The following is a 72,089-nucleotide window of genomic DNA, read 5'->3' on the forward strand; positions in this document are numbered from 1 at the left end:
ATGGTATGTCAACCCCGTATTTACATATCTGCCACTGTGTAGGAGAATCCGTATAGTTGTTCGAATCTTCGAACCGTAATGCGCAAGAAATGGTACGGAAACCCCGTATTTACATATCTGCCACTGTGCAGGAGAATACGTATAGGTGTTCGAGTGTTCGAACCGTAATGCGCAAGAAATGGTATGTCAACCCCATATTTACATATCTGCCACTGTGCAGGAGAATCCGTATAGGTGTTCGAATGTTCGTACCGTAATGCGCAAGAAATGGTACGGAAACCCCGTATTTACATATCTGCCACTGTGCCGGTGAATCCGTATAGGTGTTCGAGTGTTCGAACAGTATTGCGCAAGAAATGGTATGGAAACCCCGTATTTACATATCTGCCACTGTGCAGGAGAATCCGTATAGGTGTTCGAGTGTTCGAACCGTAATGCGCAAGAAATGGTATGTCAACCCCATATTTACATATCTGCCACTGTGCAGGAGAATCCGTATAGGTGTTCGAATATTCGTACCGTAATGCGCAAGAAATGGTACGGAAACCCCGTATTTACATATCTGCCACTGTGCCGGAGAATCCGTATAGGTGTTCGAGTGTTCGAACAGTATTGCGCAAGAAATGGTATGGAAACCCCGTATTTACATATCTGCCACTGTGCAGGAGAATCCGTATAGGTGTTCGAGTGTTCGAACCGTAATGCGCAAGAAATCGTATGCAAACCTCGTATTTACATATCTGCCACTGTGCAGGAGAATCCGTATAGGTGTTCGAGTGTTCGAACCGTAATGCGTGAGAAATGGTATGCAAACCCCGTATTTACATATCTGCCACTGTGCAGGAGAATCCGTATAGGTGTTCGAGTGTTCGAACCGTAATGCGCAAGAAATGGTATGGAAACCCCGTATTTACATATCTGCCACTGTGCGATAGAATCCGTATAGGTGTTCGAGTGTTCGAACCGTAATGCGCAAGAAATGGTACGGAAATCCCGTATTTACATATCTGCCACTGTGCAGGAGAATCCGTATAGGTGTTCGAGTGTTCGAACCGTAATGCGCAAGAAATGGTATGGAAACCCCGTATTTACATATCTGCCACTGTGCAGGAGAATCCGTATAGGAGTTCGAGTGTTCGAACCGTAATGCGCAAGAAATGGTATGTCAACCCCGTATTTACATATCTGCCACTGTGCAGGAGAATCCGTATAGTTGTTCGAATCTTCGAACCGTAATGCGCAAGAAATGGTACGGAAACCCCGTATTTACATATCTGCCACTGTGCAGGAGAATCCGTATAGGTGTTCGAGTGTTCGAACCGTAATGCGCAAGAAATGGTATGGAAACCCCGTATTTACATATCTGCCACTGTGCAGGAGAATCCGTATAGGTGTTCGAGTGTTCGAACCGTAATGCGCAAGAAATGGTATGTCAACCCCGTATTTACATATCTGCCACTGTGCAGGAGAATCCGTATAGGTGTTCGAATGTTCGTACCGTAATGCGCAAGAAATGGTACGGAAACCCCGTATTTACATATCTGCCACTGTGCCGGAGAATCCGTATAGGTGTTCGAGTGTTCGAACAGTATTGCGCAAGAAATGGTATGGAAACCCGTATTTACATATCTGCCACTTTGCAGGATAATCCGTATAGGTGTTCGAATGTTCGAACCGTAATGCGCAAGAAATGGTACGGAAACCCCGTATTTCCATATCTGCCACTGTGCCGGAGAATCCGTATAGGTGTTCGAGTGTTCGAACCGTATTGCGCAAGAAATGGTAGGGAAACCCCGTATTTACATATCTGCCACTGTGCAGGAGAATCCGTATAGGTGTTCGAGTGTTCGAACCGTAAAGCGCAAGAAATGGTACCGAAACCCCGTATTTACATATCTGCCACTGTGCAGGAGAATCCGTATTGGTGTTCGAGTGCTCGAACCGTAATGCGCAAGAAATGGTATGTAAACCCCGTATTTACATATCTGCCACTGTGCAGGAGAATCCGTATAGGTGTTCGAGTGTTCGAACCGTAATGCGCAAGAAATGGTATGGAAACCCCGTATTTACATATCTGCCACTGTGCGATAGAATCCGTATAGGTGTTCGAGTGTTCGAACCGTAATGCGCAAGAAATGGTACGGAAATCCCGTATTTACATATCTGCCACTGTGCAGGAGAATCCGTATAGGTGTTCGAGTGTTCGAACCGTAATGCGCAAGAAATGGTATGGAAACCCCGTATTTACATATCTGCCACTGTGCAGGAGAATCCGTATAGGAGTTCGAGTGTTCGAACCGTAATGCGCAAAAAATGGTATGTCAACCCCGTATTTACATATCTGCCACTGTGTAGGAGAATCCGTATAGTTGTTCGAATGTTCGAACCGTAATGCGCAAGAAATGGTACGGAAACCCCGTATTTACATATCTGCCACTGTGCAGGAGAATCCGTATAGGTGTTCGAGTGTTCGAACCGTAATGCGCAAGAAATGGTATGAAAACCCCGTATTTACATATCTGCCACTGTGCAGGAGAATCCGTATAGGTGTTCGAGTGTTCGAACCGTAATGCGCAAGAAATGGTATGTCAACCCCGTATTTACATATCTGCCACTGTGCAGGAGAATCCGTATAGGTGTTCGAATGTTCGTACCGTAATGCGCAAGAAATGGTACGGAAACCCCGTATTTACATATCTGCCACTGTGCCGGAGAATCCGTATAGGTGTTCGAGTGTTCGAACAGTATTGCGCAAGAAATGGTATGGAAACCCGTATTTACATATCTGCCACTTTGCAGGATAATCCGTATAGGTGTTCGAATGTTCGAACCGTAATGCGCAAGAAATGGTACGGAAACCCCGTATTTACATATCTGCCACTGTGCTGGAGAATCCGTATAGGTGTTCGAGTGTTCGAACCGTATTGCGCAAGAAATGGTATGGAAACCCCGTATTTACATATCTGCCACTGTGCAGGAGAATCCGTATAGGTGTTCGAGTGTTCGAACCGTAAAGCGCAAGAAATGGTACCGAAACCCCGTATTTACATATCTGCCACTGTGCAGGAGAATCCGTATTGGTGTTCGAGTGCTCGAACCGTAATGCGCAAGAAATGGTATGTAAACCCCGTATTTACATATCTGCCACTGTGCAGGAGAATCCGTTTAGGTGTTCGAGTGTTCGAACCGTAATGCGCAAGAAATGGTATGGAAACCCCGTATTTACATATCTGCCACTGCGCGATAGAATCCGTATAGGTGTTCGAGTGTTCGAACCGTAATGCGCAAGAAATGGTACGGAAATCCCGTATTTACATATCTGCCACTGTGCAGGAGAATCCGTATAGGTGTTCGAGTGTTCGAACCGTAATGCGCAAGAAATGGTATGGAAACCCCGTATTTACATATCTGCCACTGTGCAGGAGAATCCGTATAGGAGTTCGAGTGTTCGAACCGTAATGCGCAAGAAATGGTATGTCAACCCCGTATTTACATATCTGCCACTGTGCAGGAGAATCCGTATAGTTGTTCGAATGTTCGAACCGTAATGCGCAAGAAATGGTACGGAAACCCCGTATTTACATATCTGCCACTGTGCAGGAGAATCCGTATAGGTGTTCGAGTGTTCGAACCGTAATGCGCAAGAAATGGTATGGAAACCCCGTATTTACATATCTGCCACTGTGCAGGAGAATCCGTATAGGTGTTCGAGTGTTCGAACCGTAATGCGCAAGAAATGGTATGTCAACCCCGTATTTACATATCTGCCACTGTGCAGGAGAATCCGTATAGGTGTTCGAATGTTCGTACCGTAATGCGCAAGAAATGGTACGGAAACCCCGTATTTACATATCTGCCACTGTGCCGGAGAATCCGTATAGGTGTTCGAGTGTTCGAACAGTATTGCGCAAGAAATGGTATGGAAACCCGTATTTACATATCTGCCACTTTGCAGGATAATCCGTATAGGTGTTCGAATGTTCGAACCGTAATGCGCAAGAAATGGTACGGAAACCCCGTATTTACATATCTGCCACTGTGCCGGAGAATCCGTATAGGTGTTCGAGTGTTCGAACCGTATTGCGCAAGAAATGGTATGGAAACCCCGTATTTACATATCTGCCACTGTGCAGGAGAATCCGTATAGGTGTTCGAGTGTTCGAACCGTAATGCGCAAGAAATCGTATGCAAACCTCGTATTTACATATCTGCCACTGTGCAGGAGAATCCGTATAGGTCTTCGAGTGTTCGAACCGTAATGCGTGAGAAATGGTATGCAAACCTCGTATTTACATATCTGCCACTGTGCAGGAGAATCCGTATAGGTGTTCGAGTGTTCGAACCGTAATGCGCAAGAAATGGTATGGAAACCCCGTATTTACATATCTGCCACTGTGCGATAGAATCCGTATAGGTGTTCGAGTGTTCGAACCGTAATGCGCAAGAAATGGTACGGAAATCCCATATTTACATATCTGCCACTGTGCAGGAGAATCCGTTTAGGTGTTCGAGTGTTCGAACCGTAATGCGCAAGAAATGGTATGGAAACCCCGTATTTACATATCTGCCACTGTGCAGGAGAATCCGTATAGGAGTTCGAGTGTTCGAACCGTAATGCGCAAGAAATGGTATGTCAACCCCGTATTTACATATCTGCCACTGTGCAGGAGAATCCGTATAGGTGTTCGAATGTTGGAACCGTAATGCGCAAGAAATGGTACGGAAACCCCGTATTTACATATCTGCCACTGTGCAGGAGAATCCGTATAGGTGTTCGAGTGTTCGAACCGTAATGCGCAAGAAATGGTACGGAAACCCCGTATTTACATATCTGCCACTGTGCAGGAGAATCCGTATAGGTATTCGGGTGTTCGAACCGTAATGCGCAAGAAATGGTATGTCAACCCCGTATTTACATATCTGCCACTGTGCAGGAGAATCCGTATAGGTGTTCGAATGTTCGTACCGTAATGCGCAAGAAATGGTACGAAAACCCCGTATTTACATATCTGCCACTGTGCCGGTGAATCCGTATAGGTGTTCGAGTGTTCGAACAGTATTGCGCAAGAAATGGTATGGACACCCCGTATTTACATATCTGCCACTGTGCAGGAGAATCCGTATAGGTGTTCGAGTGTTCGAACCGTAATGCGCAAGAAATGGTATGTCAACCCCGTATTTACATATCTGCCACTGTGCAGGAGAATCCGTATAGGTGTTCGAATGTTCGTACCGTAATGCGCAAGAAATGGTACGGAAACCCCGTATTTACATATCTGCCACTATGCCGGAGAATCCGTATAGGTGTTCGAGTGTTCGAACAGTATTGCGCAAGAAATGGTATGGAAACCCCGTATTTACATATCTGCCACTGTGCAGGAGAATCCGTATAGGTGTTCGAGTGTTCGAACCGTAATGCGCAAGAAATCGTATGCAAACCTCGTATTTACATATCTGCCACTGTGCAGGAGAATCCGTATAGGTGTTCGAGTGTTCGAACCGTAATGCGTGAGAAATGGTATGCAAACCCCGTATTTACATATCTGCCACTGTGCAGGAGAATCCGTATAGGTGTTCGAGTGTTCGAACCGTAATGCGCAAGAAATGGTATGGAAACCCCGTATTTACATATCTGCCACTGTGCGATAGAATCCGTATAGGTGTTCGAGTGTTCGAACCGTAATGCGCAAGAAATGGTACGGAAATCCCGTATTTACATATCTGCCACTGTGCAGGAGAATCCGTATAGGTGTTCGAGTGTTCGAACCGTAATGCGCAAGAAATGGTATGGAAACCCCGTATTTACATATCTGCCACTGTGCAGGAGAATCCGTATAGGAGTTCGAGTGTTCGAACCGTAATGCGCAAGAAATGGTATGTCAACCCCGTATTTACATATCTGCCACTGTACAGGAGAATCCGTATAGTTGTTCGAATGTTCGAACCGTAATGCGCAAGAAATGGTACGGAAACCCCGTATTTACATATCTGCCACTGTGCAGGAGAATCCGTATAGGTGTTCGAGTGTTCGAACCGTAATGCGCAAGAAATGGTATGGAAACCCCGTATTTACATATCTGCCACTGTGCAGGAGAATCCGTATAGGTGTTCGAGTGTTCGAACCGTAATGCGCAAGAAATGGTATGTCAACCCCGTATTTACATATCTGCCACTGTGCAGGAGAATCCGTATAGGTGTTCGAATGTTCGTACCGTAATGCGCAAGAAATGGTACGGAAACCCCGTATTTACATATCTGCCACTGTGCCGGAGAATCCGTATAGGTGTTCGAGTGTTCGAACAGTATTGCGCAAGAAATGGTATGGAAACCCGTATTTACATATCTGCCACTTTGCAGGATAATCCGTATAGGTGTTCGAATGTTCGAACCGTAATGCGCAAGAAATGGTACGGAAACCCCGTATTTACATATCTGCCACTGTGCCGGAGAATCCGTATTGGTGTTCGAGTGTTCGAACCGTATTGCGCAAGAAATGGTATGGAAACCCCGTATTTACATATCTGCCACTGTGCAGGAGAATCCGTATAGGAGTTCGAGTGTTCGAACCGTAATGCGCAAGAAATGGTATGTCAACCCCGTATTTACATATCTGCCACTGTGCAGGAGAATCCGTATAGGTGTTCGAATGTTCGAACCGTAATGCGCAAGAAATGGTACGGAAACCCCGTATTTACATATCTGCCACTGTGCAGGAGAATCCGTATAGGTGTTCGAGTGTTCGAACCGTAATGCGCAAGAAATGGTACGGAAACCCCGTATTTACATATCTGCCACTGTGCAGGAGAATCCGTATTGGTGTTCGGGTGTTCGAACCGTAATGCGCAAGAAATGGTATGTCAACCCCGTATTTACATATCTGCCACTGTGCAGGAGAATCCGTATAGGTGTTCGAATGCTCGTACCGTAATGCGCAAGAAATGGTACGGAAACCCCGTATTTACATATCTGCCACTGTGCCAGTGAATCCGTATAGGTGTTCGAGTGTTCGAACAGTATTGCGCAAGAAATGGTATGGAAACCCCGTATTTACATATCTGCCACTGTGCAGGAGAATCCGTATAGGTGTTCGAGTGTTCGAACCGTAATGCGCAAGAAATGGTATGTCAACCCCGTATTTACATATCTGCCACTGTGCAGGAGAATCCGTATAGGTGTTCGAATGTTCGTACCGTAATGCGCAAGAAATGGTACGGAAACCCCGTATTTACATATCTGCCACTGTGCCGGAGAATCCGTATAGGTGTTCGAGTGTTCGAACAGTATTGCGCAAGAAATGGTATGGAAACCCGTCTTTACATATCTGCCACTGTGCAGGAGAATCCGTATAGGTGTTCGAATGTTCGAACCGTAATGCGCAAGAAATGGTACGGAAACCCCGTATTTACATATCTGCCACTGTGCCGGAGAATCCGTATAGGTGTTCGAGTGTTCGAACCGTATTGCGCAAGAAATGGTATGGAAATCCCGTATTTACATATCTGCCACTGTGCAGGAGAATCCGTATAGGTGTTCGAGTGTTCGAACCGTAATGCGCAAAGAAATCGTATGCAAACCTCGTATTTACATATCTGCCACTGTGCAGGAGAATCCGTATAGGTGTTCGAGTGTTCGAACCGAAATGCGTGAGAAATGGTATGCAAACCCCGTATTTACATATCTGCCACTGTGCAGGAGAATCCGTATAGGTGTTCGAGTGTTCGAACCGTAATGCGCAAGAAATGGTATGGAAACCCCGTATTTACATATCTGCCACTGTGCAATAGAATCCGTATAGGTGTTCGAGTGTTCGAACCGTAATGCGCAAGAATTGGTACGGAAATCCCGTATTTACATATCTGCCACTGTGCAGGAGAATCCGTATAGGTGTTCGAGTGTTCGAACCGTAATGCGCAAGAAATGGTATGGAAACCCCGTATTTACATATCTGCCACTGTGCAGGAGAATCCGTATAGGAGTTCGAGTGTTCGAACCGTAATGCGCAAGAAATGGTATGTCAACCCCGTATTTACATATCTGCCACTGTGCAGGAGAATCCGTATAGGTGTTCGAATGTTCGAACCGTAATGCGCAAGAAATGGTACGGAAACCCCGTATTTACATATCTGCCACTGTGCAGGAGAATCCGTATAGGTGTTCGAGTGTTCGAACCGTAATGCGCAAGAAATGGTATGGAAACCCCGTATTTACATATCTGCCACTGTGCAGGAGAATCCGTATAGGTGTTCGAGTGTTCGAACCGTAATGCGCAAGAAATGTTATGTCAACCCCGTATTTACATATCTGCCACTGTGCAGGAGAATCCGTATAGGTGTTCGAATGTTCGTACCGTAATGCGCAAGAAATGGTACGGAAACCCCGTATTTACATATCTGCCACTGTGCCGGAGAATCCGTATAGGTGTTCGAGTGTTCGAACAGTATTGCACAAGAAATGGTTTGGAAACCCGTATTTACATATCTGCCACTGTGCAGGAGAATCCGTATAGGTGTTCGAATGTTCGAACCGTAATGCGCAAGAAATGGTACGGAAACCCCGTATTTACATATCTGCCACTGTGCCGGAGAATCCGTATAGGTGTTCGAGTGTTCGAACCGTATTGCGCAAGAAATGGTATGGAAACCCCGTATTTACATATCTGCCACTGTGCAGGAGAATCCGTATAGGTGTTCGAGTGTTCGAACCGTAATGCGCAAGAAATCGTATGCAAACCTCGTATTTACATATCTGCCACTGTGCAGGAGAATCCGTATAGGTGTTCGAGTGTTCGAACCGTAATGCGTGAGAAATGGTATGCAAACCCCGTATTTACATATCTGCCACTGTGCAGGAGAATCCGTATAGGTGTTCGAGTGTTCGAACCGTAATGCGCAAGAAATGGTATGGAAACCCCGTATTTACATATCTGCCACTGTGCGATAGAATCCGTATAGGTGTTCGAGTGTTCGAACCGTAATGCGCAAGAAATGGTACGGAAATCCCGTATTTACATATCTGCCACTGTGCAGGAGAATCCGTTTAGGTGTTCGAGTGTTCGAACCGTAATGCGCAAGAAATGCTATGGAAACCCCGTATTTACATATCTGCCACTGTGCAGGAGAATCCGTATAGGAGTTCGAGTGTTCGAACCGTAATGCGCAAGAAATGGTATGTCAACCCCGTATTTACATATCTGCCACTGTGCAGGAGAATCCGTATAGGTGTTCGAATGTTCGAACCGTAATGCGCAAGAAATGGTACGGAAACCCCGTATTTACATATCTGCCACTGTGCAGGAGAATCCGTATAGGTGTTCGAGTGTTCGAACCGTAATGCGCAAGAAATGGTATGGAAACCCCGTATTTACATATCTGCCACTGTGCAGGAGAATCCGTATAGGTGTTCGAGTGTTCGAACCGTAATGCGCAAGAAATGTTATTTCAACCCCGTATTTACATATCTGCCACTGTGCAGGAGAATCCGTATAGGTGTTCGAATGTTCGTACCGTAATGCGCAAGAAATGGTACGGAAACCCCGTATTTACATATCTGCCACTGTGCCGGAGAATCCGTATAGGTGTTCGAGTGTTCGAACAGTATTGCACAAGAAATGGTATGGAAACCCGTATTTACATATCTGCCACTGTGCAGGAGAATCCGTATAGGTGTTCGAATGTTCGAACCGTAATGCGCAAGAAATGGTACGGAAACCCCGTATTTACATATCTGCCACTGTGCCGGAGAATCCGTATAGGTGTTCGAGTGTTCGAACCGTATTGCGCAAGAAATGGTATGGAAACCCCGTATTTACATATCTGCCACTGTGCAGGAGAATCCGTATAGGTGTTCGAGTGTTCGAACCGTAATGCGCAAGAAATCGTATGCAAACCTCGTATTTACATATCTGCCACTGTGCAGGAGAATCCGTATAGGTGTTCGAGTGTTCGAACCGTAATGCGTGAGAAATGGTATGCAAACCCCGTATTTACATATCTGCCACTGTGCAGGAGAATCCGTATAGGTGTTCGAGTGTTCGAACCGTAATGCGCAAGAAATGGTATGGAAACCCCGTATTTACATATCTGCCACTGTGCGATAGAATCCGTATAGGTGTTCGAGTGTTCGAACCGTAATGCGCAAGAAATGGTACGGAAATCCCGTATTTACATATCTGCCACTGTGCAGGAGAATCCGTTTAGGTGTTCGAGTGTTCGAACCGTAATGCGCAAGAAATGCTATGGAAACCCCGTATTTACATATCTGCCACTGTGCAGGAGAATCCGTATAGGAGTTCGAGTGTTCGAACCGTAATGCGCAAGAAATGGTATGTCAACCCCGTATTTACATATCTGCCACTGTGCGATAGAATCCGTATAGGTGTTCGAATGTTCGAACCGTAATGCGCAAGAAATGGTACGGAAACCCCGTATTTACATATCTGCCACTGTGCAGGAGAATCCGTATAGGTGTTCGAGTGTTCGAACCGTAATGCGCAAGAAATGGTACGGAAACCCCGTATTTACATATCTGCCACTGTGCAGGAGAATCCGTATAGGTGTTCGGGTGTTCGAACCGTAATGCGCAAGAAATGGTATGTCAACCCCGTATTTACATATCTGCCACTGTGCAGGAGAATCCGTATAAGTGTTCGAATGTTCGTACCGTAATGCGCAAGAAATGGTACGGAAACCCCGTATTTACATATCTGCCACTGTGCCGTTGAATCCGTATAGGTGTTCGAGTGTTCGAACAGTATTGCGCAAGAAATGGTACGGAAACCCCGTATTTACATATCTGCCACTGTGCAGGAGAATCCGTATAGGTGTTCGGGTGTTCGAACCGTAATGCGCAAGAAATGGTATGTCAACCCCGTATTTACATATCTGCCACTGTGCAGGAGAATCCGTATAAGTGTTCGAATGTTCGTACCGTAATGCGCAAGAAATGGTACGGAAACCCCGTATTTACATATCTGCCACTGTGCCGTTGAATCCGTATAGGTGTTCGAGTGTTCGAACAGTATTGCGCAAGAAATGGTATGGAAACCCCGTATTTACATATCTGCCACTGTGCAGGAGAATCCGTATAGGTGTTCGAGTGTTCGAACCGTAATGCGCAAGAAATGGTATGTCAACCCCGTATTTACATATCTGCCACTGTGCAGGAGAATCCGTATAGGTGTTCGAATGTTCGTACCGTAATGCGCAAGAAATGGTACGGAAACCCCGTATTTACATATCTGCCACTGTGCCAGAGAATCCGTATAGGTGTTCGAGTGTTCGAACAGTATTGCGCAAGAAATGGTATGGAAACCCGTATTTACATTTCTGCCACTGTGCAGGAGAATCCGTATAGGTGTTCGAATGTTCGAACCGTAATGCGCAAGAAATGGTACGGAAACCCCGTATTTACATATCTGCCACTGTGCAGGAGAATCCGTATAGGTGTTCGAGTGTTCGAACCGTATTGCGCAAGAAATGGTATGGAAATCCCGTATTTACATATCTGCCACTGTGCAGGAGAATCCGTATAGGTGTTCGAGTGTTCGAACCGTAATGCGTGAGAAATGGTACGGAAACCCCGTATTTACATATCTGCCACTGTGCAGGAGAATCCGTATAGGTATTCGGGTGTTCGAACCGTAATGCGCAAGAAATGGTATGTCAACCCCGTATTTACATATCTGCCACTGTGCAGGAGAATCCGTATAGGTGTTCGAATGTTCGTACCGTAATGCGCAAGAAATGGTACGGAAACCCCGTATTTACATATCTGCCACTGTGCAATAGAATCCGTATAGGTGTTCGAGTGTTCGAACCGTAATGCGTGAGAAATGGTATGCAAACCCCGTATTTACATATCTGCCACTGTGCAGGAGAATCCGTATAGGTGTTCGAGTGTTCGAACCGTAATGCGCAAGAAATGGTATGGAAACCCCGTATTTACATATCTGCCACTGTGCAATAGAATCCGTATAGGTGTTCGAGTGTTCGAACCGTAATGCGCAAGAAATGGTACGGAAATCCCGTATTTACATATCTGCCACTGTGCAGGAGAATCCGTATAGGTGTTCGAGTGTTCGAACCGTAATGCGCAAGAAATGGTATGGAAACCCCGTATTTACATATCTGCCACTGTGCAGGAGAATCCGTATAGGAGTTCGAGTGTTCGAACCGTAATGCGCAAGAAATGGTATGTCAACCCCGTATTTACATATCTGCCACTGTGCAGGAGAATCCGTATAGGTGTTCGAATGTTCGAACCGTAATGCGCAAGAAATGGTACGGAAACCCCGTATTTACATATCTGCCACTGTGCAGGAGAATCCGTATAGGTGTTCGAGTGTTCGAACCGTAATGCGCAAGAAATGGTAAGGAAACCCCGTATTTACATATCTGCCACTGTGCAGGAGAATCCGTATAGGTGTTCGAGTGTTCGAACCGTAATGCGCAAGAAATGGTATGTCAACCCCGTATTTACATATCTGCCACTGTGCAGGAGAATCCGTATAGGTGTTCGAATGTTCGTACCGTAATGCGCAAGAAATGGTACGGAAACCCCGTATTTACATATCTGCCACTGTGCCGGAGAATCCGTATAGGTGTTCGAGTGTTCGAACAGTATTGCGCAAGAAATGGTATGGAAACCCGTATTTACATATCTGCCACTGTGCAGGAGAATCCGTATAGGTGTTCGAATGTTTGAACCGTAATGCGCAAGAAATGGTACGGAAACCCCGTATTTACATATCTGCCACTGTGCCGGAGAATCCGTATAGGTGTTCGAGTGTTCGAACCGTATTGCGCAAGAAATGGTATGGAAACCCCGTATTTACATATCTGCCACTGTGTAGGAGAATCCGTATAGGTGTTCGAGTGTTCGAACCGTAATGCGCAAGATATCGTATGCAAACCTCGTATTTACATATCTGCCACTGTGCAGGAGAATCCGTATAGGTGTTCGAGTGTTCGAACCGTAATGCGTGAGAAATGGTATGCAAACCCCGTATTTACATATCTGCCACATGTGCAGGAGAATCCGTATAGGTGTTCGAGTGTTCGAACCGTAATGCGCAAGAAATGGTATGGAAACCCCGTATTTACATATCTGCCACTGTGCGATAGAATCCGTATAGGTGTTCGAGTGTTCGAACCGTAATGCGCAAGAAATGGTACGGAAATCCCGTATTTACATATCTGCCACTGTGCAGGAGAATCCGTTTAGGTGTTCGAGTGTTCGAACCGTAATGCGCAAGAAATGGTATGGAAACCCCGTATTTACATATCTGCCACTGTGCAGGAGAATCCGTATAGGAGTTCGAGTGTTCGAACCGTAATGCGCAAGAAATGGTATGTCAACCCCGTATATACATATCTGCCACTGTGCAGGAGAATCCGTATAGGTGTTCGAATGTTCGAACCGTAATGCGCAAGAAATGGTACGGAAACCCCGTATTTACATATCTGCCACTGTGCAGGAGAATCCGTATAGGTGTTCGAGTGTTCGAACCGTAATGCGCAAGAAATGGTACGGAAACCCCGTATTTACATATCTGCCACTGTGGAGGAGAATCCGTATAGGTGTTCGGGTGTTCGAACCGTAATGCGCAAGAAATGGTATGTCAACCCCGTATTTACATATCTGCCACTGTGCAGGAGAATCCGTATAAGTGTTCGAATGTTCGTACCGTAATGCGCAAGAAATGGTACGGAAACCCCGTATTTACATATTTGCCACTGTGCCGGTGAATCCGTATAGGTGTTCGAGAGTTCGAACAGTATTGCGCAAGAAATGGTATGGAAACCCCGTATTTACATATCTGCCACTGTGCAGGAGAATCCGTATAGGTGTTCGAGTGTTCGAACCGTAATGCGCAAGAAATGGTATGTCAACCCCGTATTTACATATCTGCCACTGTGCAGGAGAATCCGTATAGGTGTTCGAATGTTCGTACCGTAATGCGCAAGAAATGGTACGGAAACCCCGTATTTACATATCTGCCACTGTGCCGGAGAATCCGTATAGGTGTTCTAGTATTCGAACAGTATTGCGCAAGAAATGGTATGGAAACCCGTATTTACATATCTGCCACTGTGCAGGAGAATCCGTATAGGTGTTCGAATGTTCGAACCGTAATGCGCAAGAAATGGTACGGAAACCCCGTATTTACATATCTGCCACTGTGCCGGAGAAACCGTATAGGTGTTCGAGTGTTCGAACCGTATTGCGCAAGAAATGGTATGGAAATCCCGTATTTACATATCTGCCACTGTGCAGGAGAATCCGTATAGGTGTTCGAGTGTTCGAACCGTAATGCGCAAGAAATCGTATGCAAACCTCGTATTTACATATCTGCCACTGTGCAGGAGAATCCGTATAGGTGTTCGAGTGTTCGAACCGTAATGCGTGAGAAATGGTATGCAAACCCCGTATTTACATATCTGCCACTGTGCAGGAGAATCCGTATAGGTGTTCGAGTGTTCGAACCGTAATGCGCAAGAAATGGTATGGAAACCCCGTATTTACAAATCTGCCACTGTGCAATAGAATCCGTATAGGTGTTCGAGTGTTCGAACCGTAATGCGCAAGAAATGGTACGGAAATCCCGTATTTACATATCTGCCACTGTGCAGGAGAATCCGTATAGGTGTTCGAGTGTTCGAACCGTAATGCGCAAGAAATGGTATGGAAACCCCGTATTTACATATCTGCCACTGTGCAGGAGAATCCGTATAGGAGTTCGAGTGTTCGAACCGTAATGCGCAAGAAATGGTATGTCAACCCCGTATTTAAATATCTGCCACTGTGCAGGAGAATCCGTATAGGTGTTCGAATGTTCGAACCGTAATGCGCAAGAAATGGTACGGAAACCCCGTATTTACATATCTGCCACTGTGCAGGAGAATCCGTATAGGTGTTCGAGTGTTCGAACCGTAATGCGCAAGAAATGGTATGGAAACCCCGTATTTACATATCTGCCACTGTGCAGTAGAATCCGTATAGGTGTTCGAGTGTTCGAACCGTAATGCGCAAGAAATGGTATGTCAACCCCGTATTTACATATCTGCCACTGTGCAGGAGAATCCGTATAGGTGTTCGAATGTTCGTACCGTAATGCGCAAGAAATGGTACGGAAACCCCGTATTTACATATCTGCCACTGTGCCGGAGAATCCGTATAGGTGTTCGAGTGTTCGAACAGTATTGCGCAAGAAATGGTATGGAAACCCCGTATTTACATATCTGCCACTGTGCAGGAGAATCCGTATAGGTGTTCGAGTGTTCGAACCGTAATGCGCAAGAAATCGTATGCAAACCTCGTATTTACATATCTGCCACTGTGCAGGAGAATCCGTATAGGTGTTCGAGTGTTCGAACCGTAATGCGTGAGAAATGGTATGCAAACCCCGTATTTACATATCTGCCACTGTGCAGGAGAATCCGTATAGGTGTTCGAGTGTTCGAACCGTAATGCGCAAGAAATGGTATGGAAACCCCGTATTTACATATCTGCCACTGTGCGATAGAATCCGTATAGGTGTTCGAGTGTTCGAACCGTAATGCGCAAGAAATGGTACGAAAATCCCGTATTTACATATCTGCCACTGTGCAGGAGAATCCGTATAGGTGTTCGAGTGTTCGAACCGTAATGCGCAAGAAATGGTATGGAAACCCCGTATTTACATATCTGCCACTGTGCAGGAGAATCCGTATAGGAGTTCGAGTGTTCGAACCGTAATGCGCAAGAAATGGTATGTCAACCCCGTATTTACATATCTGCCACTGTGCAGGACAATCCGTATAGGTGTTCGAATGTTCGAACCGTAATGCGCAAGAAATGGTACGGAAATCCCGTATTTACATATCTGCCACTGTGGAGGAGAATCCGTATAGGTGTTCGAGTGTTCGAACCGTAATGCGCAAGAAATGGTATGGAAACCCCGTATTTACATATCTGCCACTGTGCAGGAGAATCCGTATAAGTGTTCGGGTGTTCGAACCGTAATGCGCAAGAAATGGTATGTAAACCCCGTATTTACATATCTGCCACTGTGCAGGAGAATCCGTATAGGTGTTCGGGTGTTCGAACCGTAATGCGCAAGAAATGGTATGTAAACCACGTATTTACATATCTGCCACTGTGCAGGAGAGTCCGTATAGGTGTTCGAGTGTTCGAAGCGTAATGCACAAGAAATGGTATGCAAACCCCGTATTTACATATCTGACACTGTGCAGGAGAATCCGTATAGGTGTTCGAATGTTCGAACCGTAATGCGCAAGAAATGGTACGGAAACCCCGTATTTACATATCTGCCACTGTGCAGGAGAATCCGTATAGGTGTTCGAGTGTTCGAACCGTATTGCGCAAGAAATGGTATGGAAACCCCGTATTTACATATCTGCCACTGTGCAGGAGAATCCGTATAGGTGTTCGAGTGTTCGAACCGTAATGCGCAAGAAATGGTATGGAAACCCCGTATTTACATATCTGCCACTGTGCAGGAGAATCCGTATAGGAGTTCGAGTGTTCGAACCGTAATGCGCAAGAAATGGTATGTCAACCCCGTATTTACATATCTGCCACTGTGCAGGACAATCCGTATAGGTGTTCGAATGTTCGAACCGTAATGCGCAAGAAATGGTACGGAAATCCCGTATTTACATATCTGCCACTGTGCAGGAGAATCCGTATAGGTGTTCGAGTGTTCGAACCGTAATGCGCAAGAAATGGTATGGAAACCCCGTATTTACATATCTGCCACTGTGCAGGAGAATCCGTATAAGTGTTCGGGTGTTCGAACCGTAATGCGCAAGAAATGGTATGTAAACCCCGTATTTACATATCTGCCACTGTGCAGGAGAATCCGTATAGGTGTTCGGGTGTTCGAACCGTAATGCGCAAGAAATGGTATGTAAACCACGTATTTACATATCTGCCACTGTGCAGGAGAGTCCGTATAGGTGTTCGAGTGTTCGAAGCGTAATGCACAAGAAATGGTATGCAAACCCCGTATTTACATATCTGACACTGTGCAGGAGAATCCGTATAGGTGTTCGAATGTTCGAACCGTAATGCGCAAGAAATGGTACGGAAACCCCGTATTTACATATCTGCCACTGTGCAGGAGAATCCGTATAGGTGTTCGAGTGTTCGAACCGTATTGCGCAAGAAATGGTATGGAAACCCCGTATTTACATATCTGCCACTGTGCAGGAGAATCCGTATAGGTGTTCGAGTGTTCGAACCGTAATGCGCAAGAAATGGTATGGAAACCCCGTATTTACATATCTGCCACTGTGCAGGAGAATCCGTATAAGTGTTCGGGTGTTCGAACCGTAATGCGCAAGAAATGGTATGTAAACCCCGTATTTACATATCTGCCACTGTGCAGGAGAATCCGTATAGGTGTTCGGGTGTTCGAACCATAATGCGCAAGAAATGGTATGTAAACCACGTATTTACATATCTGCCACTGTACAGGAGAATTCGTATAGGTGTTCGAGTGTTCGAACCGTAATGCGCAAGAAATGGTATGGAAACCCCGTATTTACATATTTGCCACTGTGCAGGAGAATCCGTATAGGTGTTCGAATGTTCGAACCGTATTGCGCAAGAAATGGTACGGAAACCCCGAATTTACATATCTGCCACTGTGCCGGAGAATCCGTATAGGTGTTCGAGTGTTCGAACCGTATTGCGCAAGAAATGGTATGGAAACCCCGTATTTACATATCTGCCACTGTGCAGGAGAATCCGTATAGGTGTTCGAGTGTTCGAACCGTAATGCGAAAGAAATCGTATGCAAACCTCGTATTTACATATCTGCCACTGTGCAGGAGAATCCGTATAGGTGTTCGAGTGTTCGAACCGTAATGCGTGGGAAATGGTATGCAAACCCCGTATTTACATATCTGCCACTGTGCAGGAGAATCCGTATAGGTGTTCGGGTGTTCGAACCGTAATGCGCAAGAAATTGTATGTCAACCCCGTATTTACATATCTGCCACTGTGCAGGAGAATCCGTACTGGTGTTCGAATGTTCGATCCGTAATGCGCAAGAAATGGTACAGAAACCCCGTATTTACATATCTGCCACTATGCAGGAGAATCCTTATAGGTGTTCGAGTGTTCGAAGCGTAATGCGCAAGAAATGGTATGCAAACCCCGTATTTACATATCTGCCACTGTGCAGGAGAATCCGTATAGGTGTTCGGGTGTTCGAACCGTAATGCGCAAGAAATGGTATGTAAACCACGTATTTACATATCTACCACTGTGCAGGAGAATCCGTATAGGTGTTCGAGTGTTCGAACCGTAATGCGCAAGAAATGGTATGGAAACCCCGTATTTACATATCTGCCACTGTGCAGGAGAATCCGTATAGGTGTTCGAGTGTTCGAACCGTAATGCGCAAGAAATGGTATGTCAACCCCGTATTTACATATCTGCCACTGTGCAGGAGAATCCGTATAGGTGTTCGAATGTTCGAATCGTAATGCGCAAGAAATGGTACGGAAACCCCGTATTTACATATCTGCCACTGTGCAGGAGAATCCGTATAGGTGTTCGAGTGTTCGAACCGTATTGCGCAAGAAATGGTATGGAAACCCCGTATTTACATATCTGCCACTGTGCAGGAGAATCCGTATAGGTTTTCGAGTGTTCGAACCGTAATGCGCAAGAAATCGTATGCAAACCCCGTATTTACATATCTGCCACTGTGTAGGAGAATCCGTATAGGTGTTCGAGTGTTCGAACCGTAATGCGTGAGAAATGGTATGCAAACCCCGTATTTACATATCTGCCACTGTGCAGGAGAATCCGTATAGGTGTTCGAGTGTTCGAACCGTAATGCGCAAGAAATGGTATGGAAACCCCGTATTTACATATCTGCCACTGTGCAATAGAATCCGTAAAGGTGTTCGAGTGTTCGAACCGTAATGCGCAAGAAATGGTACGGAAATCCCGTATTTACATATCTGCCACTGTGCAGGAGAATCCGTATAGGTGTTCGAGTGTTCGAACCGTAATGCGCAAGAAATGGTATGGAAACCCCGTATTTACATATCTGCCACTGTGCAGGAGAATCCGTATAGGAGTTCGAGTGTTCGAACCGTAATGCGCAAGAAATGGTATGTCAACCCCGTATTTACATATCTGCCACTGTGCAGGAGAATCCGTATAGGTGTTCGAATGTTCGAACCGTAATGCGCAAGAAATGGTACGGAAACTCCGTATTTACATATCTGCCACTGTGCAGGAGAATCCGTATAGGTGTTCGAGTGTTCGAACCGTAATGTGCAAGAAATGGTATGGAAACCCCGTATTTACATATCTGCCATTGTGCAGGAGAATCCGTATAGGTGTTCGGGTGTTCGAACCGTAATGCGCAAGAAATGGTATGGAAACCCCGTATTTACATATCTGCCACTGTGCAGGAGAATCCGTATAGGTGTTCGAGTGTTCGAAGCGTAATGCGCAAGAAATGGTATGCAAACCCCGTATTTACATATCTGCCACTGTGCAGGAGAATCCGTATAGGTGTTCGAGTGTTCGAACCGTAATGCGCAAGAAATGGTATGTCAACCCCGTATTTACATATCTGCCACTGTGCAGGAGAATCCGTACAGGTGTTCGAATATTCGAACCGTAATGCGCAAGAAATGGTACGGAAACCCCGTATTTACATATCTGCCACTGTGCAGGAGAATCCGTATAGGTGTTCGAGTGTTCGAACCGTAATGCGCAAGAAATGGTGTGGAAACCCCGTATTTACATATCTGCCACTGTGCAGGAGAATCCGTATAGGTGTTCGAGTGTTCGAACCGTAATGCGCAAGAAATGGTATGTCAACCCCGTATTTACATATCTGCCACTGTGCAGGAGAATCCGTATAGGTGTTCGAGTGTTCGAAGCGTAATGCGCAAGAAATGGTATGCAAACCCCGTATTTACATATCTGCCACTGTGCAGGAGAATCCGTATAGGTGTTCGAGTGTTCGAAGCGTAATGCGCAAGAAATGGTATGTAAGCCACGTATTTACATATCTGCCACTGTGCAGGACAATCCGTATAGGTGTTCGAGTGTTCGAAGCGTAATGCGCAAGAAATGGTATGCAAACCCCGTATTTACATATCTGCCACTGTGCAGGAGAATCCGTATAGGTGTTCGAGTGTTCGAACCGTAATGCGCAAGAAATGGTATGTCAACCCCGTATTTACATATCTGCCACTGTGCAGGAGAATCCGTATAGGTGTTCGAGTGTTCGAAGCGTAATGCGCAAGAAATGGTATGCAAACCCCGTATTTACATATCTGCCACTGTGCAGGAGAATCCGTATAGGTGTTCGGGTGTTCGAACCGTAATGCGCAAGAAATGGTATGTAAACCACGTATTTACATATCTACCACTGTGCAGGAGAATCCGTATAGGTGTTCGAGTGTTCGAACCGTAATGCGCAAGAAATGGTATGGAAACCCCGTATTTACATATCTGCCACTGTGCAGGAGAATCCGTATAGGTGTTCGAGTGTTCGAACCGTAATGCGTGAGAAATGGTATGCAAACCCCGTATTTACATATCTGCCACTGTGCAGGAGAATCCGTATAGGTGTTCGAGTGTTCGAACCGTAATGCGCAAGAAATGGTATGGAAACCCCGTATTTACATATCTGCCACTGTGCAATAGAATCCGTAAAGGTGTTCGAGTGTTCGAACCGTAATGCGCAGGAAATGGTACGGAAATCCCGTATTTACATAACTGCCACTGTGCAGGAGAATCCGTATAGGTGTTCGAGTGTTCGAACCGTAATGCGCAAGAAATGGTATGGAAACCCCGTATCTACATATCTGCCACTGTGCAGGAGAATCCGTATAGGAGTTCGAGTGTTCGAACCGTAATGCGCAAGAAATGGTATGTCAACCCCGTATTTACATATCTGCCACTGTGCAGGAGAATCCGTATAGGTGTTCGAATGTTCGAACCGTAATGCGCAAGAAATGGTACGGAAACTCCGTATTTACATATCTGCCACTGTGCAGGAGAATCCGTATAGGTGTTCGAGTGTTCGAACCGTAATGTGCAAGAAAAGGTATGGAAATCCCGTATTTACATATCTGCCATTGTGCAGGAGAATCCGTATAGGTGTTCGGGTGTTCGAACCGTAATGCGCAAGAAATGGTATGTCAACCCCGTATTTACATATCTGCCACTGTGCAGGAGAATCCGTATAGGTGTTCGAGTGTTCGAAGCGTAATGCGCAAGAAATGGTATGCAAACCCCGTATTTACATATCTGCCACTGTGCAGGAGAATCCGTATAGGTGTTCGAGTGTTCGAAGCGTAATGCGCAAGAAATGGTATGTAAGCCACGTATTTACATATCTGCCACTGTGCAGGACAATCCGTATAGGTGTTCGAGTGTTCGAAGCGTAATGCGCAAGAAATGGTATGCAAACCCCGTATTTACATATCTGCCACTGTGCAGGAGAATCCGTATAGGTGTTCGAATGTTCGAACCGTAATGCGCAAGAAATGGTACGGAAACCTCGTATTTACATATCTGCCACTGTGCAGGAGAATCCGTATAGGTGTTCGAGTGTTCGAACCGTAATGCGCAAGAAATGGTATGGAAACCCCGTATTTACATATCTGCCACTGTGCAGGAGAATCCGTATAGGTGTTCGAGTGTTCGAACCGTAATGCGCAAGAAATGGTATGTCAACCCCGTATTTACATATCTGCCACTGTGCAGGAGAATCCGTACAGGTGTTCGAATATTCGAACCGTAATGCGCAAGAAATGGTACGGAAACCCCGTATTTACATATCTGCCACTGTGCAGGAGAATCCGTATAGGTGTTCGAGTGTTCGAAGCGTAATGCGCAAGAAATGGTATGCAAACCCCGTATTTACATATCTGCCACTGTGCAGGAGAATCCGTATAGGTGTTCGAGTGTTCGAACCGTAATGCGCAAGAAATGGTATGTCAACCCCGTATTTACATATCTGCCACTGTGCAGGAGAATCCGTACAGGTGTTCGAATATTCGAACCGTAATGCGCAAGAAATGGTACGGAAACCCCGTATTTACATATCTGCCACTGTGCAGGAGAATCCGTATAGGTGTTCGAGTGTTCGAACCGTAATGCGCAAGAAATGGTGTGGAAACCCCGTATTTACATATCTGCCACTGTGCAGGAGAATCCGTATAGGTGTTCGAGTGTTCGAACCGTAATGCGCAAGAAATGGTATGTCAACCCCGTATTTACATATCTGCCACTGTGCAGGAGAATCCGTATAGGTGTTCGAGTGTTCGAAGCGTAATGCGCAAGAAATGGTATGCAAACCCCGTATTTACATATCTGCCACTGTGCAGGAGAATCCGTATAGGTGTTCGAGTGTTCGAAGCGTAATGCGCAAGAAATGGTATGTAAGCCACGTATTTACATATCTGCCACTGTGCAGGACAATCCGTATAGGTGTTCGAGTGTTCGAAGCGTAATGCGCAAGAAATGGTATGCAAACCCCGTATTTACATATCTGCCACTGTGCAGGAGAATCCGTATAGGTGTTCGAGTGTTCGAACCGTAATGCGCAAGAAATGGTATGTCAACCCCGTATTTACATATCTGCCACTGTGCAGGAGAATCCGTATAGGTGTTCGAGTGTTCGAAGCGTAATGCGCAAGAAATGGTATGCAAACCCCGTATTTACATATCTGCCACTGTGCAGGAGAATCCGTATAGGTGTTCGGGTGTTCGAACCGTAATGCGCAAGAAATGGTATGTAAACCACGTATTTACATATCTACCACTGTGCAGGAGAATCCGTATAGGTGTTCGAGTGTTCGAACCGTAATGCGCAAGAAATGGTATGGAAACCCCGTATTTACATATCTGCCACTGTGCAGGAGAATCCGTATAGGTGTTCGAGTGTTCGAACCGTAATGCGTGAGAAATGGTATGCAAACCCCGTATTTACATATCTGCCACTGTGCAGGAGAATCCGTATAGGTGTTCGAGTGTTCGAACCGTAATGCGCAAGAAATGGTATGGAAACCTCGTATTTACATATCTGCCACTGTGCAATAGAATCCGTAAAGGTGTTCGAGTGTTCGAACCGTAATGCGCAGGAAATGGTACGGAAATCCCGTATTTACATAACTGCCACTGTGCAGGAGAATCCGTATAGGTGTTCGAGTGTTCGAACCGTAATGCGCAAGAAATGGTATGGAAACCCCGTATCTACATATCTGCCACTGTGCAGGAGAATCCGTATAGGAGTTCGAGTGTTCGAACCGTAATGCGCAAGAAATGGTATGTCAACCCCGTATTTACATATCTGCCACTGTGCAGGAGAATCCGTATAGGTGTTCGAATGTTCGAACCGTAATGCGCAAGAAATGGTACGGAAACTCCGTATTTACATATCTGCCACTGTGCAGGAGAATCCGTATAGGTGTTCGAGTGTTCGAACCGTAATGTGCAAGAAAAGGTATGGAAATCCCGTATTTACATATCTGCCATTGTGCAGGAGAATCCGTATAGGTGTTCGGGTGTTCGAACCGTAATGCGCAAGAAATGGTATGTCAACCCCGTATTTACATATCTGCCACTGTGCAGGAGAATCCGTATAGGTGTTCGAGTGTTCGAAGCGTAATGCGCAAGAAATGGTATGCAAACCCCGTATTTACATATCTGCCACTGTGCAGGAGAATCCGTATAGGTGTTCGAGTGTTCGAACCGTAATGCGCAAGAAATGGTATGTCAACCCCGTATTTACATATCTGCCACTGTGCAGGAGAATCCGTACAGGTGTTCGAATATTCGAACCGTAATGCGCAAGAAATGGTACGGAAACCCCGTATTTACATATCTGCCACTGTGCAGGAGAATCCGTATAGGTGTTCGAGTGTTCGAACCGTAATGCGCAAGAAATGGTATGTCAACCCCGTATTTACATATCTGCCACTGTGCAGGAGAATCCGTACAGGTGTTCGAATATTCGAACCGTAATGCGCAAGAAATGGTACGGAAACCCCGTATTTACATATCTGCCACTGTGCAGGAGAATCCGTATAGGTGTTCGAGTGTTCGAAGCGTAATGCGCAAGAAATGGTATGCAAACCCCGTATTTACATATCTGCCACTGTGCAGGAGAATCCGTATAGGTGTTCGAGTGTTCGAACCGTAATGCGCAAGAAATGGTATGTCAACCCCGTATTTACATATCTGCCACTGTGCAGGAGAATCCGTACAGGTGTTCGAATATTCGAACCGTAATGCGCAAGAAATGGTACGGAAACCCCGTATTTACATATCTGCCACTGTGCAGGAGAATCCGTATAGGTGTTCGAGTGTTCGAACCGTAATGCGCAAGAAATGGTGTGGAAACCCCGTATTTACATATCTGCCACTGTGCAGGAGAATCCGTATAGGTGTTCGAGTGTTCGAACCGTAATGCGCAAGAAATGGTATGTCAACCCCGTATTTACATATCTGCCACTGTGCAGGAGAATCCGTATAGGTGTTCGAGTGTTCGAAGCGTAATGCGCAAGAAATGGTATGCAAACCCCGTATTTACATATCTGCCACTGTGCAGGAGAATCCGTATAGGTGTTCGAGTGTTCGAAGCGTAATGCGCAAGAAATGGTATGTAAGCCACGTATTTACATATCTGCCACTGTGCAGGACAATCCGTATAGGTGTTCGAGTGTTCGAAGCGTAATGCGCAAGAAATGGTATGCAAACCCCGTATTTACATATCTGCCACTGTGCAGGAGAATCCGTATAGGTGTTCGAGTGTTCGAACCGTAATGCGCAAGAAATGGTATGTCAACCCCGTATTTACATATCTGCCACTGTGCAGGAGAATCCGTATAGGTGTTCGAGTGTTCGAAGCGTAATGCGCAAGAAATGGTATGCAAACCCCGTATTTACATATCTGCCACTGTGCAGGAGAATCCGTATAGGTGTTCGGGTGTTCGAACCGTAATGCGCAAGAAATGGTATGTAAACCACGTATTTACATATCTACCACTGTGCAGGAGAATCCGTATAGGTGTTCGAGTGTTCGAACCGTAATGCGCAAGAAATGGTATGGAAACCCCGTATTTACATATCTGCCACTGTGCAGGAGAATCCGTATAGGTGTTCGAGTGTTCGAACCGTAATGCGTGAGAAATGGTATGCAAACCCCGTATTTACATATCTGCCACTGTGCAGGAGAATCCGTATAGGTGTTCGAGTGTTCGAACCGTAATGCGCAAGAAATGGTATGGAAACCCCGTATTTACATATCTGCCACTGTGCAATAGAATCCGTAAAGGTGTTCGAGTGTTCGAACCGTAATGCGCAGGAAATGGTACGGAAATCCCGTATTTACATAACTGCCACTGTGCAGGAGAATCCGTATAGGTGTTCGAGTGTTCGAACCGTAATGCGCAAGAAATGGTATGGAAACCCCGTATCTACATATCTGCCACTGTGCAGGAGAATCCGTATAGGAGTTCGAGTGTTCGAACCGTAATGCGCAAGAAATGGTATGTCAACCCCGTATTTACATATCTGCCACTGTGCAGGAGAATCCGTATAGGTGTTCGAATGTTCGAACCGTAATGCGCAAGAAATGGTACGGAAACTCCGTATTTACATATCTGCCACTGTGCAGGAGAATCCGTATAGGTGTTCGAGTGTTCGAACCGTAATGTGCAAGAAAAGGTATGGAAATCCCGTATTTACATATCTGCCATTGTGCAGGAGAATCCGTATAGGTGTTCGGGTGTTCGAACCGTAATGCGCAAGAAATGGTATGTCAACCCCGTATTTACATATCTGCCACTGTGCAGGAGAATCCGTATAGGTGTTCGAGTGTTCGAAGCGTAATGCGCAAGAAATGGTATGCAAACCCCGTATTTACATATCTGCCACTGTGCAGGAGAATCCGTATAGGTGTTCGAGTGTTCGAAGCGTAATGCGCAAGAAATGGTATGTAAGCCACGTATTTACATATCTGCCACTGTGCAGGACAATCCGTATAGGTGTTCGAGTGTTCGAAGCGTAATGCGCAAGAAATGGTATGCAAACCCCGTATTTACATATCTGCCACTGTGCAGGAGAATCCGTATAGGTGTTCGAATGTTCGAACCGTAATGCGCAAGAAATGGTACGGAAACCTCGTATTTACATATCTGCCACTGTGCAGGAGAATCCGTATAGGTGTTCGAGTGTTCGAACCGTAATGCGCAAGAAATGGTATGGAAACCCCGTATTTACATATCTGCCACTGTGCAGGAGAATCCGTATAGGTGTTCGAGTGTTCGAACCGTAATGCGCAAGAAATGGTATGTCAACCCCGTATTTACATATCTGCCACTGTGCAGGAGAATCCGTACAGGTGTTCGAATATTCGAACCGTAATGCGCAAGAAATGGTACGGAAACCCCGTATTTACATATCTGCCACTGTGCAGGAGAATCCGTATAGGTGTTCGAGTGTTCGAACCGTAATGCGCAAGAAATGGTATGGAAACCCCGTATTTACATATCTGCCACTGTGCAGGAGAATCCGTATAGGTGTTCGAGTGTTCGAACCGTAATGCGCAAGAAATGGTATGTCAACCCCGTATTTACATATCTGCCACTGTGCAGGAGAATCCGTACAGGTGTTCGAATATTCGAACCGTAATGCGCAAGAAATGGTACGGAAACCCCGTATTTACATATCTGCCACTGTGCAGGAGAATCCGTATAGGTGTTCGAGTGTTCGAACCGTAATGCGCAAGAAATGGTATGGAAACCCCGTATTTACATATCTGCCACTGTGCAGGAGAATCCGTATAGGTGTTCGAGTGTTCGAACCGTAATGCGCAAGAAATGGTATGTCAACCCCGTATTTACATATCTGCCACTGTGCAGGAGAATCCGTATAGGTGTTCGAGTGTTCGAAGCGTAATGCGCAAGAAATGGTATGCAAACCCCGTATTTACATATCTGCCACTGTGCAGGAGAATCCGTATAGGTGTTCGAGTGTTCGAAGCGTAATGCGCAAGAAATGGTATGTAAGCCACGTATTTACATATCTGCCACTGTGCAGGACAATCCGTATAGGTGTTCGAGTGTTCGAAGCGTAATGCGCAAGAAATGGTATGCAAACCCCGTATTTACATATCTGCCACTGTGCAGGAGAATCCGTATAGGTGTTCGAGTGTTCGAACCGTAATGCGCAAGAAATGGTATGTCAACCCCGTATTTACATATCTGCCACTGTGCTGGAGAATCCGTATAGGTGTTCGAGTGTTCGAAGCGTAATGCGCAAGAAATGGTATGCAAACCCCGTATTTACATATCTGCCACTGTGCAGGAGAATCCGTATAGGTGTTCGGGTGTTCGAACCGTAATGCGCAAGAAATGGTATGTAAACCACGTATTTACATATCTACCACTGTGCAGGAGAATCCGTATAGGTGTTCGAGTGTTCGAACCGTAATGCGCAAGAAATGGTATGGAAACCCCGTATTTACATATCTGCCACTGTGCAGGAGAATCCGTATAGGTGTTCGAGTGTTCGAACCGTAATGCGCAAGAAATGGTATGTCAACCCCGTATTTACATATCTGCCACTGTGCTGGAGAATCCGTATAGGTGTTCGAATGTTCGAACCGTAATGCGCAAGAAATGGTACGGAAACCCCGTATTTACATATCTGCCACTGTGCAGGAGAATCCGTATAGGTGTTCGAGTGTTCGAACCGTATTGCGCAAGAAATGGTATGGAAACCCCGTATTTACATATCTGCCACTGTGCAGGAGAATCCGTATAGGTGTTCGAGTGTTCGAACCGTAATGCGCAAGAAATCGTATGCAAACCCCGTATTTACATATCTGCCACTATGCAGGAGAATCCGTATAGGTGTTCGAGTGTTCGAACCGTAATGCGTGAGAAATGGTATGCAAACCCCGTATTTACATATCTGCCACTGTGCAGGAGAATCCGTATAGGTGTTCGAGTGTTCGAACCGTAATGCGCAAGAAATGGTATGGAAACCCCGTATTTACATATCTGCCACTGTGCAATAGAATCCGTAAAGGTGTTCGAGTGTTCGAACCGTAATGCGCAGGAAATGGTACGGAAATCCCGTATTTACATATCTGCCACTGTGCAGGAGAATCCGTATAGGTGTTCGAGTGTTCGAACCGTAATGCGCAAGAAATGGTATGGAAACCCCGTATCTACATATCTGCCACTGTGCAGGAGAATCCGTATAGGAGTTCGAGTGTTCGAACCGTAATGCGCAAGAAATGGTATGTCAACCCCGTATTTACATATCTGCCACTGTGCAGGAGAATCCGTATAGGTGTTCGAATGTTCGAACCGTAATGCGCAAGAAATGGTACGGAAACTCCGTATTTACATATCTGCCACTGTGCAGGAGAATCCGTATAGGTGTTCGAGTGTTCGAACCGTAATGTGCAAGAAATGGTATGGAAATCCCGTATTTACATATCTGCCATTGTGCAGGAGAATCCGTATAGGTGTTCGGGTGTTCGAACCGTAATGCGCAAGAAATGGTATGTCAACCCCGTATTTACATATCTGCCACTGTGCAGGAGAATCCGTATAGGTGTTCGAGTGTTCGAAGCGTAATGCGCAAGAAATGGTATGCAAACCCCGTATTTACATATCTGCCACTGTGCAGGAGAATCCGTATAGGTGTTCGAGTGTTCGAAGCGTAATGCGCAAGAAATGGTATGTAAGCCACGTATTTACATATCTGCCACTGTGCAGGACAATCCGTATAGGTGTTCGAGTGTTCGAAGCGTAATGCGCAAGAAATGGTATGCAAACCCCGTATTTACATATCTGCCACTGTGCAGGAGAATCCGTATTGGTGTTCGAGTGTTCGAACCGTAATGCGCAAGAAATGGTATGTCAACCCCGTATTTACATATCTGCCACTGTGCAGGAGAATCCGTATAGGTGTTCGAGTGTTCGAAGCGTAATGCGCAAGAAATGGTATGCAAACCCCGTATTTACATATCTGCCACTGTGCAGGAGAATCCGTATAGGTGTTCGGGTGTTCGAACCGTAATGCGCAAGAAATGGTATGTAAACCACGTATTTACATATCTACCACTGTGCAGGAGAATCCGTATAGGTGTTCGAGTGTTCGAACCGTAATGCGCAAGAAATGGTATGGAAACCCCGTATTTACATATCTGCCACTGTGCAGGAGAATCCGTATAGGTGTTCGAGTGTTCGAACCGTAATGCGCAAGAAATGGTATGTCAACCCCGTATTTACATATCTGCCACTGTGCTGGAGAATCCGTATAGGTGTTCGAATGTTCGAACCGTAATGCGCAAGAAATGGTACGGAAACCCCGTATTTACATATCTGCCACTGTGCAGGAGAATCCGTATAGGTGTTCGAGTGTTCGAACCGTATTGCGCAAGAAATGGTATGGAAACCCCGTATTTACATATCTGCCACTGTGCAGGAGAATCCGTATAGGTGTTCGAGTGTTCGAACCGTAATGCGCAAGAAATCGTATGCAAACCCCGTATTTACATATCTGCCACTGTGCAGGAGAATCCGTATAGGTGTTCGAGTGTTCGAACCGTAATGCGTGAGAAATGGTATGCAAACCCCGTATTTACATATCTGCCACTGTGCAGGAGAATCCGTATAGGTGTTCGAGTGTTCGAACCGTAATGCGCAAGAAATGGTATGGAAACCCCGTATTTACATATCTGCCACTGTGCAATAGAATCCGTAAAGGTGTTCGAGTGTTCGAACCGTAATGCGCAGGAAATGGTACGGAAATCCCGTATTTACATATCTGCCACTGTGCAGGAGAATCCGTATAGGTGTTCGAGTGTTCGAACCGTAATGCGCAAGAAATGGTATGGAAACCCCGTATCTACATATCTGCCACTGTGCAGGAGAATCCGTATAGGAGTTCGAGTGTTCGAACCGTAATGCGCAAGAAATGGTATGTCAACCCCGTATTTACATATCTGCCACTGTGCAGGAGAATCCGTATTGGTGTTCGAGTGTTCGAACCGTAATGCGCAAGAAATGGTATGGAAACCCCGTATTTACATATCTGCCACTGTGCAGGAGAATCCGTATAGGTGTTCGAATGTTCGAACCGTAATGCGCAAGAAATGGTACGGAAACCCCGTATTTACATATCTGCCACTGTGCAGGAGAATCCGTATAGGTGTTCGAGTGTTCGAACCTTAATGCGCAAGAAATGGTATGGAAACCCCGTATTTACATATCTGCCACTGTGCAGGAGAATCCGTATAGGTGTTCGGGTGTTCGAACCGTAATGCGCAAGAAATGGTATGGAAACCCCGTATTTACATATCTGCCACTGTGCAGGAGAATCCATATAGGTGTTCGAGTGTTCGAAGCGTAATGCGCAAGAAATGGTATGCAAACCCCGTATTTACATATCTGCCACTGTGCAGGAGAATCCGTATAGGTGTTCGAGTGTTCGAACCGTAATGCGCAAGAAATGGTATGTCAACCCCGTATTTACGTATCTGCCACTGTGCAGGAGAATCCGTATAGGTGTTCGAATGTTCGAACCGTAATGCGCAAGAAATGGTACGGAAACCCCGTATTTACATATCTGCCACTGTGCAGGAGAATCCGTATAGGTGTTCGAGTGTTCGAACCGTAATGCGCAAGAAATGGTATGGAAACCCCGTATTTACATATCTGCCACTGTGCAGGAGAATCCGTATAGGTGTTCGGGTGTTCGAACCGTAATGCGCAAGAAATGGTATGGAAACCCCGTATTTACATATCTGCCACTGTGCAGGAGAATCCATATAGGTGTTCGAGTGTTCGAAGCGTAATGCGCAAGAAATGGTATGCAAACCCCGTATTTACATATCTGCCACTGTGCAGGAGAATCCGTATAGGTGTTCGAGTGTTCGAACCGTAATGCGCAAGAAATGGTATGTCAACCCCGTATTTACATATCTGCCACTGTGCAGGAGAATCCGTACAGGTGTTCGAATATTCGAACCGTAATGCGCAAGAAATGGTACGGAAACCCCGTATTTACATTTCTGCCACTGTGCAGGAGAATCCGTATAGGTGTTCGAGTGTTCGAACCGTAATGCGCAAGAAATGGTATGGAAACCCCGTATTTACATATCTGCCACTGTGCAGGAGAATCCGTATAGGTGTTCGAGTGTTCGAACCGTAATGCGCAAGAAATGGTATGGAAACCCCGTATTTACATATCTGCCACTGTGCAGGAGAATCCGTATAGGTGTTCGGGTGTTCGAACCGTAATGCGTGACAAATGGTATGCAAACCCCGTATTTACATATCTGCCACTGTGCAGGAGAATCCGTATAGGTGTTCGAGTGTTCGAACCGTAATGCGCAAGAAATGGTATGGAAACCCCGTATTTACATATCTGCCACTGTGCAATAGAATCCGTATAGGTGTTCGAGTGTTCGAACCGTAATGCGCAAGAAATGGTACTGAAATCCCGTATTTACATATCTGCCACTGTGCAGGAGAATCCGTATAGGTGTTCGAGTGTTCGAACCGTAATGCGCAAGAAATGGTATGGAAACCCCGTATTTACATATCTGCCACTGTGCAGGAGAATCCGTATAGGTGTTCGGGTGTTCGAACCGTAATGCGCAAGAAATCGTATGTAAACCCCGTATTTACATATCTGCCACTGTGCAGGAGAATCCGTATAGGTGTTCGAGTGTTCGAAGCGTAATGCGCAAGAAATGGTATGCAAACCCCGTATTTACATATCTGGCACTGTGCAGGAGAATCCGTATAGGTGTTCGGGTGTTCGAACCGTAATGCGCAAGAAATGGTATGTAAACCCCGTATTTACATATCTGCCACTGTGCAGGAGAATCCGTATTGGTGTTCGAGTGTTCGAACCGTAATGCGCAAGAAATGGTATGTCAACCCCGTATTTACATTTCTGCCACTATGCAGGAGAATCCGTATAAGTGTTCGAATGTTCGAACCGTAATGGGCATGAAATGGTACGGAAACCCCGTATTTACATATCTGCCACTGTGCAGGAAAATCCGTATAGGTGTTCGAGTGTTCGAACCGTAATGCGCAAGGAATTGTATGGAAACCCCGTATTTACATATCTGCCACTGTGTAGGAGAATCCGTATAGGTGTTCGGGTGTTCGAACCGTAATGCGCAAGAAATGGTATGTAAACCACGTATTTACATATCTGCCACTTTGCAGGAGAATCCGTACAGGTGTTCGAGTGTTCGAACCGTATTGCGCAAGAAATGGTATGGAAACCCCGTATTTACATATCTGCCACTGTGCAGGAGAATCCGTATAGGTGTTCGACTGTTCGAACCGTAATGCGCAAGAAATCGTATGCAAACCCCGTATTTACATATCTGCCACTGTGCAGCAGAATCCGTATAGGTGTTCGAGTGTTCGAACCGTAATGCGTGAGAAATGGTATGCAAACCCCGTATTTACATATCTGCCACTGTGCAGGAGAATCCGTATAGGAGTTCGAGTGTTCGAACCGTAATGCGCAAGAAATGGTATGTCAACCCCGTATTTACATATCTGCCACTGTGCAGGAGAATCCGTATAGGTGTTCGAATGTTCGAAGCGTAATGCGCAAGAAATGGTATGCAAACCCCGTATTTACATATCTGCCACTGTGCAGGAGAATCCGTATAGGTGTTCGAGTGTTCGAACCTTAATGCGCAAGAAATGGTATGGAAACCCCGTATTTACATATCTGCCACTGTGCAGGAGAATCCATATAGGTGTTCGGGTGTTCGAACCGTAATGCGCAAGAAATCGTATGTAAACCCCGTATTTACATATCTGCCACTGTGCAGGAGAATCCGTATAGGTGTTCGAGTGTTCGAAGCGTAATGCGCAAGAAATGGTATGCAAACCCCGTATTTACATATCTGGCACTGTGCAGGAGAATCCGTATAGGTGTTCGGGTGTTCGAACCGTAATGCGCAAGAAATGGTATGTAAACCCCGTATTTACATATCTGCCACTGTGCAGGAGAATCCGTATTGGTGTTCGAGTGTTCGAACCGTAATGCGCAAGAAATGGTATGTCAACCCCGTATTTACATTTCTGCCACTATGCAGGAGAATCCGTATAAGTGTTCGAATGTTCGAACCGTAATGGGCATGAAATGGTACGGAAACCCCGTATTTACATATCTGCCACTGTGCAGGAAAATCCGTATAGGTGTTCGAGTGTTCGAACCGTAATGCGCAAGGAATTGTATGGAAACCCCGTATTTACATATCTGCCACTGTGTAGGAGAATCCGTATAGGTGTTCGGGTGTTCGAACCGTAATGCGCAAGAAATGGTATGTAAACCACGTATTTACATATCTGCCACTTTGCAGGAGAATCCGTACAGGTGTTCGAGTGTTCGAACCGTATTGCGCAAGAAATGGTATGGAAACCCCGTATTTACATATCTGCCACTGTGCAGGAGAATCCGTATAGGTGTTCGACTGTTCGAACCGTAATGCGCAAGAAATCGTATGCAAACCCCGTATTTACATATCGGCCACTGTGCAGGAGAATCCGTATAGGTGTTCGAGTGTTCGAACCGTAATGCGTGAGAAATGGTATGCAAACCCCGTATTTACATATCTGCCACTGTGCAGGAGAATCCGTATAGGAGTTCGAGTGTTCGAACCGTAATGCGCAAGAAATGGTATGTCAACCCCGTATTTACATATCTGCCACTGTGCAGGAGAATCCGTATAGGTGTTCGAATGTTCGAAGCGTAATGCGCAAGAAATGGTATGCAAACCCCGTATTTACATATCTGCCACTGTGCAGGAGAATCCGTATAGGTGTTCGAGTGTTCGAACCTTAATGCGCAAGAAATGGTATGGAAACCCCGTATTTACATATCTGCCACTGTGCAGGAGAATCCATATAGGTGTTCGGGTGTTCGAACCGTAATGCGCAAGAAATGGTATGGAAACCCCGTATTTACATATCTGCCACTGTGCAGGAGAATCCATATAGGTGTTCGAGTGTTCGAAGCGTAATGCGCAAGAAATGGTATGCAAACCCCGTATTTACATATCTGCCACTGTGCAGGAGAATCCGTATAGGTGTTCGAGTGTTCGAACCGTAATGCGCAAGAAATGGTATGTCAACCCCGTATTTACATATCTGCCACTGTGCAGGAGAATCGGTACAGGTGTTCGAATATTCGAACCGTAATGCGCAAGAAATGGTACGGAAACCCCGTATTTACATTTCTGCCACTGTGCAGGAGAATCCGTATAGGTGTTCGAGTGTTCGAACCGTAATGCGCAAGAAATGGTATGGAAACCCCGTATTTACATATCTGCCACTGTGCAGGAGAATCCGTATAGGTGTTCGAGTGTTCGAACCGTAATGCGCAAGAAATGGTATGGAAACCCCGTATTTACATATCTGCCACTGTGCAGGAGAATCCGTATAGGTGTTCGGGTGTTCGAACCGTAATGCGTGACAAATGGTATGCAAACCCCGTATTTACATATCTGCCACTGTGCAGGAGAATCCGTATAGGTGTTCGGGTGTTCGAACCGTAATGCGCAAGAAATGGTATGTAAACCACGTATTTACATATCTGCCACTTTGCAGGAGAATCCGTACAGGTGTTCGAGTGTTCGAACCGTATTGCGCAAGAAATGGTATGGAAACCCCGTATTTACATATCTGCCACTGTGCAGGAGAATCCGTATAGGTGTTCGAGTGTTCGAACCGTAATGCGCAAGAAATCGTATGGAAACCCCGTATTTACATATCTGCCACTGTGCAGGAGAATCCGTATAGGTGTTCGAGTGTTCGAACCGTAATGCGTGAGAAATGGTATGCAAACCCCGTATTTACATATCTGCCACTGTGCAGGAGAATCCGTATAGGTGTTCGAGTGTTCGAACCGTAATGCGCAAGAAATGGTATGGAAACCCCGTATTTACATATCTACCACTGTGCAATAGAATCCGTATAGGTGTTCGAGTGTTCGAACCGTAATGCGCAAGAAATGGTACGGAAACCCCATATTTACATTTCTGCCACTGTGCAGGAGAATCCGTATAAGTGTTCGAATGTTCGAACCGTAATGCGCAAGAAATGGTACGGAAACCCCGTATTTACATATCTGCCACTGTGCAGGAGAATCCGTATAGGTGTTCGAGTGTTCGAACCGTAATGCGCAAGAAATGGTATGCAAACCCCGTATTTACATATCTGCTACTGTGCAATAGAATCCGTATAGGTGTTCGAGTGTTCGAACCGTAATGCGCAAGAAATGGTACGGAAATCCCGTATTTACATATCTGCCACTGTGCAGGAGAATCCGTATAGGTGTTCGAGTGTTCGAACCGTAATGCGCAAGAAATGGTATGGAAACCCCGTATTTACATATCTGCCACTGTGCAGGAGAATCCGTATAGGAGTTCGAGTGTTCGAACCGTAATGCGCAAGAAATGGTATGTCAACCCCGTGTTTACATATCTGCCACTGTGCAGGAGAATCCGTATAGGTGTTCGAATGTTCGAACCGTAATGCGCAAGAAATGGTACGGAAACCCCGTATTTACATATCTGCCACTGTGCAGGAGAATCCGTATAGGTGTTCGAGTGTTCGAACCGTAATGCGCAAGAAATGGTATGGAAACCCCGTATTTACATATCTGCCACTGTGCAGGAGAATCCGTATAGGTGTTCGAGTGTTCGAACCTTAATGCGCAAGAAATGGTATGGAAACCCCGTATTTACATATCTGCCACTGTGCAGGAGAATCCATATAGGTGTTCGGGTGTTCGAACCGTAATGCGCAAGAAATGGTATGGAAACCCCGTATTTACATATCTGCCACTGTGCAGGAGAATCCATATAGGTGTTCGAGTGTTCGAAGCGTAATGCGCAAGAAATGGTATGCAAACCCCGTATTTACATATCTGCCACTGTGCAGGAGAATCGGTATAGGTGTTCGAGTGTTCGAACCGTAATGCGCAAGAAATGGTATGTCAACCCCGTATTTACATATCTGCCACTGTGCAGGAGAATCGGTACAGGTGTTCGAATATTCGAACCGTAATGCGCAAGAAATGGTACGGAAACCCCGTATTTACATTTCTGCCACTGTGCAGGAGAATCCGTATAGGTGTTCGAGTGTTCGAACCGTAATGCGCAAGAAATGGTATGGAAACCCCGTATTTACATATCTGCCACTGTGCAGGAGAATCCGTATAGGTGTTCGAGTGTTCGAACCGTAATGCGCAAGAAATGGTATGGAAACCCCGTATTTACATATCTGCCACTGTGCAGGAGAATCCGTATAGGTGTTCGGGTGTTCGAACCGTAATGCGTGACAAATGGTATGCAAACCCCGTATTTACATATCTGCCACTGTGCAGGAGAATCCGTATAGGTGTTCGGGTGTTCGAACCGTAATGCGCAAGAAATGGTATGTAAACCACGTATTTACATATCTGCCACTTTGCAGGAGAATCCGTACAGGTGTTCGAGTGTTCGAACCGTATTGCGCAAGAAATGGTATGGAAACCCCGTATTTACATATCTGCCACTGTGCAGGAGAATCCGTATAGGTGTTCGAGTGTTCGAACCGTAATGCGCAAGAAATCGTATGGAAACCCCGTATTTACATATCTGCCACTGTGCAGGAGAATCCGTATAGGTGTTCGAGTGTTCGAACCGTAATGCGTGAGAAATGGTATGCAAACCCCGTATTTACATATCTGCCACTGTGCAGGAGAATCCGTATAGGTGTTCGAGTGTTCGAACCGTAATGCGCAAGAAATGGTATGGAAACCCCGTATTTACATATCTACCACTGTGCAATAGAATCCGTATAGGTGTTCGAGTGTTCGAACCGTAATGCGCAAGAAATGGTACGGAAACCCCATATTTACATTTCTGCCACTGTGCAGGAGAATCCGTATAAGTGTTCGAATGTTCGAACCGTAATGCGCAAGAAATGGTACGGAAACCCCGTATTTACATATCTGCCACTGTGCAGGAGAATCCGTATAGGTGTTCGAGTGTTCGAACCGTAATGCGCAAGAAATGGTATGCAAACCCCGTATTTACATATCTGCTACTGTGCAATAGAATCCGTATAGGTGTTCGAGTGTTCGAACCGTAATGCGCAAGAAATGGTACGGAAATCCCGTATTTACATATCTGCCACTGTGCAGGAGAATCCGTATAGGTGTTCGAGTGTTCGAACCGTAATGCGCAAGAAATGGTATGGAAACCCCGTATTTACATATCTGCCACTGTGCAGGAGAATCCGTATAGGAGTTCGAGTGTTCGAACCGTAATGCGCAAGAAATGGTATGTCAACCCCGTGTTTACATATCTGCCACTGTGCAGGAGAATCCGTATAGGTGTTCGAATGTTCGAACCGTAATGCGCAAGAAATGGTACGGAAACCCCGTATTTACATATCTGCCACTGTGCAGGAGAATCCGTATAGGTGTTCGAGTGTTCGAACCGTAATGCGCAAGAAATGGTATGGAAACCCCGTATTTACATATCTGCCACTGTGCAGGAGAATCCGTATAAGTGTTCGGGTGTTCGAACCGTAATGCGCAAGAAATGGTATGTAAACCCCGTGTTTACATAACTGCCACTGCGCAGGAGAATCCGTATAGGTGTTCGGGTGTTCGAACCGTAATGCGCAAGAAATGTTATGTAAACCCCGTATTTACATATCTGCCACTGTGCAGGAGAATCCGTATAGGTGTTCGAGTGTTCGAAGCGTAATGCGCAAGAAATGGTATGGAAACCCCGTATTTACATATCTGCCACTGTGCAGGAGAATCCGTATAGGTGTTCGAGTGTTCGAACCGTAATGCGTGAGAAATGGTATGCAAACCCCGTATTTACATATCTGCCACTGTGCAGGAGAATCCGTATAGGTGTTCGAGTGTTCGAACCGTAATGCGCAAGAAATGGTATGGAAACCCCGTATTTACATATCTACCACTGTGCAATAGAATCCGTATAGGTGTTCGAGTGTTCGAACCGTAATGCGCAAGAAATGGTACGGAAACCCCATATTTACATTTCTGCCACTGTGCAGGAGAATCCGTATAAGTGTTCGAATGTTCGAACCGTAATGCGCAAGAAATGGTACGGAAACCCCGTATTTACATATCTGCCACTGTGCAGGAGAATCCGTATAGGTGTTCGAGTGTTCGAACCGTAATGCGCAAGAAATGGTATGCAAACCCCGTATTTACATATCTGCTACTGTGCAATAGAATCCGTATAGGTGTTCGAGTGTTCGAACCGTAATGCGCAAGAAATGGTACGGAAATCCCGTATTTACATATCTGCCACTGTGCAGGAGAATCCGTATAGGTGTTCGAGTGTTCGAACCGTAATGCGCAAGAAATGGTATGGAAACCCCGTATTTACATATCTGCCACTGTGCAGGAGAATCCGTATAGGAGTTCGAGTGTTCGAACCGTAATGCGCAAGAAATGGTATGTCAACCCCGTGTTTACATATCTGCCACTGTGCAGGAGAATCCGTATAGGTGTTCGAATGTTCGAACCGTAATGCGCAAGAAATGGTACGGAAACCCCGTATTTACATATCTGCCACTGTGCAGGAGAATCCGTATAGGTGTTCGAGTGTTCGAACCGTAATGCGCAAGAAATGGTATGGAAACCCCGTATTTACATATCTGCCACTGTGCAGGAGAATCCGTATAGGTGTTCGAGTGTTCGAACCTTAATGCGCAAGAAATGGTATGGAAACCCCGTATTTACATATCTGCCACTGTGCAGGAGAATCCATATAGGTGTTCGGGTGTTCGAACCGTAATGCGCAAGAAATGGTATGGAAACCCCGTATTTACATATCTGCCACTGTGCAGGAGAATCCATATAGGTGTTCGAGTGTTCGAAGCGTAATGCGCAAGAAATGGTATGCAAACCCCGTATTTACATATCTGCCACTGTGCAGGAGAATCCGTATAGGTGTTCGAGTGTTCGAACCGTAATGCGCAAGAAATGGTATGTCAACCCCGTATTTACATATCTGCCACTGTGCAGGAGAATCGGTACAGGTGTTCGAATATTCGAACCGTAATGCGCAAGAAATGGTACGGAAACCCCGTATTTACATTTCTGCCACTGTGCAGGAGAATCCGTATAGGTGTTCGAGTGTTCGAACCGTAATGCGCAAGAAATGGTATGGAAACCCCGTATTTACATATCTGCCACTGTGCAGGAGAATCCGTATAGGTGTTCGAGTGTTCGAACCGTAATGCGCAAGAAATGGTATGGAAACCCCGTATTTACATATCTGCCACTGTGCAGGAGAATCCGTATAGGTGTTCGGGTGTTCGAACCGTAATGCGTGACAAATGGTATGCAAACCCCGTATTTACATATCTGCCACTGTGCAGGAGAATCCGTATAGGTGTTCGGGTGTTCGAACCGTAATGCGCAAGAAATGGTATGTAAACCACGTATTTACATATCTGCCACTTTGCAGGAGAATCCGTACAGGTGTTCGAGTGTTCGAACCGTATTGCGCAAGAAATGGTATGGAAACCCCGTATTTACATATCTGCCACTGTGCAGGAGAATCCGTATAGGTGTTCGAGTGTTCGAACCGTAATGCGCAAGAAATCGTATGGAAACCCCGTATTTACATATCTGCCACTGTGCAGGAGAATCCGTATAGGTGTTCGAGTGTTCGAACCGTAATGCGTGAGAAATGGTATGCAAACCCCGTATTTACATATCTGCCACTGTGCAGGAGAATCCGTATAGGTGTTCGAGTGTTCGAACCGTAATGCGCAAGAAATGGTATGGAAACCCCGTATTTACATATCTACCACTGTGCAATAGAATCCGTATAGGTGTTCGAGTGTTCGAACCGTAATGCGCAAGAAATGGTACGGAAACCCCATATTTACATTTCTGCCACTGTGCAGGAGAATCCGTATAAGTGTTCGAATGTTCGAACCGTAATGCGCAAGAAATGGTACGGAAACCCCGTATTTACATATCTGCCACTGTGCAGGAGAATCCGTATAGGTGTTCGAGTGTTCGAACCGTAATGCGCAAGAAATGGTATGCAAACCCCGTATTTACATATCTGCTACTGTGCAATAGAATCCGTATAGGTGTTCGAGTGTTCGAACCGTAATGCGCAAGAAATGGTACGGAAATCCCGTATTTACATATCTGCCACTGTGCAGGAGAATCCGTATAGGTGTTCGAGTGTTCGAACCGTAATGCGCAAGAAATGGTATGGAAACCCCGTATTTACATATCTGCCACTGTGCAGGAGAATCCGTATAGGAGTTCGAGTGTTCGAACCGTAATGCGCAAGAAATGGTATGTCAACCCCGTGTTTACATATCTGCCACTGTGCAGGAGAATCCGTATAGGTGTTCGAATGTTCGAACCGTAATGCGCAAGAAATGGTACGGAAACCCCGTATTTACATATCTGCCACTGTGCAGGAGAATCCGTATAGGTGTTCGAGTGTTCGAACCGTAATGCGCAAGAAATGGTATGGAAACCCCGTATTTACATATCTGCCACTGTGCAGGAGAATCCGTATAAGTGTTCGGGTGTTCGAACCGTAATGCGCAAGAAATGGTATGTAAACCCCGTGTTTACATAACTGCCACTGCGCAGGAGAATCCGTATAGGTGTTCGGGTGTTCGAACCGTAATGCGCAAGAAATGTTATGTAAACCCCGTATTTACATATCTGCCACTGTGCAGGAGAATCCGTATAGGTGTTCGAGTGTTCGAAGCGTAATGCGCAAGAAATGGTATGGAAACCCCGTATTTACATATCTGCCACTGTGCAATAGAATCCGTATAGGTGTTCGAGTGTTCGAACCGTAATGCGCAAGAAATGGTACTGAAATCCCGTATTTACATATCTGCCACTGTGCAGGAGAATCCGTATAGGTGTTCGAGTGTTCGAACCGTAATGCGCAAGAAATGGTATGGAAACCCCGTATTTACATATCTGCCACTGTGCAGGAGAATCCGTATAGGTGTTCGGGTGTTCGAACCGTAATGCGCAAGAAATCGTATGTAAACCCCGTATTTACATATCTGCCACTGTGCAGGAGAATCCGTATAGGTGTTCGAGTGTTCGAAGCGTAATGCGCAAGAAATGGTATGCAAACCCCGTATTTACATATCTGGCACTGTGCAGGAGAATCCGTATAGGTGTTCGGGTGTTCGAACCGTAATGCGCAAGAAATGGTATGGAAATCCCGAATTTACATATCTGCCACTGTGCAGGAGAATCCGTATTGGTGTTCGAGTGTTCGAACCGTAATGCGCAAGAAATGGTATGTAAACCCCGTATTTACATTTCTGCCACTGTGCAGGAGAATCCGTATAAGTGTTCGAATGTTCGAACCGTAATGCGCAAGAAATGGTACGGAAACCCCGTATTTACATATCTGCCACTGTGCAGGAAAATCCGTATAGGTGTTCGAGTGTTCGAACCGTAATGCGCAAGGAATTGTATGGAAACCCCGTATTTACATATCTGCCACTGTGCAGGAGAATCCGTATAGGTGTTCGAGTGTTCGAACCGTAATGCGCAAGAAATGGTACGAAAACCCCGTATTTACATATCTGCCACTGTGCAGGAGAATCCGTATAGGTGTTCGAGTGTTCGAACCGTAATGCGCAAGAAATGGTATGGAAACACCGAATTTACATATCTGCCACTGTGCAGGAGAATCCGTATAGGTGTTCGGGTGTTCGAACCGTAATGCGCAAGAAATGGTATGTAAACCCCGTATTTACATATCTGCCACTGTGCAGGAGAATCCGTATAGGTGTTCGATTGTTCGAAGCGTAATGCGCAAGAAATGGTATGCAAACCCCGTATTTACATATCTGCCACTGTGCAGGAGAATCCGTATAGGTGTTCAAGTGTTCGAAGCGTAATGCGCAAGAAATGGTATGTAAACCACGTATTTACATATCTGCCACTGTGCAGGAGAATCCGTATAGGTGTTCGAGTGTTCGAAGCGTAATGCGCAAGAAATGGTATGCAAACCCCGTATTTACATATCTGCCACTGTGCAGGAGAATCCGTATAGGTGTTCGAGTGTTCGAAGCGTAATGCGCAAGAAATGGTATGTAAACCCCGTATTTACATATCTGCCACTGTGCAGGAGAATCCGTATAGGTGTTCGAGTGTTCGAAGCGTAATGCGCAAGAAATGGTATGCAAACCCCGTATTTACATATCTGCCACTGTGCAGGAGAATCCATATAGGTGTTCGGGTGTTCGAACCGTAATGCGCAAGAAATTGTATATAAACCCCGTATTTACATATCTGCCACTGTGCAGGAGAATCCGTATAGGTGTTCGAGTGTTCGAACCGTAATGCGCAAGAAATGGTACGAAAACCCCGTATTTACATATCTGCCACTGTGCAGGAGAATCCGTATAGGTGTTCGAGTGTTCGAACCGTAATGCGCAAGAAATGGTATGGAAACCCCGAATTTACATATCTGCCACTGTGCAGGAGAATCCGTATAGTTGTTCGGGTGTTCGAACCGTAATGCGCAAGAAATGGTATGTAAACCTCGTATTTACATATCTGGCACTATGCAGGAGAATCCGTATAGGTGTTCGGGTGTTCGAACCGTAATGCGCAAGAAATGGTATGTAAACCCCGTATTTACATATCTGCCACTGTGCAGGAGAATCCGTATTGGTGTTCGAGTGTTCGAACCGTAATATGCAAGAAATGGTATGTCAACCCCGTATTTACATTTCTGCCACTGTGCAGGAGAATCCGTATAGGTGTTCGAGTGTTCGAACCGTAATGGGCAAGAAATGGTATGCAAACCCCGTATTTACATATCTGCCACTGTGCAGGAGAATCCGTATAGGTGTTCGAGTGTTCGAAGCGTAATGCGCAAGAAATGGTATGTAAACCCCGTATTTACATATCTGCCACTGTGCAGGAGAATCCGTATAGGTGTTCGGGTGTTCGAACCGTAATGCGCAAAATATGGTATGTAAACCACGTATTTACATATCTGCCACTTTGCAGGAGAATTCGTACAGGTGTTCGAATGTTCGAACCGTAATGCGCAAGAAATGGTACGGAAACCCCGTATTTACATATCTGCCACTGTGCAGGAGAATCCGTATAGGTGTTCGAGTGTTCGAAGCGTAATGCGCAAGAAATGGTATGCAAACCCCGTATTTACATATCTGCCACTGTGCAGGAGAATCCGTATAGGTGTTCGGGTGTTCGAACCGTAATGCGCAAGAAATCGTATGTAAACCCCGTATTTACATATCTGCCACTGTGCAGGAGAATCCGTATAGGTGTTCGAGTGTTCGAAGCGTAATGCGCAAGAAATGGTATGCAAACCCCGTATTTACATATCTGGCACTGTGCAGGAGAATCCGTATAGGTGTTCGGGTGTTCGAACCGTAATGCGCAAGAAATGGTATGTAAACCCCGTATTTACATATCTGCCACTGTGCAGGAGAATCCGTATTGGTGTTCGAGTGTTCGAACCGTAATACGCAAGAAATGGTATGTCAACCCCGTATTTACATTTCTGCCACTGTGCAGGAGAATCCGTATAAGTGTTCGAATGTTCGAACCGTAATGGGCAAGAAATGGTACGGAAACCCCGTATTTACATATCTGCCACTGTGCAGGAGAATCCGTATAGGTGTTCGGGTGTTCGAACCGTAATGCGCAAAATATGGTATGTAAACCACGTATTTACATATCTGCCACTTTGCAGGAGAATCCGTACAGGTGTTCGAGTGTTCGAACCGTATTGCGCAAGAAATGGTATGGAAACCCCGTATTTACATATCTGCCACTGTGCAGGAGAATCCGTATAGGTGTTCAACTGTTCGAACCGTAATGCGCAAGAAATCGTATGCAAACCCCGTATTTACATATCTGCCACTGTGCAGGAGAATCCGTATAGGTGTTCGAGTGTTCGAACCGTAATGCGTGAGAAATGGTATGCAAACCCCGTATTTACATATCTGCCACTGTGCAGGAGAATCCGTATAGGTGTTCGAGTGTTCGAACCGTAATAAGCAAGAAATGGTATGGAAACCCCGTATTTACATATCTGCCACTGTGCAATAGAATCCGTATAGGTGTTCGAGTGTTCGAACCGTAATGCGCAAGAAATGGTACTGAAATCCCGTATTTACATATCTGCCACTGTGCAGGAGAATCCGTATAGGTGTTCGAGTGTTCGAACCGTAATGCGCAAGAAATGGTATGGAAACCCCGTATTTACATATCTGCCACTGTGCAGGAGAATCCGTATAGGTGTTCGAGTGTTCGAACCGTAATGCGCAAGAAATGGTACGGAAACCCCGTATTTACATTTCTGCCACTGTGCAGGAGAATCCGTATAAGTGTTCGAATGTTCGAACCGTAATGCGCAAGAAATGGTACGGAAACCCCGTATTTACATATCTGCCACTGTGCAGGAGAATCCGTATAGGTGTTCGAGTGTTCGAACCGTAATGCGCAAGAAATGGTACCGAAACCCCGTATTTACATATCTGCCACTGTGCAGGAGAATCCGTATAGGTGTTCGAGTGGTCGAACCGTAATGCGCAAGAAAAGGTACGGAAACCCCGTATTTACATATCTGCCACTGTGCAGGAGAATCCGTACAGGTGTTCGAGTGTTCGAACCGTAATGCGCTAGAAATGGTACCGAAACCCCGTATTTACATATCTGCCACTATGCAGGAGAATCCGTACAGGTGTTCGAGTGTTCGAACCGTAATGCGCAAGAAACGGTATGGAAACCCCGTATTTACATATCTGCCACTGTGCAGAAGAATCCGCATAGGTGTTCGAGTGTTCGAACCGTAATGCGCAAGAAATGGTACGGAAACCCCGTATTTACATATCTGCCACTGTGCAGAAGAATCCGCATAGGTGTTCGAGTGTTCGAACCGTAATGCGCAAGAAATGGTACGTAAACCCCGTATTTACATATCTGCCACTGTGCAGGAGAATCCGTATAGGTGTTCGAGTGGTCGAACCGTAATGCGCAAGAAATGGTACGGAAACCCCGTATTTACATATATGCCACTGTGCAGGATAATCCGTATAGGTGTTCGAGTGTTCGAACCGTAATGCGCAAGAAATGGTACGAAAACCCCGTATTTACATATCTGCCACTGTGGAGGAGAATCCGTATAGGTGTTCGAGTGTTCGAACCGTAATGCGCAAGAAATGGTACGGAAACCCCGTATTTACATATCTGCCACTGTGCAGAAGAATCCGCATAGGTGTTCGAGTGTTCGAACCGTAATGCGCAAGAAATGGTACGGAAACCCTGTATTTACATATCTGCCACTGTGCAGGAGAATCCGTATAGGTGTTCGAGTGTTCGAACCGTAATGCGCAAGAAATGGTACGAAAACCCCGTATTTACATATCTGCCACTGTGCAGGAGAATCCGTATAGGTGTTCGGGTGTTCGAACCGTAATGCGCAAGAAATGGTACGAAAACCCCGTATTTACATATCTGCCACTGTGCAGGAGAATCCGTATAGGTGTTCGAGTGTTCGAACCGTAATGCGCAAGAAATGGTACGAAAACCCCGTATTTACATATCTGCCACTGTGCAGGAGAATCCGTATAGGTGTTCGAGTGTTCGAACCGTAATGCGCAAGAAATGGTACGGAAACCCCGTATTTACATATCTGCCACTGTGCAGCAGAATCCGTATAGGTGTTCGAGTGTTCGAACCGTAATGCGCAAGAAATGGTACGGAAACCCTGTATTTACATATCTGCCACTGTGCAGGAGAATCCGTATAGGTGTTCGAGTGTTCGAACCGTAACGCGCAAGAAATGGTACGAAAACCCCGTATTTACATATCTGCCACTGTGCAGGAGAATCCGTATAGGTGTTCGAGTGTTCGAACCGTAATGCGCAAGAAATGGTACGAAAACCCCGTATTTACATATCTGCCACTGTGCAGGAGAATCCGTATAGGTGTTCGAGTGTTCGAACCGTAATGCGCAAGAAATGGTACGAAAACCCCGTATTTACATATCTGCCACTGTGCAGGAGAATCCGTATAGGTGTTCGAGTGTTCGAACCGTAATGCGCAAGAAATGGTACGGAAACCCCGTATTTACATATCTGCCACTGTGCAGAAGAATCCGCATAGGTGTTCGAGTGTTCGAACCGTAATGCGCAAGAAATGGTACGGAAACCCCGTATTTACATATCTGCCACTGTGCAGAAGAATCCGCATAGGTGTTCGAGAGTTCGAACCGTAATGCGCAAGAAATGGTACGTAAACCCCGTATTTACATATCTGCCACTGTGCAGGAGAATCCGTATAGGTGTTCGAGTGGTCGAACCGTAATGCGCAAGAAATGGTACGGAAACCCCGTATTTACATATTTGCCACTGTGCAGGAGAATCCGTATAGGTGTTCGAGTGTTCGAACCGTAATGCGCAAGAAATGGTAGGTAAACCCCGTATTTACATATCTGCCACTGTGCAGGAGAATCCCTATAGGTGTTCGAGTGGTCGAACCGTAATGCGCAAGAAATGGTACGGAAACCCCGTATTTACATATCTGCCACTGTGCAGGAGAATCCGTATAGGTGTTCGAGTGTTCGAACCGTAATGCGCAAGAAATGGTACGAAAACCCCGCATTTACATATCTGCCACTGTGCAGAAGAATCCGTATAGGTGTTCGAGTGTTCGAACCGTAATGCGCAAGAAATGGTACGGAAACCCCGTATTTACATATCTGCCACTGTGCAGAAGAATCCGCATAGGTGTTCGAGTGTTCGAACCGTAATGCGCAAGAAATGGTACGGAAACCCCGTATCTACATATCTGCCACTGTGCAGAAGAATCCGCATAGGTGTTCGAGAGTTCGAACCGTAATGCGCAAGAAATGGTACGTAAACCCCGTATTTACATATCTGCCACTGTGCAGGAGAATCCGTATAGGTGTTCGAGTGGTCGAACCGTAATGCGCAAGAAATGGTACGGAAACCCCGTATTTACATATCTGCCACTGTGCAGGAGAATCCGTATAGGTGTTCGAGTGTTCGAACCGTAATGCGCAAGAAATGGTACGAAAACCCCGTATTTACATATCTGCCACTGTGCAGGAGAATCCGTATAGGTGTTCGAGTGTTCGAACCGTAATGCGCAAGAAATGGTACGGAAACCCCGTATTTACATATCTGCCACTGTGCAGAAGAATCCGCATAGGTGTTCGAGTGTTCGAACCGTAATGCGCAAGAAATGGTACGTAAACCCCGTATTTACATATCTGCCACTGTGCAGGAGAATCCGTATAGGTGTTCGAGTGGTCGAACCGTAATGCGCAAGAAATGGTACGGAAACCCCGTATTTACATATATGCCACTGTGCAGGAGAATCCGTATAGGTGTTCGAGTGTTCGAACCGTAATGCGCAAGAAATGGTACGAAAACCCCGTATTTACATATCTGCCACTGTGGAGGAGAATCCGTATAGGTGTTCGAGTGTTCGAACCGTAATGCGCAAGAAATGGTACGGAAACCCCGTATTTACATATCTGCCACTGTGCAGAAGAATCCGCATAGGTGTTCGAGTGTTCGAACCGTAATGCGCAAGAAATGGTACGGAAACCCTGTATTTACATATCTGCCACTGTGCAGGAGAATCCGTATAGGTGTTCGAGTGTTCGAACCGTAATGCGCAAGAAATGGTACGAAAACCCCGTATTTACATATCTGCCACTGTGCAGGAGAATCCGTATAGGTGTTCGGGTGTTCGAACCGTAATGCGCAAGAAATGGTACGAAAACCCCGTATTTACATATCTGCCACTGTGCAGGAGAATCCGTATAGGTGTTCGAGTGTTCGAACCGTAATGCGCAAGAAATGGTACGAAAACCCCGTATTTACATATCTGCCACTGTGCAGGAGAATCCGTATAGGTGTTCGAGTGTTCGAACCGTAATGCGCAAGAAATGGTACGGAAACCCCGTATTTACATATCTGCCACTGTGCAGCAGAATCCGTATAGGTGTTCGAGTGTTCGAACCGTAATGCGCAAGAAATGGTACGGAAACCCTGTATTTACATATCTGCCACTGTGCAGGAGAATCCGTATAGGTGTTCGAGTGTTCGAACCGTAATGCGCAAGAAATGGTACGAAAACCCCGTATTTACATATCTGCCACTGTGCAGGAGAATCCGTATAGGTGTTCGAGTGTTCGAACCGTAATGCGCAAGAAATGGTACGAAAACCCCGTATTTACATATCTGCCACTGTGCAGGAGAATCCGTATAGGTGTTCGAGTGTTCGAACCGTAATGCGCAAGAAATGGTACGAAAACCCCGTATTTACATATCTGCCACTGTGCAGGAGAATCCGTATAGGTGTTCGAGTGTTCGAACCGTAATGCGCAAGAAATGGTACGGAAACCCCGTATTTACATATCTGCCACTGTGCAGAAGAATCCGCATAGGTGTTCGAGTGTTCGAACCGTAATGCGCAAGAAATGGGACGGAAACCCCGTATTTACATATCTGCCACTGTGCAGAAGAATCCGCATAGGTGTTCGAGAGTTCTAACCGTAATGCGCAAGAAATGGTACGTAAACCCCGTATTTACATATCTGCCACTGTGCAGGAGAATCCGTATAGGTGTTCGAGTGGTCGAACCGTAATGCGCAAGAAATGGTACGGAAACCCCGTATTTACATATTTGCCACTGTGCAGGAGAATCCGTATAGGTGTTCGAGTGTTCGAACCGTAATGCGCAAGAAATGGTAGGTAAACCCCGTATTTACATATCTGCCACTGTGCAGGAGAATCCCTATAGGTGTTCGAGTGTCGAACCGTAATGCGCAAGAAATGGTACGGAAACCCCGGATTTACATATCTGCCACTGTGCAGGAGAATCCGTATAGGTGTTCGAGTGTTCGAACCGTAATGCGCAAGAAATGGTACGAAAACCCCGCATTTACATATCTGCCACTGTGCAGGAGAATCCGTATAGGTGTTCGAGTGTTCGAACCGTAATGCGCAAGAAATGGTACGGAAACCCCGTATTTACATATCTGCCACTGTGCAGAAGAATCCGCATAGGTGTTCGAGTGTTCGAACCGTAATGCGCAAGAAATGGTACGGAAACCCCGTATCTACATATCTGCCACTGTGCAGAAGAATCCGCATAGGTGTTCGAGAGTTCGAACCGTAATGCGCAAGAAATGGTACGTAAACCCCGTATTTACATATCTGCCACTGTGCAGAAGAATCCGTATAGGTGTTCGAGTGGTCGAACCGTAATGCGCAAGAAATGGTACGGAAACCCCGTATTTACATATCTGCCACTGTGCAGGAGAATCCGTATAGGTGTTCGAGTGTTCGAACCGTAATGCGCAAGAAATGGTACGAAAACCCCGTATTTACATATCTGCCACTGTGCAGGAGAATCCGTATAGGTGTTCGAGTGTTCGAACCGTAATGCGCAAGAAATGGTACGGAAACCCCGTATTTACATATCTGCCACTGTGCAGAAGAATCCGCATAGGTGTTCGAGTGTTCGAACCGTAATGCGCAAGAAATGGTACGGAAACCCTGTATTTACATATCTGCCACTGTGCAGGAGAATCCGTATAGGTGTTCGAGTGTTCGAACCGTAATGCGCAAGAAATGGTACGAAAACCCCGTATTTACATATCTGCCACTGTGCAGGAGAATCCGTATAGGTGTTCGGGTGTTCGAACCGTAATGCGCAAGAAATGGTACGAAAACCCCGTATTTACATATCTGCCACTGTGCAGGAGAATCCGTATAGGTGTTCGAGTGTTCGAACCGTAATGCGCAAGAAATGGTACGAAAACCCCGTATTTACATATCTGCCACTGTGCAGGAGAATCCGTATAGGTGTTCGAGTGTTCGAACCGTAATGCGCAAGAAATGGTACGGAAACCCCGTATTTACATATCTGCCACTGTGCAGCAGAATCCGTATAGGTGTTCGAGTGTTCGAACCGTAATGTGCAAGAAATGGTACGGAAACCCTGTATTTACATATCTGCCACTGTGCAGGAGAATCCGTATAGGTGTTCGAGTGTTCGAACCGTAATGCGCAAGAAATGGTACGAAAACCCCGTATTTACATATCTGCCACTGTGCAGGAGAATCCGTATAGGTGTTCGAGTGTTCGAACCGTAATGCGCAAGAAATGGTACGAAAACCCCGTATTTACATATCTGCCACTGTGCAGGAGAATCCGTATAGGTGTTCGAGTGTTCGAACCGTAATGCGCAAGAAATGGTACGAAAACCCCGTATTTACATATCTGCCACTGTGCAGGAGAATCCGTATAGGTGTTCGAGTGTTCGAACCGTAATGCGCAAGAAATGGTACGGAAACCCCGTATTTACATATCTGCCACTCTGCAGAAGAATCCGCATAGGTGTTCGAGTGTTCGAACCGTAATGCGCAAGAAATGGGACGGAAACCCCGTATTTACATATCTGCCACTGTGCAGAAGAATCCGCATAGGTGTTCGAGAGTTCTAACCGTAATGCGCAAGAAATGGTACGTAAACCCCGTATTTACATATCTGCCACTGTGCAGGAGAATCCGTATAGGTGTTCGAGTGGTCGAACCGTAATGCGCAAGAAATGGTACGGAAACCCCGTATTTACATATTTGCCACTGTGCAGGAGAATCCGTATAGGTGTTCGAGTGTTCGAACCGTAATGCGCAAGAAATGGTAGGTAAACCCCGTATTTACATATCTGCCACTGTGCAGGAGAATCCCTATAGGTGTTCGAGTGTCGAACCGTAATGCGCAAGAAATGGTACGGAAACCCCGGATTTACATATCTGCCACTGTGCAGGAGAATCCGTATAGGTGTTCGAGTGTTCGAACCGTAATGCGCAAGAAATGGTACGAAAACCCCGCATTTACATATCTGCCACTGTGCAGGAGAATCCGTATAGGTGTTCGAGTGTTCGAACCGTAATGCGCAAGAAATGGTACGGAAACCCCGTATTTACATATCTGCCACTGTGCAGAAGAATCCGCATAGGTGTTCGAGTGTTCGAACCGTAATGCGCAAGAAATGGTACGGAAACCCCGTATCTACATATCTGCCACTGTGCAGAAGAATCCGCATAGGTGTTCGAGAGTTCGAACCATAATGCGCAAGAAATGGTACGTAAACCCCGTATTTACATATCTGCCACTGTGCAGGAGAATCCGTATAGGTGTTCGAGTGGTCGAACCGTAATGCGCAAGAAATGGTACGGAAACCCCGTATTTACATATCTGCCACTGTGCAGGAGAATCCGTATAGGTGTTCGAGTGTTCGAACCGTAATGCGCAAGAAATGGTACGAAAACCCCGTATTTACATATCTGCCACTGTGCAGGAGAATCCGTATAGGTGTTCGAGTGTTCGAACCGTAATGCGCAAGAAATGGTACGGAAACCCCGTATTTACATATCTGCCACTGTGCAGAAGAATCCGCATAGGTGTTCGAGTGTTCGAACCGTAATGCGCAAGAAATGGTACGGAAACCCTGTATTTACATATCTGCCACTGTGCAGGAGAATCCGTATAGGTGTTCGAGTGTTCGAACCGTAATGCGCAAGAAATGGTACGAAAACCCCGTATTTACATATCTGCCACTGTGCAGGAGAATCCGTATAGGTGTTCGAGTGTTCGAACCGTAATGCGCAAGAAATGGTACGAAAACCCCGTATTTACATATCTGCCACTGTGCAGGAGAATCCGTATAGGTGTTCGAGTGTTCGAACCGTAATGCGCAAGAAATGGTACGAAAACCCCGTATTTACATATCTGCCACTGTGCAGGAGAATCCGTATAGGTGTTCGAGTGTTCGAACCGTAATGCGCAAGAAATGGTACGAAAACCCCGTATTTACATATCTGCCACTGTGCAGGAGAATCCGTATAGGTGTTCGAGTGTTCGAACCGTAATGCGCAAGAAATGGTACGGAAACCCCGTATTTACATATCTGCCACTGTGCAGAAGAATCCGCATAGGTGTTCGAGTGTTCGAACCGTAATGCGCAAGAAATGGGACGGAAACCCCGTATTTACATATCTGCCACTGTGCAGAAGAATCCGCATAGGTGTTCGAGAGTTCTAACCGTAATGCGCAAGAAATGGTACGTAAACCCCGTATTTACATATCTGCCACTGTGCAGGAGAATCCGTATAGGTGTTCGAGTGTTCGAACCGTAATGCGCAAGAAATGGTACGAAAACCCCGCATTTACATATCTGCCACTGTGCAGGAGAATCCGTATAGGTGTTCGAGTGTTCGAACCGTAATGCGCAAGAAATGGTACGGAAACCCCGTATTTACATATCTGCCACTGTGCAGAAGAATCCGCATAGGTGTTCGAGTGTTCGAACCGTAATGCGCAAGAAATGGTACGGAAACCCCGTATCTACATATCTGCCACTGTGCAGAAGAATCCGCATAGGTGTTCGAGAGTTCGAACCGTAATGCGCAAGAAATGGTACGTAAACCCCGTATTTACATATCTGCCACTGTGCAGGAGAATCCGTATAGGTGTTCGAGTGGTCGAACCGTAATGCGCAAGAAATGGTACGGAAACCCCGTATTTACATATCTGCCACTGTGCAGGAGAATCCGTATAGGTGTTCGAGTGTTCGAACCGTAATGCGCAAGAAATGGTACGAAAACCCCGTATTTACATATCTGCCACTGTGCAGGAGAATCCGTATAGGTGTTCGAGTGTTCGAACCGTAATGCGCAAGAAATGGTACGGAAACCCCGTATTTACATATCTGCCACTGTGCAGAAGAATCCGCATAGGTGTTCGAGTGTTCGAACCGTAATGCGCAAGAAATGGTACGGAAACCCTGTATTTACATATCTGCCACTGTGCAGGAGAATCCGTATAGGTGTTCGAGTGTTCGAACCGTAATGCGCAAGAAATGGTACAAAAACCCCGTATTTACATATCTGCCACTGTGCAGGAGAATCCGTATAGGTGTTCGAGTGTTCGAACCGTAATGCGCAAGAAATGGTACGAAAACCCCGTATTTACATATCTGCCACTGTGCAGGAGAATCCGTATAGGTGTTCGAGTGTTCGAACCGTAATGCGCAAGAAATGGTACGGAAACCCCGTATTTACATATCTGCCACTGTGCAGAAGAATCCGCATAGGTGTTCGAGTGTTCGAACCGTAATGCGCAAGAAATGGTACGGAAACCCCGTATTTACATATCTGCCACTGTGCAGAAGAATCCGCATAGGTGTTCGAGAGTTCTAACCGTAATGCGCAAGAAATGGTACGTAAACCCCGTATTTACATATCTGCCACTGTGCAGGAGAATCCGTATAGGTGTTCGAGTGGTCGAACCGTAATGCGCAAGAAATGGTACGGAAACCCCGTATTTACATATTTGCCACTGTGCAGGAGAATTCGTATAGGTGTTCGAGTGTTCGAACCGTAATGCACAAGAAATGGTAGGTAAACCCCGTATTTACATATCTGCCACTGTGCAGGAGAATCCCTATAGGTGTTCGAGTGTCGAACCGTAATGCGCAAGAAATGGTACGGAAACCCCGGATTTACATATCTGCCACTGTGCAGGAGAATCCGTATAGGTGTTCGAGTGTTCGAACCGTAATGCGCAAGAAATGGTACGAAAACCCCGCATTTACATATCTGCCACTGTGCAGGAGAATCCGTATAGGTGTTCGAGTGTTCGAACCGTAATGCGCAAGAAATGGTACGGAAACCCCGTATTTACATATCTGCCACTGTGCAGAAGAATCCGCATAGGTGTTCGAGTGTTCGAACCGTAATGCGCAAGAAATGGTACGGAAACCCCGTATCTACATATCTGCCACTGTGCAGAAGAATCCGCATAGGTGTTCGAGAGTTCGAACCGTAATGCGCAAGAAATGGTACGTAAACCCCGTATTTACATATCTGCCACTGTGCAGGAGAATCCGTATAGGTGTTCGAGTGGTCGAACCGTAATGCGCAAGAAATGGTACGGAAACCCCGTATTTACATATCTGCCACTGTGCAGGAGAATCCGTATAGGTGTTCGAGTGTTCGAACCGTAATGCGCAAGAAATGGTACGAAAACCCCGTATTTACATATCTGCCACTGTGCAGGAGAATCCGTATAGGTGTTCGAGTGTTCGAACCGTAATGCGCAAGAAATGGTACGGAAACCCCGTATTTACATATCTGCCACTGTGCAGAAGAATCCGCATAGGTGTTCGAGTGTTCGAACCGTAATGCGCAAGAAATGGTACGGAAACCCTGTATTTACATATCTGCCACTGTGCAGGAGAATCCGTATAGGTGTTCGAGTGTTCGAACCGTAATGCGCAAGAAATGGTACGAAAACCCCGTATTTACATATCTGCCACTATGCAGGAGAATCCGTATAGGTGTTCGAGTGTTCGAACCGTAATGCGCAAGAAATGGTACGAAAACCCCGTATTTACATATCTGCCACTGTGCAGGAGAATCCGTATAGGTGTTCGAGTGTTCGAACCGTAATGCGTAAGAAATGGTACGGAAACCCCGTATTTACATATCTGCCACTGTGCAGAAGAATCCGCATAGGTGTTCGAGTGTTCGAACCGTAATGCGCGAGAAATGGTACGGAAACCCCGTATTTACATATCTGCCACTGTGCAGAAGAATCCGCATAGGTGTTCGAGAGTTCGAACCGTAATGCGCAAGAAATGGTACGTAAACCCCGTATTTACATATCTGCCACTGTGCAGGAGAATCCGTATAGGTGTTCGAGTGGTCGAACCGTAATGCGCAAGAAATGGTACGGAAACCCCGTATTTACATATCTGCCACTGTGCAGGAGAATCCGTATAGGTGTTCGAGTGTTCGAACCGTAATGCGCAAGAAATGGTACGGAAACCCCGTATTTACATATCTGCAACTGTGCAGGAGAATCCGTATAGGTGTTCGAGTGTTCGAACCGTAATGCGCAAGAAATGGTACGAAAACCCTGTATTTACATATCTGCCACTGTGCAGGAGAATCCGTATAGGTGTTCGAGTGTTCGAACCGTAATGCGCAAGAAATGGTACGGAAACCCCGTATTTACATATCTGCCACTGTGCAGGAGAATCCGTATAGGTGTTCGAGTGGTCGAACCGTAATGCGCAAGAAATGGTACGGAAACCCCGTATTTACATATCTGCAACTGTGCAGGAGAATCCGTATAGGTGTTCGAGTGTTCGAACCGTAATGCGCAAGAAATGGTACGGAAACCCCGTATTTACATATCTGCCACTGTGCAGGAGAATCCGTATAGGTGTTCGAGTGGTCGAACCGTAATGCGCAAGAAATGGTACGGAAACCCCGTATTTACATATCTGCCACTGTGCAGGAGAATCCGTATAGGTGTTCAAGTGTTCGAACCGTAATGCGCAAGAAATGGTACGAAAACCCCGTATTTACATATCTGCCACTGTGCAGGAGAATCCGTATAGGTGTTCGAGTGTTCGAACCGTAATGCGCAAGAAATGGTACGGAAACCCCGTATTTACATATCTGCCACTGTGCAGAAGAATCCGCATAGGTGTTCGAGTGTTCGAACCGTAATGCGCAAGAAATGGTACGGATACCCCGTATTTACATATCTGCCACTGTGCAGAAGAATCCGCATAGGTGTTCGAGAGTTCGAACCGTAATGCGCAAGAAATGGTACGTAAACCCCGTATTTACATATCTGCCACTGTGCAGGAGAATCCGTATAGGTGTTCGAGTGGTCGAACCGTAATGCGCAAGAAATGGTACGGAAACCCCGTATTTACATATCTGCCACTGTGCAGGAGAATCCGTATAGGTGTTCGAGTGTTCGAACCGTAATGCGCAAGAAATGGTACGGAAACACCGTATTTACATATCTGCAACTGTGCAGGAGAATCCGTATAGGTGTTCGAGTGTTCGAACCGTAATGCGCAAGAAATGGTACGGAAACCCCGTATTTACATATCTGCCACTGTGCAGGAGAATCCGTATAGGTGTTCGAGTGTTCGAACCGTAATGCGGAAGAAATGGTACGGAAACCCCGTATTTACATATCTGCCACTGTGCAGAAGAATCCGCATAGGTGTTCGAGTGTTCGAACCGTAATGCGCAAGAAATAGTACGTAAACCCCATATTTACATATCTGCCACTGTGCAGGAGAATCCGTACAGGTGTTCGAGTGTCCGAACCGTAATGCGCTAGAAATGGTACCGAAACCCCGTATTTACATATCTGCCACTATGCAGGAGAATCCGTACAGGTGTTCGAGTGTTCGAACCGTAATGCGCAAGAAATGGTATGGAAACCCCGTATTTACATATCTGCCACTGTGCAGGAGAATCCGAATAGGTGTTCGAGTGTTCGAACCGTAATGCGCAAGAAATGGTACGAAAACCCTGTATTTACATATCTGCCACTGTGCAGGAGAATCCGTATAGGTGTTCGAGTGTTCGAACCGTAATGCGCAAGAAATGGTACGGAAACCCCGTATTTACATATCTGCCACTGTGCAGGAGAATCCGTATAGGTGTTCGAGTGGTCGAACCGTAATGCGCAAGAAATGGTACGGAAACCCCGTATTTACATATCTGCAACTGTGCAGGAGAATCCGTATAGGTGTTCGAGTGTTCGAACCGTAATGCGCAAGAAATGGTACGGAAACCCCGTATTTACATATCTGCCACTGTGCAGGAGAATCCGTATAGGTGTTCGAGTGGTCGAACCGTAATGCGCAAGAAATGGTACGGAAACCCCGTATTTACATATCTGCCACTGTGCAGGAGAATCCGTATAGGTGTTCAAGTGTTCGAACCGTAATGCGCAAGAAATGGTACGAAAACCCCGTATTTACATATCTGCCACTGTGCAGGAGAATCCGTATAGGTGTTCGAGTGTTCGAACCGTAATGCGCAAGAAATGGTACGGAAACCCCGTATTTACATATCTGCCACTGTGCAGAAGAATCCGCATAGGTGTTCGAGTGTTCGAACCGTAATGCGCAAGAAATGGTACGGATACCCCGTATTTACATATCTGCCACTGTGCAGAAGAATCCGCATAGGTGTTCGAGAGTTCGAACCGTAATGCGCAAGAAATGGTACGTAAACCCCGTATTTACATATCTGCCACTGTGCAGGAGAATCCGTATAGGTGTTCGAGTGGTCGAACCGTAATGCGCAAGAAATGGTACGGAAACCCCGTATTTACATATCTGCCACTGTGCAGGAGAATCCGTATAGGTGTTCGAGTGTTCGAACCGTAATGCGCAAGAAATGGTACGGAAACACCGTATTTACATATCTGCAACTGTGCAGGAGAATCCGTATAGGTGTTCGAGTGTTCGAACCGTAATGCGCAAGAAATGGTACGGAAACCCCGTATTTACATATCTGCCACTGTGCAGGAGAATCCGTATAGGTGTTCGAGTGTTCGAACCGTAATGCGGAAGAAATGGTACGGAAACCCCGTATTTACATATCTGCCACTGTGCAGAAGAATCCGCATAGGTGTTCGAGTGTTCGAACCGTAATGCGCAAGAAATAGTACGTAAACCCCATATTTACATATCTGCCACTGTGCAGGAGAATCCGTACAGGTGTTCGAGTGTCCGAACCGTAATGCGCTAGAAATGGTACCGAAACCCCGTATTTACATATCTGCCACTATGCAGGAGAATCCGTACAGGTGTTCGAGTGTTCGAACCGTAATGCGCAAGAAATGGTATGGAAACCCCGTATTTACATATCTGCCACTGTGCAGGAGAATCCGAATAGGTGTTCGAGTGTTCGAACCGTAATGCGCAAGAAATGGTACGAAAACCCTGTATTTACATATCTGCCACTGTGCAGGAGAATCCGTATAGGTGTTCGAGTGTTCGAACCGTAATGCGCAAGAAATGGTACGGAAACCCCGTATTTACATATCTGCCACTGTGCAGGAGAATCCGTATAGGTGTTCGAGTGGTCGAACCGTAATGCGCAAGAAATGGTACGGAAACCCCGTATTTACATATCTGCAACTGTGCAGGAGAATCCGTATAGGTGTTCGAGTGTTCGAACCGTAATGCGCAAGAAATGGTACGGAAACCCCGTATTTACATATCTGCCACTGTGCAGGAGAATCCGTATAGGTGTTCGAGTGGTCGAACCGTAATGCGCAAGAAATGGTACGGAAACCCCGTATTTACATATCTGCCACTGTGCAGGAGAATCCGTATAGGTGTTCAAGTGTTCGAACCGTAATGCGCAAGAAATGGTACGAAAACCCCGTATTTACATATCTGCCACTGCGCAGGAGAATCCGTATAGGTGTTCGAGTGTTCGAACCGTAATGCGCAAGAAATGGTACGGAAACCCCGTATTTACATATCTGCCACTGTGCAGAAGAATCCGCATAGGTGTTCGAGTGTTCGAACCGTAATGCGCAAGAAATGGTACGGATACCCCGTATTTACATATCTGCCACTGTGCAGAAGAATCCGCATAGGTGTTCGAGAGTTCGAACCGTAATGCGCAAGAAATGGTACGTAAACCCCGTATTTACATATCTGCCACTGTGCAGGAGAATCCGTATAGGTGTTCGAGTGGTCGAACCGTAATGCGCAAGAAATGGTACGGAAACCCCGTATTTACATATCTGCCACTGTGCAGGAGAATCCGTATAGGTGTTCGAGTGTTCGAACCGTAATGCGCAAGAAATGGTACGGAAACACCGTATTTACATATCTGCAACTGTGCAGGAGAATCCGTATAGGTGTTCGAGTGTTCGAACCGTAATGCGCAAGAAATGGTACGGAAACCCCGTATTTACATATCTGCCACTGTGCAGGAGAATCCGTATAGGTGTTCGAGTGTTCGAACCGTAATGCGGAAGAAATGGTACGGAAACCCCGTATTTACATATCTGCCACTGTGCAGAAGAATCCGCATAGGTGTTCGAGTGTTCGAACCGTAATGCGCAAGAAATAGTACGTAAACCCCATATTTACATATCTGCCACTGTGCAGGAGAATCCGTACAGGTGTTCGAGTGTCCGAACCGTAATGCGCTAGAAATGGTACCGAAACCCCGTATTTACATATCTGCCACTATGCAGGAGAATCCGTACAGGTGTTCGAGTGTTCGAACCGTAATGCGCAAGAAATGGTATGGAAACCCCGTATTTACATATCTGCCACTGTGCAGGAGAATCCGAATAGGTGTTCGAGTGTTCGAACCGTAATGCGCCAGAAATGGTACCGAAACCCCGTATTTACATATCTGCCACTGTGCAGGAGAATCCGTATAGGTGTTCGAGTGTTCGAACCGTAATGCGCAAGAAATGGTACGGAAACCCCGTATTTACATATCTGCCACTGTGCAAGAGAATCCGCATAGGTGTTCGAGTGTTCGAACCGTAATGCGCAAGAAATGGTATGTAAACCCCGTATTTACATATCGGCCACTGTGCAGGAGAATCCGTATAGGTGTTCGAGTGTTCGAACCGTAATGCGCAAGAAATGGTAAGTAAACCCTGTATTTACATATCTGCCACGGTGCAGGAGAATCCGTATAGGTGTTCGAGTGTTCGAACCGTAATGCGCAAGAAATGGTATGGAAACCCCGTATTTACATATCTGCCACTGTGCAGGTGAATCCGTATATGTGTTCGAGTGTTCGAACCGTAATGCGCAAGAAATGGTACGGAAACCCCGTATTTACATATCTGCCACTGTGCAGGAGTATCCGGATAGGTGTTCGAGTGTTCGAACCGTAATGCGCAAGAAATGGTACCGAAACCCCGTATTTACATATATGCCACTGTGCCGGAGAATCCGTATAGGTGTTCGAGTGGTCGAACCGTAATGCGCAAGAAATGGTACGGAAACCCCGTATTTACATATCTGTCACTGTGCAGGAGAATCCGTATAGGTGTTCGAGTGTTCGAACCGTAATGCGCAAGAAATGGTACGGAAACCCCGTATTTACATATCTGCAACTGTGCAGGAGAATCCGTATAGGTGTTCGAGTGTTCGAACCGTAATGCGCAAGAAATGGTACGGAAACCCCGTATTTACATATCTGCCACTGTGCAGAAGAATCCGTATAGGTGTTCGAGTGTTCGAACCGTAATGCGCAAGAAATGGTATGGAAACCCCGTATTTACATATCTGCCACTGTGCAGGAGAATCCGTATAGGTGTTCGAGTGGTCGAACCGTAATGCGCAAGAAATGGTACGGAAACCCCGTATTTACATATCTGCCACTGTGCAGGAGAATCCGTATAGGTGTTCGAGTGCTCGAACCGTAATGCGCAAGAATTGGTACGGAAACCCCGTATTTACATATCTGCAACTGTGCAGGAGAATCCGTATAGGTGTTCGAGTGTTCGAACCGTAATGCGCAAGAAATGGTACGGAAACCCCGTATTTACATATCTGCAACTGTGCAGGAGAATCCGTATAGGTGTTCGAGTGTTCGAACCGTAATGCGCAAGAAATGGTACGGAAACCCCGTATTTACATATCTGCCACTGTGCAGGAGAATCCGTATAGGTGTTCGAGTGTTCGAACCGTAATGCGCAAGAAATGGTACGGAAACCCCGTATTTACATATCTGCCACTGTGCAGGAGAATCCGTATAGGTGTTCGAGTGGTCGAACCGTAATGCGCAAGAAATGGTACGGAAACCCCGTATTTACATATCTGCCACTGTGCAGGAGAATCCGTATAGGTGTTCGAGTGTTCGAACCGTAATGCGCAAGAAATGGTACGGAAACCCCGTATTTACATATCTGCAACTGTGCAGGAGAATCCGTATAGGTGTTCGAGTGTTCGAACCGTAATGCGCAAGAAATGGTACGGAAACCCCGTATTTACATATCTGCAACTGTGCAGGAGAATCCGTATAGGTGTTCGAGTGTTCGAACCGTAATGCGCAAGAAATGGTACGGAAACCCCGTATTTACATATCTGCAACTGTGCAGGAGAATCCGTATAGGTGTTCGAGTGTTCGAACCGTAATGCGCAAGAAATGGTACGGAAACCCCGTATTTACATATCTGCCACTGTGCAGGAGAATCCGTATAGGTGTTCGAGTGTTCGAACCGTAATGCGCAAGAAATGGTACGGAAACCCCGTATTTACATATCTGCCACTGTGCAGGAGAATCCGTATAGGTGTTCGAGTGGTCGAACCGTAATGCGCAAGAAATGGTACGGAAACCCCGTATTTACATATCTGCCACTGTGCAGGAGAATCCGTATAGGTGTTCGAGTGTTCGAACCGTAATGCGCAAGAAATGGTACGGAAACCCCGTATTTACATATCTGCAACTGTGCAGGAGAATCCGTATAGGTGTTCGAGTGTTCGAACCGTAATGCGCAAGAAATGGTACGGAAACCCCGTATTTACATATCTGCCACTGTGCAGAAGAATCCGCATAGGTGTTCGAGAGTTCGAACCGTAATGCGCAAGAAATGGTACGTAAACCCCGTATTTACATATCTGCCACTGTGCAGGAGAATCCGTATAGGTGTTCGAGTGGTCGAACCGTAATGCGCAAGAAATGGTACGGAAACCCCGTATTTACATATTTGCCACTGTGCAGGAGAATCCGTATAGGTGTTCGAGTGTTCGAACCGTAATGCGCAAGAAATGGTACGTAAACCCCGTATTTACATATCTGCCACTGTGCAGGAGAATCCGTATAGGTGTTCGAGTGGTCGAACCGTAATGCGCAAGAAATGGTACGGAAACCCCGTATTTACATATCTGCCACTGTGCAGGAGAATCCGTATAGGTGTTCGAGTGTTCGAACCGTAATGCGCAAGAAATGGTACGAAAACCCCGTATTTACATATCTGCCACTGTGCAGGAGAATCCGTATAGGTGTTCGAGTGTTCGAACCGTAATGCGCAAGAAATGGTACGGAAACCCCGTATTTACATATCTGCCACTGTGCAGAAGAATCCGCATAGGTGTTCGAGTGTTCGAACCGTAATGCGCAAGAAATGGTACGGAAACCCCGTATTTACATATCTGCCACTGTGCAGAAGAATCCGCATAGGTGTTCGAGAGTTCGAACCGTAATGCGCAAGAAATGGTACGTAAACCCCGTATTTACATATCTGCCACTGTGCAGGAGAATCCGTATAGGTGTTCGAGTGGTCGAACCGTAATGCGCAAGAAATGGTACGGAAACCCCGTATTTACATATCTGCCACTGTGCAGGAGAATCCGTATAGGTGTTCGAGTGTTCGAACCGTAATGCGCAAGAAATGGTACGGAAACCCCGTATTTACATATCTGCAACTGTGCAGGAGAATCCGTATAGGTGTTCGAGTGTTCGAACCGTAATGCGCAAGAAATGGTACGAAAACCCCGTATTTACATATCTGCCACTGTGCAGGAGAATCCGTATAGGTGTTCGAGTGTTCGAACCGTAATGCGCAAGAAATGGTACGGAAACCCCGTATTTACATATCTGCCACTGTGCAGGAGAATCCGCATAGGTGTTCGAGTGTTCGAACCGTAATGCGCAAGAAATAGTACGTAAACCCCATATTTACATATCTGCCACTGTGCAGGAGAATCCGTACAGGTGTTCGAGTGTCCGAACCGTAATGCGCTAGAAATGGTACCGAAACCCCGTATTTACATATCTGCCACTATGCAGGAGAATCCGTACAGGTGTTCGAGTGTTCGAACCGTAATGCGCAAGAAATCGTATGGAAACCCCGTATTTACATATCTGCCACTGTGCAGGAGAATCCGGATAGGTGTTCGAGTGTTCGAACCGTAATGCGCCAGAAATGGTACCGAAACCCCGTATTTACATATCTGCCACTGTGCAGGAGAATCCGTATAGGTGTTCGAGTGTTCGAACCGTAATGCGCAAGAAATGGTACGGAAACCCCGTATTTACATATCTGCCACTGTGCAAGAGAATCCGCATAGGTGTTCGAGTGTTCGAACCGTAATGCGCAAGAAATGGTATGTAAACCCCGTATTTACATATCGGCCACTGTGCAGGAGAATCCGTATAGGTGTTCGAGTGTTCGAACCGTAATGCGCAAGAAATGGTAAGTAAACCCTGTATTTACATATCTGCCACGGTGCAGGAGAATCCGTATAGGTGTTCGAGTGTTCGAACCGTAATGCGCAAGAAATGGTATGGAAACCCCGTATTTACATATCTGCCACTGTGCAGGTGAATCCGTATATGTGTTCGAGTGTTCGAACCGTAATGCGCAAGAAATGGTACGGAAACCCCGTATTTACATATTTGCCACTGTGCAGGAGTATCCGGATAGGTGTTCGAGTGTTCGAACCGTAATGCGCAAGAAATGGTACATAAACCCCGTATTTACATATATGCCACTGTGCCGGAGAATCCGTATAGGTGTTCGAGTGGTCGAACCGTAATGCGCAAGAAATGGTACGGAAACCCCGTATTTACATATCTGCCACTGTGCAGGAGAATCCGTATAGGTGTTCGAGTGTTCGAACCGTAATGCGCAAGAAATGGTACGGAAACCCCGTATTTACATATTTGCAACTGTGCAGGAGAATCCGTATAGGTGTTCGAGTGTTCGAACCGTAATGCGCAAGAAATGGTACGGAAACCCCGTATTTACATATCTGCCACTGTGCAGAAGAATCCGCATAGGTGTTCGAGAGTTCGAACCGTAATGCGCAAGAAATGGTACGTAAACCCCGTATTTACATATCTGCCACTGTGCAGGAGAATCCGTATAGGTGTTCGAGTGGTCGAACCGTAATGCGCAAGAAATGGTACGGAAACCCCGTATTTACATATCTGCCACTGTGCAGGAGAATCCGTATAGGTGTTCGAGTGTTCGAACCGTAATGCGCAAGAAATGGTACGGAAACCCCGTATTTACATATCTGCAACTGTGCAGGAGAATCCGTATAGGTGTTCGAGTGTTCGAACCGTAATGCGCAAGAAATGGTACGGAAACCCCGTATTTACATATCTGCCACTGTGCAGGAGAATCCGTATAGGTGTTCGAGTGTTCGAACCGTAATGCGCAAGAAATGGTACGGAAACCGCGTATTTAAATATCTGCCACTGTGCAGGAGAATCCGTATAGGTGTTCGAGTGGTCGAACCGTAATGCGCAAGAAATGGTACGGAAACCCCGTATTTACATATCTGCAACTGTGCAGGAGAATCCGTATAGGTGTTCGAGTGTTCGAACCGTAATGCGCAAGAAATGGTACGGAAACCCCGTATTTACATATCTGCCACTGTGCAGGAGAATCCGTATAGGTGTTCGAGTGTTCGAACCGTAATGCGCAAGAAATGGTACGGAAACCCCGTATTTACATATCTGCCACTGTGCAGGAGAATCCGTATAGGTGTTCGAGTGGTCGAACCGTAATGCGCAAGAAATGGTACGGAAACCCCGTATTTACATATCTGCCACTGTGCAGGAGAATCCGTATAGGTGTTCGAGTGTTCGAACCGTAATGCGCAAGAAATGGTACGGAAACCCCGTATTTACATATCTGCAACTGTGCAGGAGAATCCGTATAGGTGTTCGAGTGTTCGAACCGTAATGCGCAAGAAATGGTACGGAAACCCCGTATTTACATATCTGCCACTGTGCAGAAGAATCCGCATAGGTGTTCGAGAGTTCGAACCGTAATGCGCAAGAAATGGTACGTAAACCCCGTATTTACATATCTGCCACTGTGCAGGAGAATCCGTATAGGTGTTCGAGTGGTCGAACCGTAATGCGCAAGAAATGGTACGGAAACCCCGTATTTACATATTTGCCACTGTGCAGGAGAATCCGTATAGGTGTTCGAGTGTTCGAACCGTAATGCGCAAGAAATGGTACGTAAACCCCGTATTTACATATCTGCCACTGTGCAGGAGAATCCGTATAGGTGTTCGAGTGGTCGAACCGTAATGCGCAAGAAATGGTACGGAAACCCCGTATTTACATATCTGCCACTGTGCAGGAGAATCCGTATAGGTGTTCGAGTGTTCGAACCGTAATGCGCAAGAAATGGCACGAAAACCCCGTATTTACATATCTGCCACTGTGCAGGAGAATCCGTATAGGTGTTCGAGTGTTCGAACCGTAATGCGCAAGAAATGATACGGAAACCCCGTATTTACATATCTGCCACTGTGCAGAAGAATCCGCATAGGTGTTCGAGTGTTCGAACCGTAATGCGCAAGAAATATTACGTAAACCCCATATTTACATATCTGCCACTGTGCAGGAGAATCCGTACAGGTGTTCGAGTGTCCGAACCGTAATGCGCTAGAAATGGTACCGAAACCCCGTATTTACATATCTGCCACTATGCAGGAGAATCCGTACAGGTGTTCGAGTGTTCGAACCGTAATGCGCAAGAAATGGTATGGAAACCCCGTATTTACATATCTGCCACTGTGCAGGAGAATCCGAATAGGTGTTCGAGTGTTCGAACCGTAATGCGCCAGAAATGGTACCGAAACCCCGTATTTACATATCTGCCACTGTGCAGGAGAATCCGTATAGGTGTTCGAGTGTTCGAACCGTAATGCGCAAGAAATGGTACGGAAACCCCGTATTTACATATCTGCCACTGTGCAAGAGAATCCGCATAGGTGTTCGAGTGTTCGAACCGTAATGCGCAAGAAATGGTATGTAAACCCCGTATTTACATATCGGCCACTGTGCAGGAGAATCCGTACAGGTGTTCGAGAGTTCGAACCGTAATGCGCAAGAAATGGTACGTAAACCCCGTATTTACATATCTGCCACTGTGCAGGAGAATCCGTATAGGTGTTCGAGTGGTCGAACCGTAATGCGCAAGAAATGGTACGGAAACCCCGTATTTACATATCTGCCACTGTGCAGGAGAATCCGTATAGGTGTTCGAGTGTTCGAACCGTAATGCGCAAGAAATGGTACGGAAACCCCGTATTTACATATCTGCAACTGTGCAGGAGAATCCGTATAGGTGTTCGAGTGTTCGAACCGTAATGCGCAAGAAATGGTACAGAAACCCCGTATTTACATATCTGCCACTGTGCAGGAGAATCCGTATAGGTGTTCGAGTGGTCGAACCGTAATGCGCAAGAAATGGTACGGAAACCCCGTATTTACATATCTGCCACTGTGCAGGAGAATCCGTATAGGTGTTCGAGTGTTCGAACCGTAATGCGCAAGAAATGGTACGGAAACCCCGGATTTACATATCTGCAACTGTGCAGGAGAATCCGTATAGGTGTTCGAGTGTTCGAACCGTAATGCGCAAGAAATGGTACGGAAACCCCGTATTTACAAATCTGCCACTGTGCAGGAGAATCCGTATAGGTGTTCGAGTGTTCGAACCGTAATGCGCAAGAAATGATACGGAAACCCCGTATTTACATATCTGCCACTGTGCAGAAGAATCCGCATAGGTGTTCGAGTGTTCGAACCGTAATGCGCAAGAAATATTACGTAAACCCCATATTTACATATCTGCCACTGTGCAGGAGAATCCGTACAGGTGTTCGAGTGTCCGAACCGTAATGCGCTAGAAATGGTACCGAAACCCCGTATTTACATATCTGCCACTATGCAGGAGAATCCGTACAGGTGTTCGAGTGTTCGAACCGTAATGCGCAAGAAATGGTATGGAAACCCCGTATTTACATATCTGCCACTGTGCAGGAGAATCCGAATAGGTGTTCGAGTGTTCGAACCGTAATGCGCCAGAAATGGTACCGAAACCCCGTATTTACATATCTGCCACTGTGCAGGAGAATCCGTATAGGTGTTCGAGTGTTCGAACCGTAATGCGCAAGAAATGGTACGGAAACCCCGTATTTACATATCTGCCACTGTGCAAGAGAATCCGCATAGGTGTTCGAGTGTTCGAACCGTAATGCGCAAGAAATGGTATGTAAACCCCGTATTTACATATCGGCCACTGTGCAGGAGAATCCGTACAGGTGTTCGAGAGTTCGAACCGTAATGCGCAAGAAATGGTACGTAAACCCCGTATTTACATATCTGCCACTGTGCAGGAGAATCCGTATAGGTGTTCGAGTGGTCGAACCGTAATGCGCAAGAAATGGTATGGAAACCCCGTATTTACATATCTGCCCCTGTGCAGGTGAATCCGTATATGTGTTCGAGTGTTCGAACCGTAATGCGCAAGAAATGGTACGGAAACCCCGTATTTACATATCTGCCACTGTGCAGGAGTATCCGGATAGGTGTTCGAGTGTTCGAACCGTAATGCGCAAGAAATGGTACATAAACCCCGTATTTACATATATGCCACTGTGCCGGAGAATCCGTATAGGTGTTCGAGTGGTCGAACCGTAATGCGCAAGAAATGGTACAGAAACCCCGTATTTACATATCTGCCACTGTGCAGGAGAATCCGTATAGGTGTTCGAGTGTTCGAACCGTAATGCGCAAGAAATGGTACGGAAACCCCGTATTTACATATCTGCAACTGTGCAGGAGAATCCGTATAGGTGTTCGAGTGTTCGAACCGTAATGCGCAAGAAATGGTACGGAAACCCCGTATTTACATATCTGCCACTGTGCAGGAGAATCCGTATAGGTGTTCGAGTCTTCGAACCGTAATGCGCAAGAAATGGTACGTAAACCCCGTATTTACATATCTGCCACTGTGCAGGAGAATCCGTACAGGTGTTCGAGTGTTCGAACCGTAATGCGCAAGAAATGGTATGGAAACCCCGTATTTACATATCTGCCACTGTGCAGGAGAATCCGAATAGGTGTTCGAGTGTTCGAACCGTAATGCGCCAGAAATGGTACCGAAACCCCGTATTTACATATCTGCCACTGTGCAGGAGAATCCGTATAGGTGTTCGAGTGTTCGAACCGTAATGCGCAAGAAATGGTACGGAAACCCCGTATTTACATATCTGCCACTGTGCAAGAGAATCCGCATAGGTGTTCGAGTGTTCGAACCGTAATGCGCAACAAATGGTATGTAAACCCCGTATTTACATATCGGCCACTGTGCAGGAGAATCCGTATAGGTGTTCGAGTGTTCGAACCGTAATGCGCAAGAAATGGTAAGTAAACCCTGTATTTACATATCTGCCACGGTGCAGGAGAATCCGTATAGGTGTTCGAGTGTTCGAACCGTAATGCGCAAGAAATGGTATGGAAACCCCGTATTTACATATCTGCCACTGTGCAGGTGAATCCGTATATGTGTTCGAGTGTTCGAACCGTAATGCGCAAGAAATGGTACGGAAACCCCGTATTTACATATCTGCCACTGTGCAGGAGTATCCGGATAGGTGTTCGAGTGTTCGAACCGTAATGCGCAAGAAATGGTACATAAACCCCGTATTTACATATATGCCACTGTGCCGGAGAATCCGTATAGGTGTTCGAGTGGTCGAACCGTAATGCGCAAGAAATGGTACGGAAACCCCGTATTTACATATCTGCCACTGTGCAGAAGAATCCGCATAGGTGTTCGAGAGTTCGAACCGTAATGCGCAAGAAATGGTACGTAAACCCCGTATTTACATATCTGCCACTGTGCAGGAGAATCCGTATAGGTGTTCGAGTGGTCGAACCGTAATGCGCAAGAAATGGTACGGAAACCCCGTATTTACATATCTGCCACTGTGCAGGAGAATCCGTATAGGTGTTCGAGTGTTCGAACCGTAATGCGCAAGAAATGGTACGGAAACCCCGGATTTACATATCTGCAACTGTGCAGGAGAATCCGTATAGGTGTTCGAGTGTTCGAACCGTAATGCGCAAGAAATGGTACGGAAACCCCGTATTTACATATCTGCCACTGTGCAGGAGAATCCGTATAGGTGTTCGAGTGTTCGAACCGTAATGCGCAAGAAATGGTACGAAAACCCCGTATTTACATATCTGCCACTGTGCAGAAGAATCCGCATAGGTGTTCGAGTGTTCGAACCGTAATGCGCAAGAAATAGTACGTAAACCCCATATTTACATATCTGCCACTGTGCAGGAGAATCCGTACAGGTGTTCGAGTGTCCGAACCGTAATGCGCTAGAAATGGTACCGAAACCCCGTATTTACATATCTGCCACTATGCAGGAGAATCCGTACAGGTGTTCGAGTGTTCGAACCGTAATGCGCAAGAAATGGTATGGAAACCCCGTATTTACATATCTGCCACTGTGCAGGAGAATCCGAATAGGTGTTCGAGTGTTCGAACCGTAATGCGCCAGAAATGGTACCGAAACCCCGTATTTACATATCTGCCACTGTGCAGGAGAATCCGTATAGGTGTTCGAGTGTTCGAACCGTAATGCGCAAGAAATGGTACGGAAACCCCGTATTTACATATCTGCCACTGTGCAAGAGAATCCGCATAGGTGTTCGAGTGTTCGAACCGTAATGCGCAAGAAATGGTATGTAAACCCCGTATTTACATATCGGCCACTGTGCAGGAGAATCCGTACAGGTGTTCGAGAGTTCGAACCGTAATGCGCAAGAAATGGTACGTAAACCCCGTATTTACATATCTGCCACTGTGCAGGAGAATCCGTATAGGTGTTCGAGTGGTCGAACCGTAATGCGCAAGAAATGGTACGGAAACCCCGTATTTACATATCTGCCACTGTGCAGGAGAATCCGTATAGGTGTTCGAGTGTTCGAACCGTAATGCGCAAGAAATGGTACGGAAACCCCGTATTTACATATCTGCAACTGTGCAGGAGAATCCGTATAGGTGTTCGAGTGTTCGAACCGTAATGCGCAAGAAATGGTACAGAAACCCCGTATTTACATATCTGCCACTGTGCAGGAGAATCCGTATAGGTGTTCGAGTGGTCGAACCGTAATGCGCAAGAAATGGTACGGAAACCCCGTATTTACATATCTGCCACTGTGCAGGAGAATCCGTATAGGTGTTCGAGTGTTCGAACCGTAATGCGCAAGAAATGGTACGGAAACCCCGGATTTACATATCTGCAACTGTGCAGGAGAATCCGTATAGGTGTTCGAGTGTTCGAACCGTAATGCGCAAGAAATGGTACGGAAACCCCGTATTTACAAATCTGCCACTGTGCAGGAGAATCCGTATAGGTGTTCGAGTGTTCGAACCGTAATGCGCAAGAAATGATACGGAAACCCCGTATTTACATATCTGCCACTGTGCAGAAGAATCCGCATAGGTGTTCGAGTGTTCGAACCGTAATGCGCAAGAAATATTACGTAAACCCCATATTTACATATCTGCCACTGTGCAGGAGAATCCGTACAGGTGTTCGAGTGTCCGAACCGTAATGCGCTAGAAATGGTACCGAAACCCCGTATTTACATATCTGCCACTATGCAGGAGAATCCGTACAGGTGTTCGAGTGTTCGAACCGTAATGCGCAAGAAATGGTATGGAAACCCCGTATTTACATATCTGCCACTGTGCAGGAGAATCCGAATAGGTGTTCGAGTGTTCGAACCGTAATGCGCCAGAAATGGTACCGAAACCCCGTATTTACATATCTGCCACTGTGCAGGAGAATCCGTATAGGTGTTCGAGTGTTCGAACCGTAATGCGCAAGAAATGGTACGGAAACCCCGTATTTACATATCTGCCACTGTGCAAGAGAATCCGCATAGGTGTTCGAGTGTTCGAACCGTAATGCGCAAGAAATGGTATGTAAACCCCGTATTTACATATCGGCCACTGTGCAGGAGAATCCGTACAGGTGTTCGAGAGTTCGAACCGTAATGCGCAAGAAATGGTACGTAAACCCCGTATTTACATATCTGCCACTGTGCAGGAGAATCCGTATAGGTGTTCGAGTGGTCGAACCGTAATGCGCAAGAAATGGTATGGAAACCCCGTATTTACATATCTGCCCCTGTGCAGGTGAATCCGTATATGTGTTCGAGTGTTCGAACCGTAATGCGCAAGAAATGGTACGGAAACCCCGTATTTACATATCTGCCACTGTGCAGGAGTATCCGGATAGGTGTTCGAGTGTTCGAACCGTAATGCGCAAGAAATGGTACATAAACCCCGTATTTACATATATGCCACTGTGCCGGAGAATCCGTATAGGTGTTCGAGTGGTCGAACCGTAATGCGCAAGAAATGGTACAGAAACCCCGTATTTACATATCTGCCACTGTGCAGGAGAATCCGTATAGGTGTTCGAGTGTTCGAACCGTAATGCGCAAGAAATGGTACGGAAACCCCGTATTTACATATCTGCAACTGTGCAGGAGAATCCGTATAGGTGTTCGAGTGTTCGAACCGTAATGCGCAAGAAATGGTACGGAAACCCCGTATTTACATATCTGCCACTGTGCAGGAGAATCCGTATAGGTGTTCGAGTCTTCGAACCGTAATGCGCAAGAAATGGTACGTAAACCCCGTATTTACATATCTGCCACTGTGCAGGAGAATCCGTACAGGTGTTCGAGTGTTCGAACCGTAATGCGCAAGAAATGGTATGGAAACCCCGTATTTACATATCTGCCACTGTGCAGGAGAATCCGAATAGGTGTTCGAGTGTTCGAACCGTAATGCGCCAGAAATGGTACCGAAACCCCGTATTTACATATCTGCCACTGTGCAGGAGAATCCGTATAGGTGTTCGAGTGTTCGAACCGTAATGCGCAAGAAATGGTACGGAAACCCCGTATTTACATATCTGCCACTGTGCAAGAGAATCCGCATAGGTGTTCGAGTGTTCGAACCGTAATGCGCAACAAATGGTATGTAAACCCCGTATTTACATATCGGCCACTGTGCAGGAGAATCCGTATAGGTGTTCGAGTGTTCGAACCGTAATGCGCAAGAAATGGTAAGTAAACCCTGTATTTACATATCTGCCACGGTGCAGGAGAATCCGTATAGGTGTTCGAGTGTTCGAACCGTAATGCGCAAGAAATGGTATGGAAACCCCGTATTTACATATCTGCCACTGTGCAGGTGAATCCGTATATGTGTTCGAGTGTTCGAACCGTAATGCGCAAGAAATGGTACGGA

The sequence above is a fragment of the Camellia sinensis genome, unplaced genomic scaffold, assembly GCF_055761805.1.
Source record: "Camellia sinensis isolate YWXY unplaced genomic scaffold, ASM5576180v1 Unanchor14, whole genome shotgun sequence".
Lineage (NCBI taxonomy): Eukaryota > Viridiplantae > Streptophyta > Magnoliopsida > Ericales > Theaceae > Camellia > Camellia sinensis.